This window comes from Neofelis nebulosa, chromosome 2 (assembly GCF_028018385.1).
Source record: "Neofelis nebulosa isolate mNeoNeb1 chromosome 2, mNeoNeb1.pri, whole genome shotgun sequence".
NCBI classification, from domain to species: Eukaryota; Metazoa; Chordata; class Mammalia; order Carnivora; family Felidae; genus Neofelis; species Neofelis nebulosa.
In genome coordinates this window covers 123,340,705-123,401,652 of record NC_080783.1, presented here as the reverse complement: position 1 = coordinate 123,401,652, position 60,948 = coordinate 123,340,705, and the positions used below count along the sequence as shown (strand labels likewise).

At 44.1% G+C, this 60,948-nt stretch overlaps 1 long non-coding RNA gene across 1 annotated transcript; it reads right to left on the bottom strand.

Annotated features, from left to right (window-relative positions):
• Positions 1-12,770: 12,770 nt before the first annotated feature.
• On the bottom strand, positions 12,771-32,517 carry LOC131493269 (uncharacterized). Its single transcript, XR_009252548.1, has 3 exons — positions 32,366-32,517; positions 13,560-13,689; positions 12,771-12,881 (listed from the first exon to the last, which is right to left on the bottom strand). It is a non-coding gene; the product is annotated as an uncharacterized LOC131493269 (long non-coding RNA).
• Between the last annotated feature and the right edge of the window lie 28,431 nt (positions 32,518-60,948).

Here is a 60,948-nt window from a genome sequence, read left to right as displayed (position 1 = left end):
GCCAAGGCATGAAAGAGTATTTGAGAACCTATGCATTATGGAAGCTAATGGTAATCTGGGGAAAGCAACATTTGAGAAAATCAGACACCTGCTCTTCAGGAACAAAACAGATAATAGACTTGGGTGCTAGGACAGGATTCAGGCCTGGATAGATAAGAGGAAGGTAGGAAGCCCAGTCCTGGTGGTAGGTTACCAGAACAGAGCAATGGCAGAAGTCCAGTTGTCTAAACTAGGATTTAGGGCAGGGGCAAACTAGCAGATGGCTGATGTGCACTGTGGAACAAGACCTGCCTTACTCCATGGTTCAATAAACATTTGCTGAATACCTGCTATGTGTCAGGCACTGGGTACGATGCTGGGAATACAAAAGAAGACACAGTCACTGCCTTCAGCTTGAACCCCTCTTGCTGTCTCCATAAGTCATAAAAGCAGATAGCAGGATGGTTCTTACTGTGGGCTTGGTGCCATTGCCTGCTTACATGTATTTAAGTAGTTTGGTATTAAGAACCTCTGCATATAGACCAAGTGGCTCAGCTTGGGAAAAGTCAGGGCTCAGACTGGAAGCCAAACCTGGTTGGGTCCGGCAGAAAGGGATGGAAATGTTGCCACCTGTTGAATCCCGGTCTTCCCAGGGACCTTTGTGTCCAACTTGTGACTGATACAAGTTGGCTGTGGCTCCTTTACTATTACCATGGACACAAGTAATCATGACAATCTGTAATCTCTGTGAGCCTGTCCCATAGATGGATGAATGGCCGCTGGATGAGGCACCCCCAGTGGCTTTGAGGTTGTGTTTAGAACAAGAAGCTTCCTTTCTACTTTGTATCTCCTACTTTCTCTTTTTGGGTTCTAGCCTGCCCACTGATGTTGATATAGGTTGGAGTTATGGCATTGCTTGGACCTCAGGACTGGCCAAGCGTATTCGAATGCTTTCCCTATCTTGGTGGCATCCCAATCCTGCTGATGTCCTGGGGATCTTTAGGAGAACTTTTTCTGATATTCCTTCCTCCTTTCTCCTCTGTATCGAGGGCCTACCCAGCCTTAAAAAATTATCTATTGCATGGAACTTTCCATAATAGCCATCTATTCATCATTTATCATCCATCCATCCATCCATTCATCATCCACTCATTCATTCAACAAATATTTATCAAGTCCCCACTATGTCATAGACCCTGGAGATATAACAATGAACAGCCAGCCACAGTCCCTGCCCTCATGGAGCTTAGCCACTCCAGCTATGGGGATCTTTCCTTTCCATGACCTGCTCAAGTTCTCTTTAAGGAGTTAGTCCCCCATCACCTCCTACTGTTACCCAAGCTTTCATGCATTTGGGACTTGTTTCTCTAATGCAAGTATAAGCAGAAAAAACAAGAGATGTGTCTGATACTGTTCTGATATCTGTCATAGAGCAGGCTCAGTGTGCTACACAGAGAGTGTTCAGTTCATACTTTTGAGTGAGTGTATGCAAATGTTCTGCCCAAGTAGGGATGGAAGGTTCCTTTAGTGACTGTAGTAGGGCTTTGAGACACTGACTCATCCCATCCCCAGCAGGTTTGCACTGGCCCATGGGGTGGGGACTGAGAAATGAGATGCTTTCCACAACAATCCGATCTAAGAACAAGGACTGTCACGTTACAATAAAACTGAAAAAAAGAAAACAGTGAAATATAACTCTGAATGTCCTTGTTGAGGAGCTGTGACTACAGCTGTTTTCTTAGAGTGCCATGAAGGCAGGTGACATCCTGTCATGTCACTGGGTACCTACTGCAGTCTGGTTCTGGACCAGAAACTCTCATGCAACTACAAGCTGAGGCAGGAGAATAAGGGTGAGGTGTCTTAGTCTTGATTATCAAAACCATCAAATTTCTCTGTCTTACAACTCTTCAGAATCTCAGATATTGGGCATCATTCTCATGTGTGAATTTTTTTTTTTTTTTTCTAAACTGTGACCAGGGCTGGCCTTTGGCGAATCGCAAGTTAGGAAACAAAACAGAGCAAAGCGAAAACAACACAAAGATAACTCGGGGTACCCCCAAGACTTTATCTTGTTCACTCTTCCTCCTCTCTTTCTGCCTTAGCAGAACTCTCTTTTCACCATGGTGCCACCAATCTCCAGAAAGAATCTGATAAATTTATTCACACCAAGGTGTAAAAGGCATCTATAGGGATAGAGATACTTTAAATAGGATCAAGAAATATGATAAAGATGATGTAAGAGGTATGAGAAACATTTGGGAAGGAACATAAAGTGCCTCTGAAATCACACTAATTTCAATGGCTCGATACCCCAGTTCTTGCTTTCCCTCCTTGCCTTTGTTTTCAGGCAGCTCATCTTAAGCTCAATTTTTTTTTTTTTTAAGTCAACTTTCTAGCTTTCGCTATTGTGGAGACATGAGCTATAAACAAAGGGCATGATTTCGGAGATTTCTTTTTCCCAAATGCCTCTGTGTATAGGGTTTGGTCACGTGGGTCTTTAATGGAATTGGCTAAAACTGTAGAGTTGTCAAATTTCAAAGCAGAGTTTCTTTCGCTGACCTAAAAGATGAACACATGTGATAAAGCCAGAGACTGTTCTATTATCTAGTGAATTTAGGGGTCACTAGCATGTGTGGGCAATTCAAGCCAGAAAAGTCATCACAGTGTGATAGATAACCACTGGCGGCTAGGATAATCCTGAGTTCATGAGGGGAGTGGTCAATTCTATGGGGATTGGAAATCGGGAAAGACTTCTTGATTTGAAGCCTTGATCCTGAACAAAGGTCATTTTTTCCATGAAGTCTTGCCTGATTTCCAATCCCGATGGAGTTGACCGCTCCCCTCATTTGGAACCTCTGCATGTCCTGAACACCGCCTCTTCTACGAGGCTGGGAGGCCTTCAGGCAGAGACTGGACCACTCACACTTGTATCCCCAGTGCTTATAAAGTGTCTGGTACAAAAGGATGCGATAAAGTATTTTTGAATGATTGAATAAATTCAGCCTTACTTCATTTGGGTGGATGAACACATTCTTTGTGGACTGAATATAAATCGCAGAAACTTTGGATAAGATGACTGTTAAATCTTCACTAGTCTCACCCACCTAAGGCACAGGATTACAGACATATGCAGAGGAAGGTTAAGGGTGGGGACAAGGATACTCTATCAATTTCAGCTTCCCAGATTATAGCTCAGATAAGCCATCAAGTGTGTTTTGACAGGCATGATTTGCCCAAGAGTTGGTCAGAGCTCCAGGAACCTGTGGGGAACACTCCAGATACGGTTATTTTAGTGACTATTTCCTAAGATAGATAATTCAAGTTTAAAGTTGAACCATTCCATGCAATGATTATACAGAAACCTGGGGCAATACTTTATCCTATTCAAAATAACTAAACTTGTCGGCATTGAGATAGTTCCAGTCAAGCAAGGATATTAAAACACCTCCTCCTGCCAAACACAACACGCAGCATGAACCCAGAGCCAATCTGCTAAGACACTGAAAACAAACAGAGGCGAGCAGACAAACAGCAATGTACGTTGTGTGTAGTATAGGTAGTTTTGGACAGCTTGAGCATTCTGCATCCCAGCCAAGTGGTAGAAAGTTACAGGATGTTTTTGCCTCTTGTTGAGAGAGGTGGGATTGCCTGTTCTCTCAGAGCATGGGACCTGGCCCTTCTTTACTGAGCTGAGCTCTTGTCCACTGAAAGCTATTCCTGCCCCACCGTGAGCCCTTTGGCCTCAGAATAGCCAGCTCCTTAGAGATACCTAAAAGTTGCTTCAGCCCCCATTCATGGGATATTCCTCTCCATCAACCTCACCCTCGCCCTCATTTCTAGGTGAACTGTCTGATGATTGCAAGCCACTCGGCTCTCCTTTTGGGTAGAGGGGAACACACTGTCAGCAGTGGAGAGAAAGAAATTCCCTTCCGGAGAGGATTTGAGTGTGTGATGAGAACCACCATTGACTGGGTTCCACCCCTGGGCCAGGCACTTTATACCCTCATTTCATTTAAGCATTCAAACAATATTGTATCATTAACTCCACTCTATAGATGAGGAAAGAGGTTCAGAAGGATTAAATAGGCCACCAACTCACACAGCTGGTATGAGGCTAACCTCTGATGATTCTGCTTATCCTGCTGAACGATATGGTCATCTCTCCATCGTGTTCCACAGGAAATCTCCCTTAAGGTTTGGTTCCATTTCCCCCCCCCCCCCCCGCCCCGGACAATTGAGGCAGGGAGAGATGCACCCTGGGCCACTCCTGGGATGAGAGGAGGCTCCACTCCAGAGCCCAGAGCTCTAGAGAGTGACTTCATTCCCCATCTTCATTCTCCTGTGTGCTGGGTCTTGGCAGGAAGTAATCAAAACAAGATGGATGGCAAGGGTGACCTTATAAAAAGCCCAGCCCTCAGAGCCTGTGGTCCTAGCACGGTGGCCTCCCTCTCATTCAGAAACTCCTTGGAATCGATTTTGTAGAATTGAAAAATTTATTTTCCTAATATAAATGGTTACATTTATTTTTCTTTACAACCACATATGCGTCACTGTACTAGGGAAGTGATGTCTCATAATGGCCATTCTTGGCTTTCAGGTCTTTTCTGAGCAACTACTTAGTTACTGAAGGGAAATCGCACTTAAAGGCTTGTCTTTTGACAGCGGCAGCAGGGTGATAGAAACCTTAATCTCATGTTCATCCTAGTACGACATTATTTAAGCAACATGGGAAGAAGCATGTTGGCCACTAGGATCAGGCAGCAAAATGATGCCTTAGGTAATAAACTACTTCTTAATTGTTATTTCTGCCTTTTATTAGAACTTTTCCGTCATAATCATCCATACTTTTAGCTGCTATTTCGTATCACTGGTGGGTTTTTATTTCAAAATTCTTTTTTTAATTCAAAATATTATTAACGTAGTGTTATGTGAGTTTCAGGTATACAATATAATGATTGAACAATTCTATGCATTACTCAATGCTTATCGTGATAAGTGTACTCTTTTATTTTTAAGTTTATTTTATTTATTTTGAGAGAGAGAGATTGTGTGTGCAAATACATGAGCATGGGAGGGGCAGAGAGAAAGGGAGAGAGAGAATCCCAAGCAGGCTCCACACTGTTCACACGCAGGGCTTGAACCCACAAACTGTGAGATCATGACCTGAGCCAAAACCAAGAGTCAGATGATTAATCAGCTGAGCCACCCAGGTGCCCCATGATGAGTGTCCTCTTAATCCCCTTTACCTATTTCACCCAACCCCGACCCCCTTCCTCTCTGGTAACCATCAGTTTATTCTCTATAGTTAAGAGTCTGTTTCTTGGTTTGTCTCTTTTTTTATTTGTTCACTTGTTTATTAAGTTCCACATACAGTATGAGTGAAATCATATGGTATTTGTCTGCCTGACTTATTCCACTTAGCAATAAACCCTTGAGATCTATCCATATTGTTGAAATGGCAAGATTTAATTCCTTTTATTTCCCTTTAATTCCTTTTATTTTATTCCAGTGTGTGTATGTGTATATATATCCATTCATCCATGGAAAGACACTTGGGTTGCTTCCATATTTTGACTATTGTAAATCATGATGCTATAAACGTAACGGTGCATATATCTTTTCGAATTAGTGTTTGCATTTTATTCAGGTAGATATCCAGTGGTGGCATTATTGGATCCTATGATAATTCCATCTTTAATTTTTTCTCTTTTTTTATTTTTAATTTTTTTTAAATTGTAATCATCTCCTTTCATTTCTTTTTTTTTTAATGTTTTTTATTTATTTTTGAGACAGAGAGAGACAGAGCATGAACGGGGGAGGGGCAGAGAGAGAGGGAGACACAGAATCCGAAGCAGGCTCCAGGCTCTGAGCCATCAGCCCAGAGCCCGACGCGGGGCTCGAACTCACAGACCGCGAGATCGTGACCTGAGCCGAAGTCGGACACTTAACCGACTGAGCCACCCAGGCGTCCCCCATCTTTAATTTTTAAGAAAACTCCATATAGGAAACATAGGCAGTAATTCCTTTGACAACAGCCATTTTTCTAGATTCGTCTCCTCTTTCAAGGGAAACAAAAGCAAAAGTAAACTATTGGAACTACACCAGAATAAAAAGGTTATGCACAGTGAAAGACACTATTAACAAAACGGAAAGGCAACCTACTGAATGGGAGAAGATATTGCAAATGACAGATCCAATAAGGGGTTAATATTCAAAATATGTAAAGAACTGATACAACTCAACACCAACCCCCCCAAAACACACAAAAAACCCCAAATAATCCAACTATTTCAATATTCTTAATGGGTTTTTATTTCAATATCCTTACATATTCCCACTAGGAAACTATTTTTACTATTCACTGTAATTGGATTGTTAAAGTTTCCTGTGCAAGAAAATTAGCATTTTTCCCATAGTTGGGGGGCGGGGGAGGGAAGGCAAACTCATTTAAATAAATAAAAAAAAAAGACCTTAAGAAACTCAATTGGTGCTCTTGAATTGTGATGACTTTTTCTGGTTCAGTCTTAAAATATTCATCACTCAAGGCCTCTAGAACGTGTTCATGTTACAAAATATAGTTAACTTAGTTATAGTTTATTTGGAGTATTTTTTTTATCTAGCTATATTAGAGTATATGTTTAGATATAGTTACATTATACAAACAATAGTTAAGTGAGTTACAGAAGCTAGAATATAAAATCCTCATGAAGGAGAAAGGACCCAGGGAACCCATGTCTGAGAATCCCTAAGCTCTGCAGCCTGCCCTGTAGGTCAAGAAGCAGGGGTGGAATGAGCTGATGAGAAGTCTCTAGAGACATCCTTTTCTTCTTGAAGAAGTCAGTGAGAGCAGGGGAGAGGAGGGCATTCCAAGTCTTGGGCTGCTGTGCCCCGACAGAGGACAGCCTGCTATCATGAGCCAAAATGCCACTCCATAAATGTTTGTTGATTTCCTTGAGAGAAATGAGACTTCCCAGCACCCAGCTTCGGAAATCCCAAACTCCATGCCTTGAGCAACACTTTGAATTGCGCTCAGATGCAGCAAAGGAAACGCAGCCTTTGGCGGGCAAGCTAATGTGATGGGGACAGTTGGTAATTAGACGATTCTGAAATAGTTCTCATTACACAGAGCTTGTATTTTGACGCAAACAATGCATCACTCTTCCCTTTAAACTCTGTCCACTTCCTCTGCAGACCAAATCACAGCATGACCTTTACAAGCCTCGCAGTCTGAAGTTCGCTTTTCCTTGGCTTGACTGTGCTCTGTTGTGGCCATTCTCTGTAATAATACAGTATTGATGTTGGCTCCTAGAATAATGGCTATTTCACTATGACACTGACTATGGTAACCAAAGAACCAAAGCATTATTTGAAACAACTGTTTTTCGAAAGGAGCCCAGTGGGAGAGGACCGTCTTCCCGGCTTAGAAGGCACAGTCTTGAGAGGAGACCATAGACGTTACATTTAATCCTGGAAATAAGGTAGATGATAAAAACTCATTGTTAGAGCCACACATGGCCTGTCTAAGGGAGCCTTGCCCCCAGTCCAGCCCTCCGTTCACTACACATGTCACCCACGCAAGTACGTACACACACTTACAAGGCAGCCACAGTTGTCCACCCTCTGCGAGGAGTCCTTGCCCCTTGCCTTCTTCCCCCATGTCTATATCTACTCAGAAAATACTTACTCATCTTTCTAGATTCAAGCTCAAGAATTGCTTGCTCCATAAACCTTCCCTGGCCTTCTCCAGCACCCCGTGCTGGACCAGACTCACACTGCTGGCGGAGTTGATGACGTTGAGTGTCTTCCCAAGTCCTTGTTCGGTGACTTCACATCAGTATCTTGAAATCAACCATGCTGGGAGCATTCATACCAAGGAAATCAGCACGTGCTCCAAATGAGTGCTTTTATTTCCCCCTGAAGAGCAAGCTTTTACACATTTACCAGCATGCCACTGAATATAACCCAGAAGGTTCCTTCACACAGAGAGAAAACACTCTATGGCAGTAGAACAAGGGCACACACACTCTTAGTTCTTTTCTGCTAATCCCAGTCTGCCGTGTCTATACTCACCCATGGCGTTTTTCAGTAAGAGGGCAGCTGTTTCTGTTCCAGCAACCCTGGGGGTAGCAAATCTTTTCCCTAGAAAAGATGCTCCGGGAACACAGTAAGACAAGCTGTCAGTGAAGAAGGCTAAAATGTTGGGCTGGGGGCAGTGGCCAGGAGGTAAGGGTGAGGCAGCTGGAAGCCCTGCCTCCCCGGACAGAAAGACTCCAAATCTGACCTCCTGACCTCACCGTGGCTAATAACCCTAAGCCACAAAGCTGAGGTGGCCTTTTATGATGGAGGGACTCCATCCAGTCTGTACTTTGTTATTGGCTTTGCTTTCTTAGCTAAAGGGAGGACTGGGGACCAGGGCTGAGTGTGTGCATTGGGGGGGGGGGGGGGGGGGAGGGGCAGGCAGCCGTCAAAGAGGTGCCAGCAAAGCTTTCTGGAAGGTAAGCCATAATTAAGTGATAGGACAAATGTCGAATTTCAACAAGTGAAGCTCAGGAGAATTATCTGGATATGTTTATATCCCACATGAAAACACAGGACTAATCCCCCAACAGAGAACTGATAACAGATACCAGGAACTTACCCTTTACCACTGAGACTCTCTCACTAAGGAGTTTAAAGCCAAGCTAATTCCACTTGAAAGGTGGTGAAAGTTAGGACTTTTTTTTTTTTTGAAATTTACTTGATTTCAGACATATAAAACACTGCCAAGTGAGCTCTGATGAGACTTCTCTGAAGCCTTCAGGTAAAACCAAACACAACACAACACAACAACAACCCAAAACCAAGTAAAATTTCCAATATAGTTGAGGATTATCATTAGAAATGATACATCCCTCCTGGACTCAGTGTTAGGGTGGGACAGTGATAGTCACTGAGGTTGGTATTTCTAATAAAAACGAAATTGTGTGAGCAATCCGTGGTCCTTAGTAGTATTTATTTTCAAAGCTCAAAGAGTTGTTTATGTATTTTTCTTTACTCCGTGTTCTTCAAGCCAATTAGTCATGAAGTGGTGTCTCCCCACTGTCTTGTTTTGTGGTATGTTTACCTTCAGTCTGATAGTCGAGCTCTGGCTCGAGGGAGGAGGTCAGGGGGCGATCTGCTTCCCAGAACTAAGCTTTAAAAATGCTTTTCTTTCCCCTTAGTTTGTGGCTATCGTCAGCAGGGCCACAGACAGGGCTATGTGTTCCAGAAATGGATTCTTTTCTACCCAAGCTGGTGCTACCTATGAACTCTCCCTCCCAGCCTTGAAGGAGAGGTCTAAGACGCTAAGTGTTCTTGAACTGGGCTCTCACGAGAGGGCGCGAGGCACAGTGGCAGTCCTTGAGAGAGTAGAAAAAGAGAATTTCAGTGGGCCCTTTGGGTGCCCCTGAGCCTCCCCTACTCGTCACCCCATGAGCAAGGCCCTCCAGAATCTGCTCACGAGGTTGACAACCAGCTCCCTCTGTTTGAAACCAGATGATTCCAGAAACACAGGCTCTCAATGTGTCTACGGCATTTGTGTCTATTAGCTTTAATACATTCTTCCTGCACTCAGCCTGCAGCCACAAAGGGATATTATTAAAAACACAAAAGAGAAGTAGATAAGAAACTTAATATGCCAATTAAAATACCAAGCAGAAACCATTCTCAGACCTAGAATTCCCTGGACACATGCAGCACCGAAGGAACTCCAGAAAGCACTACCCAGGCTACAAGGAACATCTTGTAGTGATCCCAGAGCATGGAACTCACTTAGAGCTGAGATACTTAGCTCGTGGCTTAACAGAGGCTTTACGCTGAGTTATTTGGCATTCCCAACTCTTATATATTGGTGGCCCTATAATTGCTTGTGAGTAGTCATAATAACTGTTACCATTTAGTAAGTCCTTATTTGGGCCACAAACCGTTAGGTACTTATATTTTATATTTTATTTTCACAAGAATTCTATAATACCGGCATTAATATTCCCGTTTTACCGATGAAGGAATTAAAGTTTTAAAAATTGAGAATGATTTATTAATTTCCTTACTTTATGCTGGGTACCATGCTAAGGGCTTTACACAAATAATATCATTTATCCTTCATTGATTCACCATGTACCATATGCCAAGTACTGTTCTCAGTGCTTTGCACCTATTAACTCACTTAATCCGACAGCCCTGTGAGGCAGCTGCCATCATTATGTCCATTTCTCAGATGGGGAAGCTGAAGCAGAGAAGTTAAGGGCCTTCTGGAGAAAGCGGAAAAGCCTGAAAATGAACCCAGGCAGTCCAACGTCGCAGTCCACGTGCTTTGGGTAACCACTTGGCTGTGCTGGCTTTTCTCACCATTACCCTCTCGGCCACCTGGTATTGTTATACTATTTTCATTTTATTTTTATTTTATTTTATTATTTTATTTTATTTGAGAGAGAGGGTGCAAGTGATCGAGGGGCAGAGAGAGAGAGAGAAACAGGGCTCACCTGACGTGGGGTTCATGTTTTCCCCAAAGTGGGGTTCAAGGTCGCCCAATGTGGGATTCGAACTCACGAGCCCTAACATCATAACCTGAGCTAACGCCATTTGCTTAACAACTGAGCTACCCAGGTTCCCTGTTATACCTATTTTTAGGTAAGAGCACTTGACCAAGTACCCACCAGGCAGAAGAACGGTCCTCTGAAGCTAGGTCTCTGGGATCCCAAGGCCTTGTTCAAGTACCATGCTCTCTATCTGTACTGCTTTTCCCCGTGAGGCCCTAGGAGGCTCAGCTACCTTAGCCTGGTCAATTGAATTCTAAAGCTTCGAAGGTATAAAAAGCTTTACTTACTATGTGTTCACCAGAATGAAGGGCTCGGTTCTTAGTATATAGTCAGTAAGTGTTCTTGGCTAATTCTGGACATTAATAATGTGTCACTTATGAGCGGATGGATGTTCACATTAGCATGGGTCAGGTGGCCACTAAGATGTCTCTTTGGGGTCCTATCCAAGCTTAACATGATAGAAATCTTTGCAAACAGGACTTGTATAAATGTGATGAACATTGTGCCAGATGCTGCTTATCTTTGTGATTTGGTTTTATTTTTTTAATATTTTATACACTGCAGCCAGTATGAAGAGAGCAGTTTCATATGGTTTTTGGAGTACCCATATACATTACGTATGAGATATATATATATATATATATATTCAGATATATATATATTTATATTCAGATATATATATATATTTATATTCAGATATATATATATATTTATATTCAGATATATATATATATATCTGAAACTTGTTCCTGAAAATTGACTGTGTAAAAAAGGGCATGAGAATGGGCGCCTGGGTGGCTCAGCTGGTTAAGGGTTTGACTCTTGATCTCAGCTCAGGTCATGATCTCACAGTTTGTGAGATCCAGCCCCTATCAGGCTCTGCACTGACCCAACGTGGAGCCTGCTTGGGATCCTCTGTCGCTGCCCCAGACCCTGCCCACGCTCACTCTCTCTCTCTCTCTCTCTCAAAATAAATAAATAAACATTAAAAATAATAATAATTAAAAAGTTCATGAGAGATGCTGAAAGCAGGTAGAATGCTAGTTTTACCTAAGGGACGGCTTAAATAGAACTGGTTTTTGTAGAGCGAAGAATATTTTAGGACATAAAAACGAGCTCAGGAAGATGATTTGCACGAGGCCCCCCACCCCCGGCGCCCACCTCCTGGTGTTCATGTCCTTGTGTAACCCCCTGCCCTTGAGTGGGTTGGACTTCCTGACCCACTGAATGCTGTTACAGGTGCTCGGCTATCACTTACAAGAGTAGTTTATGAAAAGACTGTGGCTCCCCACTTGAGTGTTCTCTTCCTCTAAATTACTCACCCAGGGAAGCTAGCTGCCATGTGGAGAGCTGCCCAGTGGAGGGGAATTGATCAATTTCTTGCCATGTTGCCTCTCCACAGCCAGGTGATTGACTGGAGGTGCTGACGGCCCCTGGCCGACGCCTTGATTATACCGAGAGACCCCGAGTAAGAAGCACCCAGCTAAGCCACACCCAGGTTCTTGACTCATACAACTTGTGAGAGGATCACTGTTGTTTTAAGCAACTGGAAATTAGTGGACCATGGATAATCAATAAAGTGGGGGGAAAAAAGGCACCGTCTTTGGAGTCAAGCAGAGCTTGACTACAGCTTAACTGGCCTAATGCAAAATGCAAGAAGAGACGGTGATGGGACAACTGGGCAATTTAACCGCCTTGAGCCTCCCTCTCCTCTGAAAGTGTAATAACAGCAATTACCCAGTGGGATTGTCATTATTAAATTACATAGCATATATTAAGCGATAAGAGAAAGACCTAAGGTATATCATGCGCTAATCTAATATCTCAGTTCTTTCTTCTCCCTCAGTCCTCCCTTTCATCCCTTTTACTCCCCCCCCCCTTTTTTTTTGGCTCTTTATTGGGAAAGGGGTATTTGAAATAATAGTGACCATGGCAATTTTTGAGACCAGTGGTGTTTGAGGAGACAGGACATAGCAGAATTTCAAATATAGAGGAACTATCACTTAATCTAGAGAGGGGGGAGAGAAAGGAAGAGAAGTCACCCTTAAAGATCCATTTCTTGCCCAGAGGTTTGTTTTTCTGATTCCATTACAGGGAATGGCTTTAAAGATTGTAGGTATTTAGTTACCTCTCCCCCACAAAAGTGGATATTCCCAGAATGATGAGCGAAGGATGGTCATAATTTGTTAAGATTTCTTGTGTAGTGTAACAGACACAGTGTCTTCTACCCAATTTTATTTTATTTTTTTCCCAGGGAAGAATAAAAACAAAGCAAAAAGCAAAAGGAAGTTCAGTGGACACCGTTGGATGGTGTGCAGAACCCCAGCGGAGAGCAGGATCTAATATCTGAAATGAAACAAAAACATTTATTAAGCCCGAGAATTGGGGGGATGGGGTGTTCAGTGCCTTGGCTTCACAGATAAGGAAGCTGAGACCAGTGAAGTTTCTCAAGGCTGAAAAGTAATTGCAGAATTAGGCAGGGGTTGGGGGGAAGGCCATGGCACTTGGATTCTTTTCTCCCCTTGGAGGTGAAGAGGGTTTGTCCAGTTCAGGAAGGACTTCTTGGAAGGGACTTGTTTTGGGCAACTGAGAGGCTAATGTGAAGAGGCAAGATGGGGAACTCTCTAGGGCAGTGGAACCCAAAGGGGACAATTCTGGGGCCATTTGTAACCAATTACAGATGGAAGGCAGGTAAGAAAAAAATGAAGAAAACAAGACGGGAGGACAAAAGTTTGAGCTACATGTGGACAGTAGCAAAAACGGAGACCTCAGGAAACTTTCGTGAGGAAAATCAGAGAAAAGTCCTTGTCAGGACCAAGAAAAAATGGGTAGTTTGTCAGCAAGGAGGAAGGTAAGGGAATTAGAGACAGAGAATGGAAAGGAAGAGGAGAGAGGAGCTGGGGGAGGAAGAAGGGGTTGGGGAGGAAGAGGAGAGGGGACAAGAGGAGAGGATGTGGCAGAGGAGGAAGATGAGGAGGAGGAGGAAAGGATCGCAATGGCAGCTAACATTTCTTAGGTGCTTACCACGTGGCAGACATTCTTCTAAGACACAGTGTTTGCGTCTTTATTTATTTATTTAATTCTAAGGACAGCCCTTTGAGGCTGACAGCAGGCTAGACAGTCTCAGGTTCCAAGAATCAGGAAGGATCATGGTCTGAGAAACACAGAAACAGCACGATGTTAGTTAAAGAAGGAAAGTGTTGAGCTCAGAAGCAGACAGAGAGCATTTGAGTCTCAGCTCTACTACTTTGGCCCAGATCTGCCCAGGAGGTACCTTTAAGCAAATAGCTGAACCTTCCTGACACACTCAGTGATCAGTCCTAAATTCATATTACCTGAAAGTTTGTTTACAGAGTGGCCCATGCTAAAAGAAAGAAATGGGGTGAGGAGAACCACCTGCCGGTCCTGTCTGTCACCCACTTGCCGCGTGACCTTCAACCTAGGCATCGATATCTGGGCAGTTAAAAGACAGGAAGAAGTTACCCCTAAGATTCCTTCTAATGAAAAAAATTAAACCAGTCAATGTCTCATGGCTTTCATCCCCTAGCACTGAGTCTTCTGTTCAGCTGTTTCTGAACCAGGAACAATAAATATAATTGTATATAATTGTATATAATTGTATAATTTGTAGCACATAAAGTCTGCTTTTGATTATAAAATCTGGATTTACAATGATAAGTCATGACCGTCGGTAGTGGTGGGAACAGAATGTGGTGATGTCGCGGGGTCAACAGAACTAAAGCCTCCTACTCCTCAGTGAGCCAACAGATAGTGCTTAAAGTGAAACACAGGAACGCGGCAACTCAAGAATGGGAGAGATAAGGAGGTAAATATCAGGAGAATCAACTGAAGATGGAGGAGAGTGAGTCTGAGTCTGGGAGAAAAAGGGCTATGGTTCTTTACAATAAGACTTTATTAGAAATACCAACTTTATGAACCATATGCCCTTAAAACTTTGATCAGACTAAATACTGAGATTAAATAAATATATCCTCTCAAAAACCCCAAAGGCATATGAACCTCATGCGGGAGAGAGCTGAAGCTTTGGTGGGTGTTGGAGCAGAAACTGGATGAGGCTAATGTTAGTGGATATGGGGCAAGACCACGTGACCATGGACGCCATGATAAGAGTTTGTGTTTATTCTGAAATCTGCAGAAAACCCCAGAAAGAAGACGTGACACGATCAAGATTTTCATTTTGAAAATGACAATCTGGCTCTCCCATAAGACTGGAGACGCCGTGAAAAAAGGAGCCAAGACAGTTACATCAGCTCTAGCATCTAAAGATAGGACCTAAAACAATATGGCCCTTGGTAGACAATTGGTGAATGAATAAACTGATGAATGCATGAAATCCTATTTCCTTCCCCATGTCTCAGTTTCCTCATCTGTGTAATGGGGAGAATAAACCCCCTTCATACCTTGTCTGTCCTCTTTTTTGTGTACTCCCAGGAATGCTGGGAAACAAATGATGTGATAAGGGTAAAATATCTTGAGCTTCCTATGAAGTACCACTCTTTAAAAGGGTGAGAGCAAAGTATTCTGGTGAAACAAGGAGGGGCACTCCTGTAAATTAAATTAAATTAAATTAAATTAAACACAAATGTCTGGGTTCTACTAGTTTTCAATAGCAGAGAGAATTATCCCGAATGAAATATGGAGGGACTGAGTCCACCTCAGAATGGGACTGAGTTTTTGAAAGTTTTTGAAAGTTTTTGAAAACTTGATATTTGAAATTGTTTTTCCGTTTGCATTGAAGATGTTTAAACTGAAGTGCACCTTTTCCTCTGGAAAGCCCACTCCAAATGCAGCCCGGTCCATACGTCAGAGTGTGTGTGTGTGTGTGTGTGTGTGTGTGTGTGTGTTGCATATTTATAATGTCAGTATAGTTTGCAGAAAAATTTATGGGAGCAGCAGGAGTTCATCATAAGCAATAAAATCTTTTATGTGGATTCTTTCCCATTCTTTCCAATGGGATTTCTCAGGATTTTTTTTTTTCCACAACTTAATTTCAGACTCAAGAGAATCCCTGCTGTTGTTTTTTTGTTTTTTTTTTCCCCCCCAGCTGCTCCCGTCTTCCTCCCCTCTGCCACAGGGTACTGGGAAGGAAAGGCGGGCCATTCCCGCAGTGCCATTGGCTGACTGAATGAGGACTTTGGGCATCCATGCGTGGTCTTTTGCTTGACAGGTCAGGAAGAACTGGGGGAAACATTCCCATCCCATATAATTCTGGACTCTGAGTTCAGGTGATTACAGAACGGAAAAGTGCATGGAGACACGACAGTGTCTCTGCAAGGTTACTACTGACAGGACCAGACTCATACTTGGAGGCTAGGGGACTACCATGGGGTATAATGGGAAGTGTGTCAAAGACCCCCCTGCCTCCTTCCATCTCTCCTTGCCAGAGCCGGATGCTTTTAGCCTAAAATTTGCACTCTGTTTTTGCGGTGCCCAAATATTCTCCCTTTGCTTTGCCATTGCCAGACATTCAAGAATTGAACAGTCGACTCACTGCAGAAGCTCGGCCTTTCCCTCAGTCTCCCTGCACAGCCGTCTTTTTCTCTAGCTTCCCTCATTCTGTCTTACGAAGATGAGAGAAAGTTCTCGCACATTAACTTCAAAACTAAATTCTACCAGTCTTTCCTCCAGTTTGTAGAGAAACACAAGAAGTAGAAGACTTGTACATTGGAAACTACAAAACATCATTGAAAGAAATTAAAAACCTAAATAAGTGGAAAGCAATCCCATCTTCGTGGGTCAGATGATTTAATATTGTTAAGACGGGAGTACTCCCTAGACTGATTTACAGATTCAGCACAATCCCCATTAAAATCCTAACTGCCTTTTGTAAAAGAAATTAACAAGCTGATCATTAAATTTATATGGAAATCAAGGGACCTAAAATAGCCAAAACAGTCTTTTAAAAAAAGAAGCGAAGTTGAACAACTCATGCTTCTTGATCTGAAAACTTGACAGTAATCAAGACTGTGAAAAGGGCATATGGATAGATACACTGATCAGTGAAACAGACATGGTGGTCCAGAAATAAAGTCTTTAAAAAAAATTTTTTTTAACGCTTATTCATTTTTGAGAGAGAGAGACAGAGAGAGAGACAGAGAGGGTGAGCGGGGGAGGGGGAGGGGAAGAATAAGAGGGAGACACAGGATCAGATTCAGGCTCCAGGCTCTTAGCTGTCAGCACAGAGCCCGTTGCTGGGTTCGAACCGTGATATCATGACCTGAGCCGAAGTCAGACGCTTAACTGACTGAGCCACCCAAGAGCCCCCAGAAATAAACTCTTACATGTATGGTCAATTGATTTGCAATAAGGATGCTAAAACAATTCAGTGTGGGCAGTATGGTCTGCAACAAATGGGGCTGCGGCAACCAGATTTTCACAGGCAGTGAAGGAAGTTGAAACCCTGCCTTAAACTATATACAAAAATTAACTCAGAATGGATCATAGACCCAAACATAAGGCTAAAACGATAAAAAAAAAAAAACATAAATGTAATTCTTTGTGACTTGAATTACACAACAGTTTCTTAGGATATCCAAAACACAACCACTATACACACACATACACACACACACACGTACGTATTGGATTTCATCAAAACTAAAACCTTCTGTGCTTCAAGGGACACCATCAAGAAAGTAAAAGACAACCCAGGTGGCTCAGTCAGTTAAGCATCTAACTTCAGTTCAGGTTATGATCTCATGGCTCGTGGGTTCAAGCTCCACATCGGGCTCTGTGCTGACAGCTCAGAGCCTGGAGCCTGCTTCAGATTCTGTGTCTCCCTCTCTCTCTGCCCCTCCCTCGCTTGTGCTCTCTCTCTCTCTCTCTCTCTCTCTCTCTCAAAAATAAATAAACATCTAAGAAAAAGACAATCCAGAGAATGGGAGGAAATATTTGCAAATCATATATCTGAGAAGGGATTTATATCCAGTATCTATAAATGACTCTTACCATGAAACAATGAAAGACAAATAGGCCAATTAAAAAATGAATTTGAGTAGAAATTTCTCCAAAAGAGATATACAAATGGCCAAGAAGCTCACGAAAAGATGCCCAACATCATGAGTCACTAGGGAAATGCATATCAAAGCCACATTAAGATACCACTTCATATCTACTATGATGGCAACGTTAAGAAAGACAATAAGAAGTATTGACTGGTTGCGGAGAAAGAACTCTTTTTGTTTATAATTTTTTTAAGTTTATTTACTTATTTTGAGAGAGACAGAGACAGCACAAGCCGGGGAGGGGCAGAGACAGAGGGAGAGAGAAACCCCAGCAGGCTTCGTGCTGTCAGCTTAGAGCCCGATGTGGGGCTCGAACTCACGAAACGTGAGATCATGACCTGAGCTGAAACTGAGAATCGGGTGCTCAACCAACTGAACCACCCAGACACCCCTGAAAGTAGAACTCTTATACAGGATAGTGGGAATCCATTCTGGCAATTCCAACTTCTGGGTAAATGGCCAGGGGAACTGAAAACATCAACACAAAAACTTGTACACAATGTTCAGAGCAGGGTCACTCCTCATAGCCAAAAAGTGGAAACAACGCAAAGGTCTATAAGTTGATGAATAGATGAATAAAATGGCATAGCCATACGATGACTATACAAGAGGGCATAGCCATTCGATGGCTTATTCATTCATAAAAAGGAATGTAGTATTAATACATGCTACAGTATGGATGGACCTGGAGGCCATTATACAAAGTGAAAAAAGCCAGATGTGAAAGCCCACATGTTGCATGATTTCGTTTATATGAAATGTCTGAAATAGGCAAATACATAGAGACAGAAAGTAGATTAGTGGTTGCCAGGGACTGGAGAGGGGGATATGGGGAGTGACTGTTAACAGGTACGGAGTTTCTTTTTGAGGTGATAAAATGTTCTGGGCTTAAATGGTGAGATGGCTGCAAAATGTTGCACATACTGAATTGTACACATTAAAATTTTATGGCATGTAATTATACCTCAAAACAAATTTGCAAAGAAATAACTGTTACAAAGAATGCATAATAACAGCTGATGTTTATTAAGCCTTTACTATGTCTGAGGCTAAAACTGACGTTAGCTAGAATTCTGTAGAGTAAAATTTGTTACCGGGGAAAACTAATGGAAAAATCAAATCTGTCAGAGAAAATTTACATCTGTAAATTTGACACAAGGAGGAAACCACTACAAACAAACAAACAAACAAACAAACAAAAAGGCAGAAGTTATATCACACACAAAAAATGATCGAATCAAATCTTTATGAAATATTTAAGTAGAAAATATTTAATTCTAATAAAAATGCTTTAAATAAAATAAAGAGGATGATGGCAAATTTTGGAATGGCTTAACAGTACTTACAGGGAATGGTCTTAATGGAGTTTACAATGGAAAATGCTTTCCTTATAAAAATTGGTTAGGGTCTCCATTTTTCTCAGCCTCACCTTTCAATTTGTTCTTGGGTGCTCTGTATGAATCAGCCAGGCAGCCAATCTTGGAAAAAACCTGTCACCTGTCACCTGCCACACAGACATTCATGGACTTGCCCATGCAACCAACACTTGCTGAGTACCTACTATGTCCCAGACATCATGTCAACAAACAAATGGCCACGTGCTAAAAATAAAATGATTGAGACAGGCATGTAAAGGGCTACTCAGAGAGCAAGGAGACCAGTGTGGTAATAGAGGTAAGCGCAGGGTAGCATGGGTATACCAAGAAGAGGCACTTGACATGGCCTGGTATGAAAAAAATCTAGTTAAGAAAACCACTGTTGTCCTTCAGGTACTTCTCAGAGCTGTTTAGTTCTGAGAAGTAAAAGCTACGTTTTTGTTTTTGGTTTTTTTTGTAAGTAAATTTTTATTTTGAGATAATTTTATTTTTTCGTTTATTTATTTATTTATTTATTTTTTGAGAGAGAGAGAGAGAGAGAGAGAGCAAGCAGAGGAGGGGCAGAGAGAGAAAGGGAGAGAGAATCCAAGCCGGCTCTGTGCTGTCACAGGGCTCGATCTCATGAACCATGAGATCATGACCTGAGCCGAAACCAAGAGCCAGACGCTTAACCGACCGAGTCGCCCAGGCACCCCTATTTTGAGATAATATTAGATTAATATGCAAATGTAAGAAATAATAGAGAGAGAGCCTGTATACCCTTTGCCCAGTGTCTCAGTCTGCGTGGGCTGCCACAACCAAGTTATGGGCAGCTTAAACAGTGGAAATTTATTTCTCGCGGTTCTGGAGGCTGGGAGTCTAAGAGATCAAGGCGTTGCCAGGTTTGGTTCCTCCTGAGGCTTCTCTGGTTGGCTTCTCTGGTTGGCTTCTCTGGTTGGCTTGCCAGAGGACTGCCTTCTGTGTCTTTATGTGGCCCTTCTTCTGTGCAGGCATATCACTGATGTCTCTTCCTCTTCTTATAAGGACACCACCAGGCTGATTGGATTAGGGCCCTACCCTTTTAAACCCATTTAACCTTAATTACTTTTTTCGAGGCCCTGTCTCCAAATGCAGTCCTATTGGAGATTCCCAATTCGTATGAATTCCAATTCATACGGGGGCTTCCCCATGAATTTTAGGGGATGCAACTCAGTCTATAACACTCAGTCTTCCCCAATAATAACATCTTGGAAAACTGCAGTATGACATCATAATCTGGATACCGACAGGGATACAGTCACGATACAAAACATTCTTCATCACGAGGGTCCTTCATGGTGCCTCACTGCTCTCCCGCCCCGACCCCCTCCTTCAGCCCCTGAAACCACGTAGACTCTAATTCTCTATTTCTGCGATTTTGACATCTCAAGAATGTCATACGAATGCAATCACATGATTCCATTCACAGCATAGTTCTCTGGAGATTCATCCAGGTTGTGGTGGATATCAGTCATTCATTCCGTTTTATTGCCTGGTAGTAGTCCATGAACAGATGTAGCACATTCTGTTTAACTATTCACCTGTTGAAAGATATCTGGCTTGTTTCCAGTGTGTGGCTTTTACAATCAAGTTTCTGTGACGATGTGTATACAGGTTTTGTGTGAAAATCAGCTTTGGTTTCTCTGGAGTAAATGCCCAGACTGCATTTGCTGGGTGGCGTGACGGCAGCCCCGTGCTTAATGTTTTTTTTTTAAAAGCTGCCAAACTGTCTTCCAGAGTGACTGTGCCATCTCACCTATTAGCCAGGATTGTGTAAGTGATCCTGTCTGTTCGCATCCTGGGCATCATCTGTTTTATATTAGTCATTCCGATAGGTGTATCTTTAGTGGTTGTAAGTTGCATTTCCCTAATGACCAATAATGTTGGACAGCTTCCCTTGTGCCTATTTGCTCTCTGGACGCCTTCTTCAGTGAAATGTCTGTATATGTCTTTTATCCATTTTCTAAGTGGGTTGCCTGTTTTTTGTTTTGTTTTGTTTTACTGTTGAGTTTTCAGAGTTTTTAATATATTCTAGATCCTAGTCTCTTGTTAGATACGTGGTTTGCCAATATTTCCTCCCAGTCTGTAGCTTGTCTCTTTTTTCTCTTATTGAGGTATTTCGAGGCACGAGTGTTTTTAATTTCGATGAAATCCATCTTATCCATTTTTCCTTTAATGCATCGTGTTTTGGGTATCAAGCCTAGGAACTTGGCTTAACCCCAGATCCCAAAGGTTTTTCTCTTTTTTTCCCTAAAAAGTTCACAGATTTGTATTTTACATTTAAGCCCATGATCCAATTTTGAGTTTATTTTTGTGGAGATCAGGGATCATTATTTTGCCCTTGGATGACCAGTACTCCAACATTGTTTGCAACCTTCTCAAAAGTAAGTTTGGCATATTTGTGTGGGGCTACTTCAGGATTCTCTGTTCTCTTCCATTGACCTATGTGCCCCCCCCCCCGCCAACACCACACAATTTTCACTACACTAGCTGCATTTTCAGTCGTGATAGTGGGTAGATCCCACACGTTTTACTCTTTTCAAAAATTGTTTTAGGGGTGCCTGGGTGGCTCAGTCGGTTAAGCGTCTGGATTTCGGCTCAGGTCATGATCTCACAGTTCGTGGGTTTGAGACCCGCGTTCAGCTCTGTGCTGACAGCTCAGAGCCTGGAGCCTGATTCAGATTCTATGTCTCTGTCTCTCTTTGCCCCTCTCCTGCTCACACTCTGTCTCCCTCTCTCTCTCAAAAATAAACATTAAAAATTTTTTTTGAAATTGTTTTAGCTATCTCAGTTCCTTTGCATTTGCATGTGAATTTTACTTTTTTATGTTATGTTACGTTACGTTATATCATGTTACGTTATTTTGAGAGAAAGAGTGAGCCCATGTGAGCAGGGGAGGGGCAGAGGGAGAGAGAATCTTAAGCAGGCTCTGTGCCACGTGAGGCTCGATTCCATGACCCTGAGATCATGACCTGAGCCAAAACCAAGAGTCAGACGCTTAACCAACTGAGCCACCCAGATGCCTCTTGCATATGAATTTTAAAGTAATCTTGTGTATATCTATGAAAAGTCTGGCAGCGTATTTAATATGAATTACATTAAATCTGTATGCCAGTTTGGGGAGAATGAACTGCTTTATGAAGCTGAGTCTTCCAATTTATGAACAGGGAATGTGTCTCCATTTATTTTGGTCTTTGATTTCTTTCATCAGAGTTTTGTAGTTTTCAGCATACAAGTCCCATATATGTGTTGTTAGATTTACACCTGAATATTTCTTTTTGTTGAGTAGTCATCAATGGAATGGTGTTTTAAATTTCAGTATCCACGTTCATTGTTAGTATATAGAAGTCCTGTTAGTTTGTACACATTTGTCTTGCAGCCTGTGACCTTGTTGAACATGTATTGGTTGTAGGAGATTTCTTTTGTTGATTCCTTAGGATTTTCCACATAGACAACCATGTCTTCTGCAAAGAGACAGTTGCTTCCTTCCTTCCTTTCCTTCCTTTCCTCCCTTCCTTCCTTCCTTCCTTTCCTTCCTTTCTTCCCTTCCTCCTTTCCTTCCTTCCTTTCCTTCCTTCCTCCCTTCCTTCCTTCCTTCTTTCCTTCCTTCCTTCCTTCCTTCCTTCCTTCCTTCCTTCCTTCCTTTCCTTCCATCTTTCCTTCCTTTCCTTCCTCCCTTCCTTCCTTCCTCCCTCCCTTCCATCTTCCCTTTCTTCCTTCCTTTCTTCCTTCCTTCTTCCCTCCCTCCCTTCCTTTCCTTCTTCCTTCCTTCCTTCCTTCCTTCCTTCCTTCCTTCCTTCCTTCCTTCTTTCCTGATTTGCTTGCCCTTTATTTCTTTTTCTTGTTCATTGTACTAGCTAGAACTTCTAACAATATATTGTACAAAAGTGGTCAGAGAAGATAACCTTGCCTTGTTCCTGATCTTAGAGGGAAAGAGTTCCCTCTTTCGCCATTAAGAATAATGTTAATTATAAATATTTTGTAGATGCTCATTTTCAAGGTGAGGAAGTTCCCTTCTATTCCTAGTTTTCTCAGCATTTTTATCATGAACAGATAATTGAATATTGTCAAATATGTTCTTTAGTGATTAAAATGATCGTGCGATTTTTCCTTTAGCTATTAATAAGGTGGATTATGTTGGTTGACTTTTAAATAATGAACCAGCCTTCCATTTGTGGAACAAACCCCACTCTATTTGGTCACGGAGTATAATTTTTTTCTATATATTGCTGGATTCTCTTTACTAATATTTTGCCTCTAAATTTATAAGGTATATTGGTCTGCTGTTTTCTTTTTTTTTGTACTGTCAATGTTTGGTTTTAGTATTATGATACTACTAACTTTATGAAACAAATTGGGAAGTATTCCCTCCTCTTCTATTTTTCTATAAGATATTTTGCTGAGTTGGTGTTAATTCTCTTTTAAATATTTGATAGAATTCTCCATTGAAAACACCTAGGTCTGGATATTTGGGACTTGGCAAGAAGTCCCTTGCCAAGTCCCTTGGCAAGAAGAATAGAGAAAGATATGTCTACTCAATCTTCCTAGAAGTGAAAGCCTGACTCCAAAATGTTAATGTGACCAGTTTACTGAAGAGCTTGGATCCCAAAGCTCCATTTTTGCCTCATCTCTACCCTTCAAATCCAATCTTCCCATCTCCCTACCCTGGATGGTAGCGTGAGTGGGTCCTCAGACTTTCCAGGTCCAAGTGTGAATGGTCTTTATTTTCAGGGGTCAAAAAGGCAATCCAAACCAAGCCAAAATTCAATTTTTCATCCACCTCAGAGGATTCTTTTTCTTTCTACCCACCGGACTTGGCCCCAGCTTTGTAACCTGCATAGGGCAGAACTTGGCTTTCTCCTCTGCTTTGTTCTTCCTCTCCCTGGCTTCTTTTCCATCCACGGTTGGGGTCAGGGGAGGGGAAATTAAAGGACAGGGCAAAGTGTTACGTTATGGCTGGGGCTGCTTCAGTCAGACAGGAGTGCCCCCTGCCAGTCAGAGGCCCAAATGTGGCTTCTCCCTCTGTTGTGGGTTCTCCTGAGCCCCTGATCTAGGGGGACCACAGGCGCAGCACCGTTCTGTCAGCCTCTACAGACCCAGGGTGACAGACATTGTCTCCTGGCAACTACTGCCCAGAGTCGTCCGTGTAGGGCACGGTTCTGTCATGACGGTTCAAGCCCAGCTGACTCCCACAGCATCTGCTAAAAGTGTCGCCAGTCTGCGATGTCTTCTTTTGACTTGCATAAACAGCTCTGGTCGACCTTTCTCCTCTAGAGTTCTCCCAAGGAGACTCAGGCAGATTCCAAGGGACGCTGTCATGTCCTCCCAGGAGCTCATCTGCTCCTCCCCGTTGCGTTGTCCCAGCAGCACTGGGCAGCAGGCTCTCCACACCGGCTTGAAAAGGGGATGAGAAAAAGCTTTCCTCTGACTCTCACAAGGAGAGTGGAGGTACACACAGGACACTCAGATAAGCTGCTTTGAAGAAATCTTTACTCCCCAGCATCCTTGGTCAACCTCTAGCTTTCTCTTATATATATAGGTTAGAGAGGGGCGATGGGCCACCCCTTAGCAAATCCCACCTGGACGGTCTAGCAACTTCTTTAGAAAGCGGAGTCATTTGTCAACTTGGGGTCCTCAGGAGAAACGCTGAGAAAATAGGGAAAGTCTCACTGAACATTCCGTCAGGAAGAACGAACGAAACACCATAGTCTAAACCATGCCCTAGGCCTGTAGAACAGTGGTTCTGAGACACAAGCTTATCCCTCAAATCACCTTCGTCCTCATGTACGCGTTGAGCTTTAAGCTGATCGCAGCCCGCTCAGTGGCTAAGACGTGGTCTCCTTGTAACACAGCCACCTGTGCCATGGACTGGAGCACATTCAGCACAGACTGAATGCAATTAGAGCACGTCACACCTCAAAGGGCACAGCCTGCCACGGGACAGCTGGGAAGTGGCAGCAGCAGAGAGAGAAACTGGCTACAGCAATCTGAAGCTGAAGAAGCCCTTTTGAACAACAGACATTCTATGTGGAAAGTCTGTGGAACAAGCAAATGGGACTTCCTAGAGTAGTGGCCTTTGCGGCCTAAAGCTATTGTGTCCTATGCCTGTGGTAAGTCTTCCTGGGGTGCCCACGACAGCCCCTTGGTCCTCTGTGTGTCGCTTCAGCCCAGCTGGTGTCTTATAACGCATTCCATGACATCACCCCCAAAATAAAGGAGGAAGGGTTTGGGCAACACCCCATGTCTCATTCTGACAGTCCATTGTTCTGGTTACTAGAGTCTTCAAAATTGAGGCACACAAGTTGCCAATCTTCAAGGAATTTGAGTAAATAAAATACGTGGAGCCCTGAGAAGAGAGGGAGCTCAGAAGTTGACTTAGGATCTTACAGGACCCAAGGGTCATTAGCGTGTCACATGCTCTTGGACGGACAGCTGCAAGGAGTGTCAGTTAATTAGCTGTCCACTTAAGGGAATACACTTTCAAGGAATCTCAGGACCTCCAGAGGTAAGCTAGTTTGTCTAATTTCAAATTTTTTTTTTAATGTTTATTTATTTTTGGGACAGAGAGAGACAGAGCATGAACGGGGGAGGGGCAGAGAGAGAGGGAGACCCAGAATCGGAAACAGGCTCCAGGCTCTGAGCGGTCAGCACAGAGCCCGACGCGGGGCTCGAACCCACGGACCGCGAGATCATGACCTGAGCCGAAGTCGGATGCTTAACCGACTGAGCCACCCAGGCGTCCCTAATTTCAGGCTGTGGGTGTTGCAAGCCTGGAGCATGGGGTTCTGGACTCCTATTCCTTGGTTCTTCCCTCTAGCTGAGCGAATGCTGCGAGAGGGGCCTCCGAGGGTGAGCTTATCACTGACGTGGAGCTGAAGTGAGGACTGAGGACCAGACGTCAACAGGAGAGCATGGCATTGCCATCCAAAGTAGCAAATTCCATCCAGACAACAGATGAATGCAGTGGCTTTCCCTTTCTCTCAGTGGCCACCAAAAAGTGTCAGGCCAAAGCAAGACTATGCCCAAGCCTTCAGAGTATTATTTTGTTCAGCTGAACGATAAATTTCCCCTGGTCAATCATTGTGCGGTCTACGACATCTGAAAGGAGGTATCTCACGCTGCCTGCCCAGAGGGCAATCCATTTGGAAGTCTCTGGGGGGAGAGCAGAGCAGGGCTGATTTATGGCACCACCACAGGCATTACCGCAAGTATTGGGACCAAATGGAGGAAACGCCACAGAGCGGCCCTGAGGCCGGGCTTCCAGCCTGTGAACAAATCCTGCGGGTTGGGAATGCTGTTTTGAACCCAGCATGCACGAACCGCCTGCCCATACAGAAACCTCTGACAACACTTTCCTGTGAGAGACCTGGGCTCTAGGGAGGCCGGCTTCCTTCTGCGTCACCGTGATGTGACCACGAGGGTGGGAACCGGTCCCAGGAAAACTTCCTCCTGGACTGGGGCGACCCTTGTGCAGAATACTGGCTCGGAGCAGAGTGCTTTTCCCTGAGATAACAGGGCCTCTGTCACCCTGTCCAGAGGGGCCCCTCTGGCCACTGCCCTGCCAGGATCTGCCTTACTGCACCCTTGAGACTCTAGGGCTAAGAGCCGACTAATAGCAGGGCCTCTCTGTGTCCCAAGCCAAAGGGACCAGATTTAGAAAGTTTGATGACTCGGGTACCTGGGAATTCAAGGGCCTCTCATGCTATCAACAAAGCAAGCAAATTCTAAAAAATGAATACAATGTCAATTAGAACACAAAAATGCCAATGGAACTGTCTTGGAGCAGTAGAATTATGCTGATTTTTCCTCCTCGGACTTCATTGGATTTTCCAAGTTTTATATGCCTTTTGTATTGGAAACATAAGCTTTATGAAGTAAAAATGATCAGAATAACCACTAATTGATTCAATTTAATATTGCTCTTCAAGAGACTCGTAAATACTGCTAGTAAGTAAAATCTTATAACTTAAAGTGCCAGAAGGTTGACTTGACTCCTGGGACCTTTTATTTCTCTGAGCCAGCTCCCCCAGATGTTGGCTGTCACCAAGACCTTGGTTGTTACCATGTCACAAAACTCCTGCATTTTCTAACAAAGGAATCATCTTTGTATAGCTTCCTCATGGTCATATAAGAAACAAGACAGCTCAGTAAGCCTGCTATGCAACTTGTAAGAGAGCAACACAATGTCCAGTATTAAGAAGGAATGATGACATAAAGATAATGGCCAATTATTGAGCATATAAGGTGCTTTGCCTTCATCTTTAATCCTTACAACAAGAAATAATGGGGGTGGCGGGGGGGGCGGCTAGGATAGGAGCAATTCAGACTGCTGGGCTTGGATCCCGGTTCAACCATTTGTGAACTCTGTTACTTGCATTGTTACTTAACCTCTTTTATCCTCAGCTGTAAAATACTATCTACCTGATCCAGTTGTTCTGAGGATTAAATGAGATTCCTCTGGTGAAATACGTAGCATGATGACTGGCATAAAACAAGAAGGCCCCGTACACCAGTTGTTATTATATTTGTTTTACAGAGTATGGCTGGGATGGGGGGGGGGGGTGATGAAATGCATACCATATGGCTCCTGCCTCAGTGGAATTTATTTGAATGATACATAGATAGGTCTCCAGCTGATTAGTGCCTATATCCTCAAGTTTTAGGAGCAAACGACAATTGAATGTTCTCTTTTTGCCTCGCGATTGTGATTGGGAGTTTGAGGCCCAGTGTTGGAGGATGCCGTTAGCTAGTTAGACGGCGGACGTCTGACAGGCTACCCATGACTATATACACCACACATCCGTGAGAGCCACAGTCTGTGCCAACTCGGGTTTCCAAGGGTCATTAGTACATATTCCATAGAGTGATTACAGTTATCAGGAAAGACTACTGCCTAATGGGGACACCCTTCCAAGAAAATTCAAATGGCAATGTAGCTTCCTGGTGGAGGAAAGTTCCAGAGCCCGCATCTATTGCTTTTAGTGTGGCCTTGTACAGTTAAAACCAGAAAAGTCAGTCTCCCAACCTGAAGCCTCAGGAGTGAGGATAAGGAAGAGGGGAAGGAACAGAACTGCATTTGGAGCATTTCCCACATTAAGTTATTTCAGGATCTGTGTTGCTAGGTGTCCACATAAAATATATTCACCAGAGAAGCAGGAAGTTGAACACATTCTGCTCAAGACTTTTTTCAGCTGTGTGTCCACATTAGTGCCTTCTAGAAAGAAAACAGAGGCAAAGACGGTCCTGCTTGGATTTTATATCCAGAAGCCCCCAAAACAAAAATACTTGGGCAACTTTGATCTATAGACTTGTTCTTTCATCTGAGCCATGAGACTATTGGATGAGGCAAGTCCTCTAGGCCACTAACATGTTTGAGTTATTCTTTCACAGACAGTGGGGAGAATTCTGGATTGGATGGGTCCCATAAACAATGTAAAGGGCTCTCTCTGTGTGTCTCCTCTCACTTTCTGCCTCCTTCCTAGGTGATGTAATCACTCCACTGTTTTTTAGTGATCACATGTGATAATGTGTTGAAAAATGCAGATGTTATAGTCAAGGAAAAACTGCATGACCCATTTCAAGGTCTCCTCTATGCTCCAGACCCATTGGATCAGTTAAGAATCCTTTTAGCTGCAAGTAACAACAATAAAAAATTCAACTTACAGTGGTGTGGCAGAGTCCATTAGCTATCCACAAAATCCATCCTTCCATAGAGGCTGGCATATGGTCTCCTGGTTACTTTGTATTTCTCAGTTCCCCTTGCAGCTAGATGTGGCCACATGACTCAGTTGTCTCCCATGCAAAGGGAGTGGAAGTGAAATATGCCATTCAGGGGCCTGGCCTATAAAATCTCCCCCCCCCCCCCCCCCCCCCGCTGGCCAACTGATTCTATGCTCAGAACAAAGTCAGAAGCCACAGGTTGAAAACAATAGATCCACTATCACCTTGTGTCCCTGGGCTTTCCACCATCAACAGCCCGCAACATCCATCCTTGACCGACCAAAACTAAGAAATACATGTTTATCATGTCTGAGCCATTACTTTTGGAATCTACTCATTACCTTACTGTATCCTACCCTAAATAAAACAAATGCCTTGAACTAACAGAACATTTTTATCTTACTTAACAAGAAATTCAGAGAGAGTAGCTGCTGGCATTTATTCAGATGCTCAAGGGTGCCATCAGAGACCAAGTGTCACCTTCTGCTTACCATCCTTAAGGTATTGTCTTTGTGCTCAAACTCTTGTCTCATAGCCACAAGATTGCATCTGCAAAGGGATATGTGGGCTATGGGGGTTATGCTCACCTCCGGACAGGGAGAAGGGAAAATCAGCAAAGTGTTAGTTCCCCAGTTGTGTGTCTTTTTATGCCTCAAGGGAAGCCCCTCGATATATTTTAGCCAGAATGAATGAGTCACTTGCCCACAGTTTGACTAAGCGGCCAAGGGGGAAGAGATTAGCACAACTGGTTCAGACCAACCTCACTTCATCCGTAGGGGTTGGGCCTAAACCCTTCCAATCTCAAAGGATTTCTGCCTACAAGTCAATAAATTGGGGCTCTAGCAACAAGAAGGTGGGACACAGGGGATGGTTGTTATGTAAGCAAAGATCAGTGTCTGCCATATTTGTGTATCGAACCATTTGCTGAACATTTCCACCTACTTGGCATTTTTAACACCTTTCTTCCTCTCACTTCTAGATCCAATTTTATCTTCTAAACGTCCCCTCACTCCTGCCCTTTTTCTCTGTTCCCACTCCCTATTGTCTGCTCCAGCTGTCTCTAGCCTGCCCTTCTATTCCGTTTCCTGCACAGTCACGGCAGGGATCTTACAGAAACTCAAACCTGACCTCAACACTCCACTCTGTAAATTCTCCAACAGCCCTCGCTATGGAATCAACTCTTATGTGTGAAATCTAAATACCACATATTGTAAGTCATGCACACACACACACACACACACACACCCTTTACACCTCTATTCTCTCTGCCCAGAATACTTTCCCTACCTTTTCATCTGTCCAACCTTAAAACTTAATTCAGTCTTAAAAATGACTCTTTCCCCAACTTCAGCTCAGGTCACGATCTCACGGTCCGTGAGTTCGAGCCCCGCGTCGGGCTCTGGGCTGATGGCTCAGAGCCTGGAGCTTGCTTCCGATTCTGTGTCTCCCTCTCTCTCTGCCCCTCCCCCATTCATGCTCTGTCTCTCTCTGTCTCAAAAATAAATAAACGTAAAAAAAAAAAAAAATTTAAAATGACTCTTTCCCTGCCTCCTCCCCAGTACTGACTTAGGCCCTCTCCTTGATGCTATGACTGTGCCCTGAAAGTATGCTATGTTCCACTAGTGTGTCTGTTCTAAGTTCTTCTAATGCCTTGTCTACGTGTCTGTCTCCACAACCACTCTGTGACCTGCCAGAGGACAAGGGCCGCATCTTATTCATGCATCACCTCACCCAGTAATTGGCCCAAAGAAAACACTTCTGCAGGGGCGCCTGGGTGGTTCAGTCCGGTGAGCGTCCGACTTCGGTGCAGGTCATGATCTCACGGTTGGTGAGTTTGAGCCCCGTGTCGGGCTCTGTGTGCATTCTCTCTGTCCTTCCCCCACTCGTACTGTCGTCTCTCTGTCTCTCAAAAAATGAATAAACGTTAAAATAAATTTCAAAAAAAAAAAAAAAGGAAACACTTTTGCAAATAGATGGAATAAAATCCGATTTTCATTGGCACAATACCAGTGGTTTAAAATGACTTTTTTGTGCGTGCGGGGGGGTGGGTGGGATCCCTGGGTGGCTCAGTCGGTTGAGCATCCGACTTCAGCTCAGACCATGATCTTGCTGTTTACGGGTTTGAGCCCTGTTTCGGGCTCTGTGCTGATAGCTCGGAGCCTAGAGCCTGCTTCAGATTCTGTGTCTTCCCTGCTTGTGTTCTCTCTCTCTCTCAAAAATCAATGAACATTAAAAATTTTTTAGATGACTTTTTAAGTCTTTTTTACACATAGAGCAGCCATACAATTTCATTGGTATTTTTCTGCAGGATTGGCAAATGAATGTCTGTCTTCATAGTGCACACCCTTAGAAGATTAATTCTTTGTTAAGTAGGATCTCCAGATAACCACAGTGAGTTACCAACAGAATACTAACGTGAAAATGCGTTCCTGGGATGAATGAGGACCACGGCAGTATCTGGGAATAATTATTCTACAATATTATTGCTTAATAAGGGCGGTAACTGCAGCCAATTTTTGGGCACTTGAATTGGGACAGTACTTTGCAGCTGTTTTTAAATTTAATCCTATCACCTCATGAATGAGGTGCTCTTACTAGCTTCATTCCATGGAGAAGAAAACCGAGGCCTGAGGGTATAAGAGATGGCTTAGATTCACACAGTCAGGAAAAACCAGAACCAAGATGGAAACCCACTTTTTCTGACCCCAAATCACATGCCTTTAACTAATCTACTGCCCTCCCTTTAACTTCATCAACCAGGAAATCTTGAGAGCTTCTTTACTATGTGAAAAAAGAGGGCTAGAGAGAGGTTTTTTTTTTGGTTTTACGTTTATGTTTTTATTTTGAGAGAGAGGGAGAGAAGAGCAAGCAGGGGAGGGGCAGAGAGATTAAGGGAGAGAGAATCCCAAGCAGGCTCCACACCGCCAGCATAGAGCCCAATGAGGGGCTCGAACTCACGAACCGCGAGATCGTGACCTGACCCTAAATCAAGAGTCAGACACTCAACCGACTGAGCCACCCAGGTGCCCTGAGAAGTTTGTTTGTTTGTTTGTTTGTTTGTTTTTCCAGAAAGACTGAAGTTAAGCCTGAGATTAGATTTATTCCCCATAATGAGAGACCCCAGCTTGATTGAATGGCGGTTGGCAAACACACAGTTCACCCTGTGGTTCGGCTGTTGCCATTGGAGAATTTCCCTTCCTGTGATCGCAGGGACTCCTTGAGAGAAGTGGGAAGGTTTGGGTGGGGTTTTTTTTGCCTGTTTCTTTTGTTTTTAGCTCAGCGCTTCTGAAACTGGAAGGTGCGTGCCCATGACCTGAGGTGGGATCTTCCTGAAACGCAGACCGAGGACCCCTGCGCCGGATCCGCATCAGGCGTGGTCACAGTGAGACAGTGTCGCTCGCTCCCGCACAGCCTCACCTCACGGGGGCACCAGGCCCAGAGCCCAGCCCCGCCGTGCGGAGAGGGCGATCCTCACCCTCCAACCACAGGCCCAGGGGGAAGCCAAGCAGTTCCCACCATCCTCTGCGTGAGGAAGAAGGGATGGCCTCACGGGTGAGGCTTGGTTTTCTCCCTCCCTGGAGGAGACAAAAATCAACTTAAAAATAAGTTCAATATCCATTTCGGTATGTGCCCCAGCCATTCTGTGAAATCCTCAGAATTTGATCAGCCCATCAACCTCTCACTTAATTACCTTTTCACCTCACACTTGCCTGACCCAAGAAAGCCTCCTGCCATAGAGGGCTGCGAGGTGTTTTCAGAAGCTGGGAAGCAGCTGAGCACAGTGTCGGATCCTCGCCCCCGCCCCGCTTGGGCCTCGGGTCAGGCCTCGCCTGGCAGGTGCAATCGTGGCTGCTCTGAAGTGACCGTCCGCTCCCAGGAGGCCTGTAGCTTCCAAGGGCGGTTGGCCAGCTACGGGGACTCACCCCGCAGCGCGTCCGGCTCCAAACGGAGCAGAGGAAACACCATGTCCTCAATGACTTATCCTTGACTGACACCATTTTTTTCCCCCCTCAGCGGGGCTCTTCTTGTTATGTGGTTCCTGCAATATCCTCTCCTCCCACACAGTTTTCCCCCTGTCAAAAAAGTTTCTATTTTCTTCCTTGAAATCTTTTTCCTGGTCTTTTTTTTTTTTTTTTTTTTTATCTCACTTTCCAGCCTTCCTTTAATGAGGTCAAAGACTACAGACAGACCTATAGATTTTGGCTTCATCTGAGGACATGGAATTCAAACATCCAGGGTTTTTTTTTTGTTTTGTTTTTTTTTTTTTTTTGGTGGGGGGTGGTAAATGTTGAATAAGCTGCAGCACAGGAATGGAGGAGAGAAAGCGCTATCTCTCGAGGGTTGACCATGCACCAGTGATCGTGCTAGCTGCTTTTACAGACCTACCGCATGGGCTCCTCACGGCATCTCTGCAGAGCAGATGGGTCCAGACTGTTACACCTTTTCACAGGTGGAGAAACCGAGGCTTAAAGAGATCAAGAGGCCGCCCACACTTACACAGCTGCTAAGGGACAAGGTCAGAATTCAAACCCAGTTACTCCCAAAGCCAGCGCCCGGGGTCCTGTCTACTGTACCGTGCTGCATTCTAGACCCTGACACTTCTTGGTTAGAAAGCTTCGACTTTCCCTCCTTAACTGAGAAGGAAGCGGAGGCCCCAGGGCCTTGGGGACTTGCCGTGGTGGGTCCGACTGGCTTCATCCTTTCCTTCACCAACAGGAACTTCGTGTTCTTCCTGTCACGGGTATTGACATGTCCCTGAGGGTTTCTCAGCCTCCTGATGACCCCGGCGTGGCATACCCGAAGCCTCAGTTTCCTCCTCTGCAAAATGGAGGCAATAATGGTATCTACCTCATAGGAATCGATGAGAAACATTTGGCCCAGCATATGACTCACAATAAACATTTAATTATTATTTCCTGTGAGTATTGTGGCTGCTGCTGCATTATCATCATTCTGATTGGTGCTCAAGATGAAAGTCAATAACAGTATGCCCCATTCGTGTATTTAACAAATAGCCCCTGAGTGCCTAACTGTGCCAAACACTCTTCTGTGAGCCAGGGACACGGTAGTGAGATCTCGATCATCCTGGAGCTTCCATCCCGGTCATGGGGGAGAACCAACACATAAAACACAGGGCAATTTCTGGCAGTGAAAAGCACTGAAAGAACCAAAACAAGAAATGAGACTTAGTAACGGGGGCTTGAGGTGGGGAGGGCTGCTTTGACATGGGAGTCAGGAAGAACACTTCAAGAAGTACGTCGGAGCCAAGCCCTGAATTATGAGAAGGGGCCAGTCAAGCAAAGACAAAGGTAAGGAAGGCATTCCAGGCAGAGGGAAGAGTCACTGCAAGGTCCAGAAATGGGAATGAGCTCAGCACGTCAACCATGCTTGTCTGTTTCCAGAAACGTTCCTACACGGGGTAAGAAGAAGTGGTATTTATAGCAGTTACAAGTACAGACAGATGCTGGAGCCCATGCTGCCTGGTTTTATATCCAGACTGTGACCTTGGGAAAGTCACCCAACCTTGCTACATCCCAATTTCCCGGTTTTCAAATTGGGGAAAACAATAGCGAATATGAAATTAGTTCGACGTGAAGACACTTTTCACAGTTCTTGTCACATAATAAGCAGTCAATGAGGGAAGCTTCTTGACATGATGATTATGAATCCTTCATTAAAATATACACTGCCCTCAAACAGTTCTTGGAAATAGTAAGCCAACAGGTGTTAGCTGTTGGTGGTGGTGCCCGGCACCTGCTGGGGTTTCACTGTGTATCCAGAATGAGTAGGTCACTCTGGTACCCTTCTACCTAGATCAAGTATAGAAGAAACACTTGGCATATCATTTTACCATTTCATTTTAAAATGCACCAATATAATCTCCATGGTCAGGTTGACTTCTGTTTTATCGACATGTGTTGATCAACATACCCATTCCATACTGAATGGAAACTATGCTTTAAAAAAAAATAGAAGAAAGGAAAAACAGAATCACAAAAATCAGGGCGTTTATTGGAAACCAATCACTTATTTGCCAAGTGATTTAACTACTGTTTCCTCAGCAGTGACTTACACAGTGTAGTACAAAATTCCTCTATTTTCTTCATCATTTCCTGAGGACATTCATTCCCCTCAGGAGGTGAGGTGCTGTGAAAGGGTGAGTTCAGATTCGGCCTCCATGGAACTTGGGTTGATTTCAATGGTTTCCCATCAATGTTTTTCTGGCTTCAATGTTATTACCTATGGGTTCTTGGCCCTGGCGACACCATAATTCATGGCTGACATGGTTTTGTTCCCATGCCATCAGAAAGTGCAAATTCTCCCCCTTCAACCATCAACAACTGGGTTTTATGAGCCCAACCCAAGAGAATTCCATGGGGCCCACCATGGTACAGGTCTGTTGTAGCAGGAGACCCTGGTGGTGTTTCTCTTCGTGGGGGAACTTCCCCAGGGGTGGAGCCACCAGGCCTGGGCATCAGCGCTTCTTGGACAGCCCCCCATTCCAACCGTGTGGCCCTTCAGAGAGAAACTGATTTTACAGATTCTCTATTTAGGACATCAAGATAGGTTGCCATGGAAAAATGACATCTTCCAATTAAAAACACAGAGAGGTCACAAGTTTCCCAGAACAACTAGGGCACAGATCCTAAAAGGAAAGAAATGAAACATTTAAAAAAAAAAAAAAAAAGTCAAACAACCCTCCAGAGCTGCGTCAGCCTGTAACTTTCCAAACCTGAATGAAATGCCTTGTGTGGACACAGCATGCCGAGTGGACAGTGTAAATTCACCCCAGTAGATGTCGATTTGGGCTGGCAAGGGCTCAGCAGGCAGAAGTTCAGGGATGCTCGGGGAATATCGACCTAGGACAATTATCCATGTAGATGAGCCTTCTCAGGACTGGGGCGGTGGGTGGTACATGGAAGGGAATGGCGAGCAATCAGGAAGCTGTTAGTTGCAGAACGGTCTTAACACTCTCTGCCAATTTCCCTTATTTGTGTACTCTGTGCATGTATTGTGAACACCCACAACATGAGTTGTACTTATTTCTGTCTCCCCACACTGGACTAGGGGTTGCTCTGGGACAGGCTCGGTGTTGTGTTTATTACCTCCATATTGCTAGTGCCTAACACGTTGTTCGGCACATAGAATGTGCACAGTACATCCTGGTTGAGTGAATGACGACGATGATGCTGATAGTGTTATGCCCAGAATTCGTGATCCCCAAAGACCACCAGGGAGCCAAGTCCGATGCAAAAGCAAAAAAGCCTTTATTCGAGCTAGCTCGAGCTCAATCCCCTACCTGCACCGACGTAGCGGTGAGATACCAGGGAGAGAGAGCAAGTTTCAAAAGCACAAAGGTTTTATTGGGGTCTAGGGGCAGTTGGTGAGGTAATGGCTGTGGCCTCAGCCGATTGGCTGGGGCAGGGTCGTGGCCTCGGCTGACTGGCTGGTGAAGGGTCGGAGTCCTGTTATGCGGGTCGCTGGTGTGTTTTGATCTCGAAGTTTGAACTGGTGAGTGAGAGGTTACTCAAGGGGAGGAGGCGTGGTCAAGGTGAAGGACACAGAACAAGATGGAGTTGGCCGGCGTAGTCCCGCCCTTTCAATAGCTGCAGTCCACCGAGTGCCCTGGGCATTGGGACGTTATTAATCTTCCTTTACAGTAAAGAAACTGCATCTCAAGGAGGTACAGTAACCCACTTAAATTCACACTGCTAATAAGTGACAGTGATGGTGACATGACACTTTCTGACTCCAAAGCTGAGGAGTAAGCGAATCCTCATGGGGCTGATTTTCTCTCAGAGGTTGCTGAACTCACATGTGGTTTGAGGGGCCCTTTGCCCTGGCTCCTCTCCCCCTTCGCTGACCGCTTGTTGGCACTTTCAAGTCCCCAGTAATTCCTGAACTAGACTAAGCAAGAAAAGGAAAAACTCTGCACTTCAGTCTGGCTGCTTGACCAAGGCTCGTGCGGAAAAAGAGAAGCCCACGTGGTAGGGGGTGAGGATGTGGGAATCCTGGTTCTTCTCCCTCCCCTCTTCTGCCCGTGCTTGGTCAGTGTTCCCCAAGTGGGGAGTGTAATCACACTCCCGGGATGCCAGCTGCCACAGAGCGGAAATCAGCTGTGCTCTACGCTCCTTATCACTGGGGAGGTAGGCGTCCTGAGTGTGGACTGGGTTTAGAATGGAATGCCATCTAAAAGTTCTTAACGATGAGCTAAATGGAGTGGGTTCTCATTTACCCAATACCTCCCTGTCACACAAACCCATGGGCACCGTGTGCATAGAGCATTATGTGGATAGCACCCCTGAGGTCTGTGTAAGAATGTTTTTGATGTTATCTTTCAACTTTCAAGTATATTTCGCATAATACATTATCAGCAGGTGTAAAAGGGCTTTTACCCACATAATTTCATTGCACCCTGTGAGGTAGGTACTACTGTTACCCTCCTGTAGAGATAATAGGACTAAGTTTTGAGGGATGAGTCACTTTTGCTCTATCAGCCCTATCCGAAGTATTGTCCACAGACGGCAAGTAGCGATATGAGCTAGAAGCTTGTTGGAAATGCAGATGTTAGGGTCCTAAATCCCCGACCTCCTGGATCAGGGTGGTTGGGCCCAGGAATCTGAGTTTCAACAGCTCTCCAGGTGGTTGTTGTACATGATGGAGTTTCAGCAGCACTGCCCCGGGACACAGAATAAATGATATTCTCTCCTACCCTGAGTCAGGCCATGCTGGAGGTACCAGGAAAGGTAGAGAACAAGCCAAAACCTTTGGTACAAATCACAGGGCAACTTCTATCTGTTGAGAGAATGTGAACTAGCCATTTCGCTTCTGTGAAGTTCAGTTGTTCCATAAAACAGGCATACTGTTTACTGGGAAGGGGTGAAGATCAAATGCAATATTGTGTATGAAAGTTCCTTGCAAGTTGTTAAATACTAAACACTATAAATTTTGTTCTTTACTATTGGTTTGTAACCATAGTAATTTTATTATTAGTATTGTTGTTGTTGTTGTTGTTGTTGTTATATTTTACGCATAGAAAACCCAGGCACTAGTGGGTAAACTGAGATTTAAAATTTGTACTAATTCCCAGTAGGTTTCCGTTACGTAATCCTATTCTGTAAATATAAAATTATTTTCACAGAAAACAAAACAAAGGCACATTGAGGGAACCCAAGCTGATAAACAATGACAACAACCATCGCGATAATTACTTGCGTAAGGAGAGGTGCCATTCTGTCTACCCGCAGGGATAAACTTGACAGTGGAAAGACGATGGGAGTCAACTCAGTACCTGCATCAGCATCCGGGCTTCCCACTTGCGGGTTATTTGATCTCAGACAAGTCTCTTCACCTCGAAGAGCCTTGTTCTTTCCATGCAAACTTGAAATTATAATAATAACTACATGAGAATAAGACTGATCTGTTGAATGTGAGGCTGAGATAAGAGGAGGTCTGTGAAAATGCTCGGCAAGCTGCAGCTTACCGCTCAAGTGTTAATTGCGCTGGTCGCTATTGTTGTTTACCCCAAGAGAGACTAAATGGCGCTGAAGAGAGAAAACAATGTCTCCTAGAGGAATCTTGGAGGCCTGGTAGGAGGAAGGCTGGGAAAGGAGAAAAACAAGAAAAAAAGGAGGGGGGAGAAAAAGGTATTTTTTTTTTTTAAACTCTCTCGACCCTGGGCAGCAAAGAAAGAGAGCTCTTTTGGTTGGGAGGAGGATGAAAAAGCCCCCAGCGCCCGAGGGGACCACGCAGTCACCCAGGAGCTGATGGTCCTGGTGGCTCAGACCATCAGAAATGGGCCTGCCAGAGACCAAGGGTGTCCAGCTCGGGGCTTGTCACATGCCTGGCTCAACTGTTCAGGACTCACATTCACAATGGCCTCAGATGTAGACTTTGGACGCCACTTCCAAATGAGTTTGCATAGGCACAGAGATACTGACGGAATGAGAGATGTTGGTCATGCAGCCTCACGCGGGTGTCTCATCACCAGGCTGGGCCTCTCTGTGGTGCACTAAGAATTCATTGTTTTATAAATCCTTTGATCACATTTTGGATATCCCATTATATTTTTTTTATAAAAATGTTGATTTGTTAATTATAAAATGTTTACGGTATTCCGGAATCTTTATGAATGTTCAGGCCTGCTTTCACTTTTCACTCTATCAGGAGCCCCTAAGAGATGCCAGTCAAGATCGGCAAATCTAGAAATCCGGCTCCTCTGTGGGACGTAGCTGGAAACTCTGGCATGTGGACATAGATGTATTTGTGTGTTACCTGCATTGTCCTGTGATAACTGTGTTTGTGCAATACTTTAAAATGTACATAAACAGGGGCGCCTGGGTGGCTCAGTCGGTTAAGCGTCCGACTTCAGCTCAGGTCACCATCTCACGGTCCGTGAGTTCGAGCCCCGCGTCGGGCCCTGGGCTGATGGCTCAGAGCCTGGAGCCTGCTTCCGATTCTGTGTCTCCCTCTCTCTCTGCCCCTCCCCCGTTCATGCTCTGTCTCTCTCTGTCCCAAAAATAAATAAAGGTTAAAAAAAAAAATTAAAATGTACATAAACAAAAATAAATAAATAAATAAATAAAATAAATAAATAATAAAATGTACATGAACTTCGTGTACATTCTTACTGCTTCACAACCACCTTGTAAGTAAAGCAGTTTTATCCTCATCACTCGTATTCTCCATCGCAATGTCACACACTACCCCTAATCGAATGGGATAAAACAACAACCAAATGTACTTCGTTCACGAACCTTCCACCTGCCCTGGGGAGGGACAGCTCAGCTCTGCTCCACTCAGCATGGGCTGTTGTGGCTCCAAGTTTGGGAACTAGAATCACCTGGAGGCTTGCTCACTGGTCCGTATGTCTGGGGCTCTGGCCAAGGATATCCAAACCGAGAGCTGGGGCAAAAGGAGCTCCTCCATTTCTCTATCTCATGTGGTCAGCTACTGATTGTAGTAGAAGATACGGAACTTCTAAGATAGCTAAGATAGGCCGCTTACGCAAGAGGTGCTCAGCAAATGACAGCTACTTGTTTTTGAATGCACCTCCCCGGAGAAAAAAACTCTGTAAAGCTATTGTTACACTTGGCGGAAAGTCAAAGAGAAGACTTTCAGTATGGTCAGATATCTGAGGATCTGAGTGGTATTTGCTTGTAGGGGATGTCACCAAAATAGCTCCCTCATTTTCTGCTTTTGAGTAGGGGCACTTCTCGGGGTTTGATTGCAGAAAATGGAAATAGACATGGACACTGAGCTGGTCACCTCAAATGCCCTATCAAGAACTTCTAACTCCCAAAACACATCTTTGGAGAAACAGGCCCTACGTATACTCACATGCCTGTGCCTGTGTGATTTTTGTTTCTTAATGAGCTTGCTTTTCAACTCTTGCTGGGGTTTTTAACCTCATGGTAGGTCACGCAGCCATGTGACCCAAGATCTAACTGCCCGGAATGAGGTGGCAAAAAGTCAAGTGGCTTGGTAAAGAGCATAAAATGAGAAAGCTGCTCTCAGAGGCCTTATCTCCCCTCTGCTTTCAAAGCCGGACACACTTTAATTGGGTTTATGTATCTCAAAGTGCACACAGTTGTGGCAAAGTCTAACAGACAGGGCTATAACGTACAAGTCCACAAAGGATGCTTGTCTCTCTCAGATTTTTAAGCGCCGTGACTAATCAGGAGGAGGGCTGGATGCGTGCAAGTTCTTTTAGGATGCTGACCTATCCTTTTGCGAATGCAGAAAATGCCATTCATTTTCACATAATGAGAAGGGATCCTCTTTGAAGTCTAAACCCTCAACCTTCTGACCATAGTCTCTCTGTTGATCTTCAACTGTGCACCAGTGCTGAATTCCTTGTGGATCTGCTGGTAAAAGTGGCTCCAGTATGTTTTCTCTGAGAAAGAAACATTCAAAGGCTTATTTAGGCTGCCTTTCTCCTTCCGAGTTTCCTTTCAAAAACAGGGAGTTTAGGCTCTTGGCTGTTCGACTGACCCCGGAGGCATGGTGACGACGATGGTGACGGTGGTGATGGATAGTTAGCACTTACACAGCACTTACTAGGTGCCAGACACAGTTTTGTACATATTCCCTCGGTTCATCTTCGGGATAATACTACGATGTCGGTACTATTTTCCCGGTTTTGCAGGTGAGAAACTTGGAGCCCAGAGTAATTTGCCCAAGGGGGACACAGCTAACAAGCGGGTGGGGTTAAAATTCAAGGCAAAGCAGTTTGGCTACAGAATCCACACTCACCAAGGACCGAAGCATGGCCAACTGTTGCATTTAGGGTGTGGAAGCAAAAAAAAAAAAAAGTGTTTGCAGAGCTCCCATGGGGCGGTGAGTCATGGGGCACTACCTTCTCTGTGGATGTGTGGGTGCACACGTGACCCAATTGGCCAATCAGAGTGGCTTCACTCACTGATCCAGGGTGGGCTATGTGATCAAGCCGGACCAATCAGAATTCCTAAAAATGCGTGGCTTCTGGGAGGAAAGGTCTCCCTACTGAGATCAAGAGTGCTAGGAGAGGGGCAGCCGGGTGGCTCAGTCAGTGAAGTGGGTTAAGTGTCCGACTTTTGATTTCCGCTCAGGTCATGATCTCATGGTTCATGAGTTAGAGCCCCTGCGTTGGGCTCCAGTGCAGAGGCTGCTTGGAATGCTCTCTCTCCTTCTCTCTCTGCACCTCCCCTGCTCATGCACTCTCTCTCTCAAAATAAATAAATAAATAACTTAAAAAAAAAAAAAGAATTCTAGGAGGAAACCTATAAAGTCTTGAGCTGCCAAAGACTGTCTTATGAGGGACAATCATTCCTGAGACTAAAGTCACCACGGTGAATACCTGAACTGGGGGTTGGGTGGAGAGAGGTGGAACTCGTAACATTACTTGATTCAGGTGGGTGGGAATGCCAGCCCCCTCTCCCTTCTACCTCTGCTCCCCCACCTTCCAGTCAGTCACCTGGGCCAATACATATCCACTTTTGCGAAAGCAGGTTTGAACAGGGTGTCTGTCACTTTGCAATAAAGGACCACCAGGATCTTCACCAAAAACATTTAAGGGAGCATAGTGAACACGGCAGGGCTAGGATGACCAGGCATAACTTAAATGGAAACAGATTTGTGTCAGTCTGTATTCAGTGACTACAATGTCATAGTGTTTAAAAACAAACAAACCCCAAAGTTGCGGAAGAAAAAGTTGAAAACCGTTTCTAGGTCTGATCAGACTACAGGTCACTGACCTATTACATCCACCAACATGGATTGGTTTCTGGAGTTCCCCAGGATTATTTCCAAGTGACTTTCCTGGCAGCAAACAGTGCCATTCTGGCCCTGGCTGCTACTCTGCTGGGTATCCCGTCTAAAGCAAGGAAGTCCTCAAGACCAACCTCAAGGTCAGAGATAGGAGAAGACTGGCATCTTCTTCTCCCTTCCGGATGGCGGTCCAGGGCCTATGATGCTCCTTCCCAAAGTCCACAGAGTTTTAAGTTCGACTGCTTGTTCAGTTTCTACTTGCAGCTCCTCTGCCCTTTCTAGAATTCAGAATCTTATGGAGAGTGGACTGGGAGATGAATATGAGTGACAGATATTGAATTATTCTCTCAAATGGCCTCCAATACCAAGATCAATTTTTTTTTTTTTTTGCTAGGTAGTGTTCATTATGCCTCTTTCCTTCTGCCCTTGATTTGGATTGTCCCAAGGGACTTCTAGAACCCCCCCCCCCACACACACACACACAAATGGACTTCTTATGGTCAGCTTTATGGTCACTGAACATGCCCAGCCAGACTTGCCTGATCTCATGTGTATTGCACATTTAGTTAGGTACAATAAGGTTGAGAGACAGAGATGTAGCATAGAGTGTCTGGAAGATGAAGGTAGAGAGGCCCCTAGAGGGCCCAACAGGGACCGGAAGTGACTTTCCTTACCAAGAGAAGGGGAGATGGAGAATAGAGAGGATAAAAAACAAAATAAGACTCTTCTCCTCCAACAGAAGAGTTCAGTTCTTCCCTGTCCCCCTACTTCTGGCAGCATCAGAACAGATGTCTACTGCCCTCTTGTAACTTTCATAGTGGGTTTGACAGGCAGCAGTTACTGCCTGTTAAAGGATATGTATTTTTTGAAGCTAAAAAGAAAAATTCTCATATAAATATAAAGTAGACACATGTCAATGACTTTTTAACTCATTAAAAACTAATAAGATTCAGGGCACCTGGGTGGCTCAGTCGGTTGGGCGTCCGACTTCGGCTCAGGTCGTGATCTCACGGTTCGTGGGTTCAAGCCCCGTGTCAGGCTCTGTGCTGACAGCTTGGAGCCTGGAGTTGGCTTTGCATTCTGTGTCTCCCTCTCTCTGCCCCTTCCCCGCTCCTGCTCTGTCTCTCTCTGTCTCTCAAAGATGAATAAACGTTAAACAAAAAATTAAAAACTAATAAGATGTAACAGGAGAATTAATGGAACATTCAAAAAGTGCACACGTATATTGACCATGAAGACTATGAAATGAATTTACAAATAAATTCAGAATTGGTCCATATCTACAGGGCAACCATCAAGTGCATCTCCAGGAGACATAATTTGGGATTCTCTACACAACAATTATTTGCATTACTATCAGTATTCTACAATTTACAGAGCTTTCAAAGAAACTCAAAGACAATGAAAGGTGGAGATAACCTGGAAGAGTGCCCTGACAGGACAAGCTGTCATCATTTTTGCCCATTTCCAATCTTTCACAATTCTTCCTGCCATGCCCAGTTGGTTGGGGGGCCCTAGGAGTCAAGAAGCAAGGAAATCATGATTAAGAGCCGGTTCTGGGGAAGAAGAGCCACTGTGCAAGTCTGACCAAGTGGGAGTTGGAAAGGAATCTCTATGCTTCCCAGAGGATAAATGGCTGTCCCAGTGGATAAATGCTGGGAGATCTTCATGGAAGCCAATTTATAAAGGAATTAAGTTTCAGTAGCTATAAGTAAGGTGAATGCATTTTGTAACAGTGAATCACCCAGTAGTTTTTTAAGATGGTAGAAAGGATCAGTTAGATCTGAGGTTTCCACACTGTTTGACAGAGCCTTAGATCTCCATGTAGGGGCCCTGAGGTCATGATTGGGACAAGGAGATGGCCAAAGAAAGATCAGGACCCCTCATTCCTTCTACTAATGCAGCCCACCTTCATCTATTTTATATATTTGAACGATGCATAAGACTTCATTTGAATAAAGGATTTAAAAAATAAGTTGAGAAGGGGCTCTCAGTCAGCTGAGCATCCGACTTCCACTCGGGTCATGATCTCACGGTTCGTGGATTCGAACCCCGCGTCGGGCTCTGTGCTGACAGCTCAGAGACTGGAGTCTGCTTTGGATTCTGTGTCTCCCTCTCTCTCTGCCCCTCCCCTGCTTACATTCTGTCTGTCTCTCTCTCTCAAAACTAAATAAAGATTAAAAAAAAATTTGAAAAAAATAAGAAACAGTGAAATTTATGTGAAAATAACTAAAGAGTTGGGCAACGGGTTGATACTTTATAAAATACGGGTTTTGTTTTATTTCAGGAGATTGTATGTTACATTATAATATTTTGTGTTTATATTGAATAATATGAAACAAACAAGAACTGGTTGCTGGATCGTCCCTGTCTGCTGGGATGCCTAGGCTCAGGGCTAGGACCTTGTTTGTCATACTTACAATGAAGCTTCTCTAACTCTCCTTACACTCACACTGTTATAAACCAACAAAAAGCAGTTTTTTAATAAGGCTAACACCCAAAGTAAATAACCATCCTCTCCCTCTCTTACAAATTCATGGGGCGCCTGGGTGGCGCAGTCGGTTAAGCGTCCGACTTCAGCCAGGTCACGATCTCGCGGTCCGTGAGTTCGAGCCCCGCGTCAGGCTCTGGGCTGATGGCTCGGAGCCTGGAGCCTGTTTCCGATTCTGTGTCTCCCTCTCTCTCTGCCCCTCCCCTGCTTACATTCTGTCTGTCTCTCTCTCTCAAAACTAAATAAAGATTAAAAAAAAATTTGAAAAAAATAAGAAACAGTGAAATTTATGTGAAAATAACTAAAGAGTTGGGCAACGGGTTGATACTTTATAAAATACGGGTTTTGTTTTATTTCAGGAGATTGTATGTTACATTATAATATTTTGTGTTTATATTGAATAATATGAAACAAACAAGAACTGGTTGCTGGATCGTCCCTGTCTGCTGGGATGCCTAGGCTCAGGGCTAGGACCTTGTTTGTCATACTTACAATGAAGCTTCTCTAACTCTCCTTACACTCACACTGTTATAAACCAACAAAAAGCAGTTTTTTAATAAGGCTAACACCCAAAGTAAATAACCATCCTCTCCCTCTCTTACAAATTCATGGGGCGCCTGGGTGGCGCAGTCGGTTAAGCGTCCGACTTCAGCCAGGTCACGATCTCGCGGTCCGTGAGTTCGAGCCCCGCGTCAGGCTCTGGGCTGATGGCTCGGAGCCTGGAGCCTGTTTCCGATTCTGTGTCTCCCTCTCTCTCTGCCCCTCCTCTGCTTGCTCTCAAAAATAAGTAAACATTAAAAAAATTTTTTTAAAAAACAAAGTTACAATCAACCACCTTTCCTACTGGCCCTTGTTCATCTTCACCACACCCTACCTGGAAAATTAGGTCCTTGGCATTAATCTCTAAACTTTCACCAGAATAAGTTCTAATCTCAGAGATAATGGAATCCTATTTGCTTTTCTCATGATTTCCCACGTCCCACGCCTCAGTGGGGAAGCCTATTTATAGATAGACAAATTTATAAATCCCACACTAAAGACAAAAACAAAAAACAAGCTTTGCACATCAACAACTTCTTCATCCTGTATCCTTTTTTTTAAGTTGATTTATTTATTTTTGAAAGGGAGAGAGAGAAAGAGCATGTATGTGAGCAGGGGAGGGGCAGAAAGAAAGGGAGAGTGAATCCCAAGCCGGCTCTGCACTGTCAGCTCAGAGCCCCATGCGGGGCTCTATCTCACGAACCGTAAGATCATGACCCGAGCTGAAATCAAGAGACGCTTAACCGACTAAGCCACCCAGGTGCTCCTTGACCATAAATATTTTTAAGTTTATTTATTTTGAGAGAGAGAGAGGGGGGAGTGAGTGAGCAGGGGCTGACACACAGAGAGAGAGAGAGAGAGGGAGGGAGAGAGAATCCCAAGAAAGCTTCCCATCGGCAGCTCAAAGCCCAACTCAGGGCCTGAACTCCCAAACCGCAAGATCATGACTTGAGCCAAAATCAAGACTCTGACACTCAACTGACTAAGCCACTCAGGCATCCCTCTTCATTCTGTATCTCGAACCCAGAAATTTACTGTGTCCTCCCCCAAACATCTGGGCCTTTTGGTCCTTATATGTCATACTCCCTCCCACCAGGTGGCCTTGACAGCCTACTCCATCCAGAAAGGGTGGTCTTACAACACCCTTTGTTGAATTAATGCCTATTCATCCTTTAGACCTCAGCTGAACAGTCTTCCCTGACTTTGATTGGGTCAAAACCCCCCTATTATATTCTGTCGTAAAACCAAGTACTTCAACTTAACACATATGACAGTCATAATTTTACTCTTATTTTGAAAACTGTTTGATAATTCTTCCCCTTCCCTGAAATGTAAGTTTGATGAAGGCAGAGAACATATAATTTTACCCACATTTCTATCCCCAGCACTCAACATAGCAGGGGCTCAATACATACTTGCTGAATGAATCCATCAATATGACCATGTTTTCAAAATAAGAATTAGACCTTGCATGGTCTGGTGAGTCCCTTACGTCCTCCAGACCTTCACTCAAAGCAAGTCCTTAGTGAGGTCTTCTCCAGTCATCTGAACTGAAGTTTGCATCCTCGCCAGCCCTTAACCCCTGCCGCCCTACTCCACGCATGCAGGCACGCGTGCACACACGAACACACACACGCACACACACACACACTCACACACTTCCTAACCTCTTGGTTTAATTTCCTCCTTCGAAATTTATCCATATCTAACAGAGCATAGGATCTATTTATTTATTTCGTTTGTCTCCCCCCAGCCACCAAGATGAGAACTCCACGAAAGCAAAGATATCTATTTTTACATGCGTGTCTGGTACGTGGTAGGTGCCCAATAAAGATTGGCTGAACAAATGAATAACTTCTTTTTTTTTAATGCTTATTCTTTTATTTTGGGAGACAGTGATAGCACGAGCAGGGGAGAGGCAGAGAGAGAGGGAGAAAGAGAATCCCAGGCAGGCTCCACGCTGTCAGGGCAGAGCCTGATGTGGAGCTCGAACTCACAAACCGTGAGATCATGACCTGAGCCGAAATCAAGAGTCAGATGCTTAACCAACTGAGCCACCCAGGCACCCTACAAATGAATAACTCTTTAAAGTGCTAAGAGGACAGAATATTTAAAATCTGAATTGCGCTGGTAAATCTAGTTGAGGCCACCACAGTGATGCCCCAGGTCTCCCTAATGCCACCTTTGCCCCCCTTCACACTTTTCACGACACAGTAACTGCAGAAATCTTATTTCAAAGTAAGTAGGATGATTACTCTGCTGCTCAAAACTCTCCAGAGACTGTTTATCACACTTGCAACAAAATCCACAGTGCTTACTTACAAGGCCAGTGGGACTGGCCCCTGGCTCCCTCTTTGACCCCATTTTCAACCCCTCTCCCCCATCCCTGCTCTGCCCACCCCACCAACCTCCTAGCTGCCCCTTTAGTACCCCACAGTTTTTCCAACCTCACACACACACACACACACAAACACACACACACAATCTCTCCTAGAGATCTGCATCTCTTTGTCTCTGTGTGTCTCATCACTTCCTCTGGAAGCTTTCTTAACACTGTCTAAAATAGGGGTGCCTGGGTGGCTCAGTCAGTCGGGCATCGGGCTCTTGATTTAGGCTCAGGTTGTCATCTCGTGGTTCGTGACATTGAGCCCCGCATCAGGCTCTGCTCTGACATCACAAAGCCTGCTTGGGATTCTTGCTCTCCCTGTCTCTCTGCCCCTCCCTCCCTGTCTCTCAAAAATAAATAAATAAACTCAAAAACCCACTGTCTAAAATAGCCACACCCTCCCCCATCATCTGCTGTGATATATTTTCTACAATTGTTAATTATCTGTCCTTCACCACTAGAATGCAAGTTCCATGAGGAAAGGATTTTTTTCTTTATTTATCCAATCCCTAGTACCTAGAGTAATGCCTAGGCACTCAGTAAATCTGTGTTAGTTGAATAAATGGTTGTCTACCCTGTATAGTCTCCATATCCATCAAACTAAACAGTAGAGGGAGCAGGAAAATTCAGATTCAGTCTGTTGTATCAGATACATTAGTGAGCCACGCTCTCGACACCGATGTAGCTCCCCACAATTATGGCATGAGTTTGCATGCAGGGAAGCCAGGAGGACTTGGATGGGGAGGCTTTGTGATGCATTCACAGAACATAATGTGGACAGACAGGGCAAAGGAGAGGATGAACAGTGCAGGTAGGAATGAAGGGATGGTCTCCTCGAAGGACTCTAACCTACAGCAAAAGCAGAGCCACTAAGGGTTCTGGTGGCAGAGCAGCAGAGGTATAAATTCTTCTTATGTCTGCAAAGAATAGAGCACAGCTTCAGCGCCCTGAGGACAGAGAGAAAGGAGCCATCAGGTGGCCGGGGGAGCAGTGTGGAGGCAGTCCAGGGCTGCGATGGGGCATTCTCATAGAAAACACTTCCCCCCAGTGGTAATGATGAGGCGTCTCCCAAGGGGCTTCTGGGCAGTGGACACACGCAACGTGGCTAGAGAGAAAAAAATCCTTGCCCCTCAAAAGACACTTGGTGACCCCTGCAACCCCCAAATAACTGCAGAGTATGCTAGACGGCTTTGATAGAAGCTGAGATAACTGAGGCTTTGATAGAACTGAGTAATATGAAAATGGAGGAAACAAGTCAGCAAATTAGGATATAAGTGGATAAAAAGAACCCATTTATACCCATGTGGCTCCTGAGGTGTAGGGGACATTTTTACAGCTGTACCCCAGGGAATTGCACTGTCCCATATTATAGCATATGCTCTGAATTATGAAAATTGACGAGCAGATTGAACCTCTTGTCCATAACCAAGGCTCAGAATTTGTTGTCAATTCACTTACTATGGTGTTAAGGCATTGTTCATTTGGAATTACGTATCAAGATCTTTAAAATGTTTTGTGCTCTTTGACCCAGAAATTCCACTATGGGTCTCTACCCTGAGGACATCATCTGAAATACAGGGAGAAAGAAAAGCTGGGTGCACGGAGATGTTTATAAACATTATTTATGATAGGGAAAGTTTTCCGGGTTCATAAGGAAGTAGTCACATTCTTTATTACGTAAAAATAGTGGAGACATGATGCATGAATTCCTACAACCTGAGAATGAGGAAAACCTTTGTAGTTATGGCTTAAATCCGGAATCAACAAAAAGAAATACCGATAAATTCGGGAAGACCCAAAGGAAAAACCGTTGTTTTGCATGGCGAAACAGCACTATATAGTATTGGAAGAGGGAAGGCACTGAGTTCAACAGAGAATTAGGCCAAAGACATGGACAAACCAAACTCATAGAAGGAAATAAAAAATGGCCTTTAAAATACTAAAGTTGCTCAAGCACATTCATAATTACAGCAATGCGAAATAATAGCACACCAAGATACCATTTCTCCCCTATCAGATTGGCAAAAATCTACAAGTTTGATAACACATTCTGATGACGAGCCTATGGGGAACTAATTTTCCCCTCATTGCCTTTAGGAATGCAATGGCATTGCCCCTCTGGAGGGGGGTTGGCAACATCAAGCTAAATGGCAGATGCACTGACCCTTGGACTTGGCGGTCCTAGTTCTCGGAATCTGTCTCAAAGATTCAGTGACATGAAAACAGATGCAAAATAGCATACCCACAAAGTCATTACTGGTGGCCTTATTTGAAATTAAAGGATTGAAATCAACCTGAATCTCCATCACCCAGGGATTGATTAAATAAAGTATGGTAGGGGCACCTGGGTGGCTCAGTTGGTTAAGTGGCCGACTTGGACTCAGGTCATGATCTCACAGTTGGTGAGTTCGAGCCCGGCGTGGGGCTCTGTGCTGACAGCTCAGAGCCTGGAGCCTGCTTCAGATTTGGTTTCCCTCTCTCTCTGCCCCTCCCCCACTCACGCTCTGTCTCTCTTTCTCTCCCCCTCTCAAAAATAAATAAACATTAAAAAAAATTTTTTTAAATAAAAAAAACTATGGTAAGCCCACCCAGTGGAGTGCATGCAGCTGTGAAAATGATGGGGAAAAGTTCTAGCAGTTTCGCGGAGGGATCTTCAGGATATTCTGTTAAGTGAAAACAGGGAGAGGCAGAAAATACAAATGATGTGCTATTGTTGGGGTAAAGAGAAGTGAGGGTATAAATACAAATGTGTTTTTATATATACATTTTTTTTTGTATTTGTAAAAAAGAAACACTGGAAGCGTAAATCGAAATCTTACAAAAATATTTACTATAGGATGAGAAGGAACATGGTGAAGAGGCAGGAAGGAAGCAGGATTCATCTGCATAAACTTTGGACATTCATTGACTCTCTGTACATTTGCTATACAAGCGTGGTGTGATTTCGTCAAGGACAAAATTTTAAAATAAATAAGCATAACAACAACAAAAAACTTTCCGAGGAATCTAAATCTACTTTAATTACACGCTATTGTTAGAAGTGATATTAGCGTTGTCATTTTGAAGCTACCTTTTGTTTTCTAAGATAGTTTTATAATGTAAGATTTATACTGCAAGATAGCATAAAAGACATAAAAGTGCAAAATCAAAGATATTAGGTAAAAATCCTATATAGTTAAATTTGAATTACACATATTAGTGTAAACTTAGACATTCAGGGGCTCCTGGGTGGCTCAGTCGCGTAACAGTCTGACTTTGACTCAGGTCACGATCTCACGGTTAGTGGGTTGGAGCCACGCGTTGGGCTCTGTGTTGACAACTCAGAGCCTGGAGCCTGCTTTGGATTCTGTGTGTGTGTCTCTCTCTGTCCCTCTCTGCTCGTGCTTGCTCTCTCTCAAAATAAATAAATAAACAGTAAAAAAAAAAAAAAAACAAAAACAAAAACAAAAAAAAACTTTAGACATTTAATGATGTATATGTCCATGCCACACTCTTTTGTTTTTTAAGAATTTAAAGCTCTATCTTTGCTCTGTCCACTGGGAAGCCCTGGGCTCAACACCAGCCCCTGTAGTAATGAACATCTTCAGTGCCCAGATTTGGTTTCTAAATATCATTCTCCACTGAAGGGAATTGGAGGGGTGCCTGGGCAGCTCAGGCAGTTGAGCATCTAACTCTTGATTTCTGCTTCAGGTCATGATCTCAGGGTCATGGGATCAAGCAGTGAAGCTCTCAAAGGTTGTGGTGTATTATCTAGGGGACACAGAAGCCAGTTTGAAGAGGCTCTCATAAGCCAAAGTCCAATCTGTGCGCCACACAAAAAAAAATAGATTGAAACACACTATTAAAACAAAATAAAACGAAACAAAACTGAAAAATCAGTGTATTAATAATGCTATTGAAAATGAGAAAGCCTCACACTCAGTTCTCAGAAAAACATCTAAATTTGTCACCATTCAAAATACCCATTATACTGGCCTCTTACTCTAAATACTGATAATTAAATGGGTAGAGTTAAACATTTATTTTCTTTTCCTGTAGGAACTATATTTTAGGTTGTACTGGACTGTATTTTCCAGAGGTGGCCACAGGGTTTCCCATCCCACAAGCTCTTCTGCAACGTGACTATTGCACTTTCCCATCACAAGGTGGATCTGGGGGCGCCTGGGTGGCTCAGTCAGTCAAGCGTCCGACGCTTGGTTTGGGCTCAGGCCATGATCTCAGTTCATAAGATTAAGCCTTGCATTGAGCTCTGCGCTGACAGTGTGGAGCCTGTTTGGGATTCTCTTGCTCCCTCTCTCTCTCTCTGTCTCTCTCTGTCTCTCTCTCTCTCTCTCAAAAAAAAAAAAAAAAAAGTGTCTGCTTCCCCTCCCCTTGAACCTGGGCAGGTTTGGGTGTCCAAAGGTGATGCGTTGCAGTCTAAGGATAAGTCACAAAAGGCAGCTGGGCTTCTGCCATGTCTGCTGGAACATTAATTCGGAAGTCCTGACCATCTCAATAAAACAGTTCAGATTCCCTGAGGCCACCATGCTGTGAGGAAGCCCAAGCCACAGAGACGGTCCAGATCTACAAACTCTGGTTAACAGTCCCAGCTGAGCTCAGCGTTCAAGTCATTCTGGGCCCCAAGAAACTTGGGAGGGAAGGAGTTCCTGAATCAATCATGCATCCAATAGCTGAGTAATCCACACCTTCCCGTCTCCTCACTTGAGGCCCAGACATCACAGAAAAGAGACATGCCACCCCACTGTGCCCTGTCTGAATTCCTTTGCCCACAGAATCCACAAACATAATAAAATTCTTGTTTTACGCCACTGTCTGGGGTGGTTTGCTACATACCCATATTAACCGGAATGCAGGCTCACTAAATAGCTCTAGCTAATAAGGGGAAGCTCTACTTTACAGAAGAATTCCCATTAATAAATTAGAAATAAATAGAATCTCAATAGAATTCCAGTGAATAAATTAGAGGAATTACTAGAACAAGAAATTGGCATTTTGTAACTCCCAATGAGATATTTGATTTAGGGGCTGTTCAGCCGTAGAGGCTAAAATCATTACAGTAAAGATTGAGGGAGAACTGGATATTTGTAGGATGCTAGAACATCTCCCCTTTGATTACTTGTTGGTCTAAAGGAGGGGGCGGGAAATGTACAATTCTAAAAGGGACAGATCAAGCTGTTGCTACTTAAGCTCACTGATCAGTTAAATTTATCTTTAATTTTTTTTAGATTAAAGATCAAAAGATCTTTAATTAGATTAAAGATCTTTAGATTAAAGATCGACACTTTTGGTGGAACAATTTTCTATTATGTACCTGCTGATACAATATGAAACATGGTCCTCTACGAAGTATTTTTACCAAAGAATATGATTAAGACCCAACTTTTCATTTAAATGCAAGGATAAGGAGAAAATGTTTAGTGACATTTCCAGAAAGCAATCCAGAAGGTAGAAAAGTCTAATGGAAAACTGACCCAATTTCCCCATCAAGTCAATGGAATAGAAAAATATTGGGACCAGACAGGGGATTCTAGGTTAAAAGGGACTACTCAAAAGCCATAACCACAAAATGCAATGCGTGGGTGGACCTTGTTTGGATTTAGGTTTGAGCAAACAGTAAAAAGACATTGTGGGGCTATTGGGAACTTTAATATTGACCAGGTATTAGAAGATATTAAGGAATAAATGTTCATTTTGTTAGCAATGATTTTGATTTTGACATCCTTTAAAAAAATTTTTTTTTAATGTTTATTTATTTTTGAGACAGAGAGAGACAGATCATGAACAGGGGAGGGTCAGGGAGAGAGGGAGACACAGAATCCAAAGCAGTCTCCAGGCTCTGAGCTGACAGCACAGAGCCCGACGCAGGGCTCAAACTCACAGACCATGAGATCATGACCTGAGCCAGTCTGATGCTCAACCCACTGAGCCACCCAGGCGCCCCTGGTTCTAACATTCTTAAAAGTCCTTATTGTTTACAGATGCAAATTGAAGTATTTAGCAATGAAATGTCATTTTGTTTACATTTTTTTAGAAACCTGATAATTATTTTTAAAAATGTAAGCAGCCTAGGGGCGCCTGGGTGGCTCAGTTGGTTAAGTGACCAGCTTTAGCTCAGGTCATGATCTCACAGTTTGTGAGTTTGAGCCCCGCGTCGGGGTCTGTGCTGACGGCTCAGAGCCTGGAACCTACTTCAGATTCTATGTCTCCCCCTCCCCTGCTCACGCTCTGTGTCTCTCTATCTCTCAATAATAAATAAACATTTAAAAAAAATTTTTTTAAACACAAGCGGCCTAGGGGCACTGGGTGGCTCAGTCAGTTAAGTGTCCGACTTCAGCTCAGGTCACGATCTCATGGTTCATGGGTTCAAGCCCCTCATCGGGCTCAGTGCTGACAGCTTAGAGCCTGGAGCCTGTTTCGGATTCTGTGTCTCCCTCTCTCTCTGCCCCTTCCCTGCTCTCTCTCTCTCTCTCTCTCAAAAATAAATAAACATTAAAAAAATTCTTTTTAATGTAAGCAGCCTAAGTGTTCAATTATCAGGAAATGTATAGCTCAATTATGGTTCATTTTCTGGATAGAATAGGTAGTTATTTACAATCAGCATTATTGAGAATATAAAAATGAAAAGAGTTTGTGATTTATATTAAGTATGAAGATACAAAATTATGGTTTCATAGTGACTTCAATCATACCGGTGTATGTCTGTCTGTCTGAGTGGATAGCGACATCTTATAAACTGAATCAGTTCCACATCATTGCACGTTTTCTTATTGATTAGCCTCAGGAATGGAGACCAATGCCACCATGCACTGTACCAGATACTCTGACGGGACAAAGATCATCTCAAGTATGGCATTCAGCATCACCTTGAAGGATCTTCTGATCATTAATGGGAACCCCAGATCATCTCTTACCCACCTTATGATGTGAAAAGACAGTATTCTTGTGGGCTATCCATTTAAAAAGTTTTCAAAACCAAGGAGAGAAACTGCCAAGGTTGAGAAGAGGGCCATGTTGAGATTCTAAGTCCCATGAAAGGTAGCGGTGTCTGGCTTTTGCTTTCTTGCCCTGAAGACCTTAATAATGACAGTGCCGGGCACAGGCTCAGATCCTGGAAGAATGAAAGAAACACAATCAGGTGAACTCACTCTTCCCCTATCCTCTGGCTCTGGGTTGGTGAGCGTTGCTCCCCTCCTCCCCACGACCCTTCTCATTTCTGCATCTTTCCCCGGAGCGTGCAGGTAAAGCCTGAAATCAAAGAGTTGTTATTCTGGCCAGGAAGCTTCTAGGGGGCCAGTAAGGTAGGCATTTACTTTTTTTTTTTTTTTTTTTAACGTTTATTTATTTTTGAGACAGAGAGAGACAGAGCATGAATGGGGGAGGGTCAGAGAGAGAGGGAGGCACAGAATCTGAAACAGGCTCCAGGCTCTGAGCAGTCAGCACAGAACCCGACGCGGGGCTCGAACTCACATACCGCGAGATCGTGACCTGAGCCGAAGTCGGACGCTTAACCGACTGAGCCACCCAGGCGCCCCGGCATTTACTTTTAATACATGTTTTCTCAGAGCTCCTGAATTCACACTGCATTGGCTGTCGCCTTCTCTTCTTCCAGGTAAGGTGCTTATCCTGGCTGAAAGAAATACTAAAAAATTAAGAAGAGACACTTTTAGGAAATTATTGAGGGTGTTGATAAAATGGGCCCACAAGGGTAAGAAGGCATTTACCTAGAGCTGAGGTGTTCCTTCAGCAGACAGCAGCTTTTACTGAGTGCCTATCCCATGCCAAGTGCCGTGCCAGGCCCTGGAGACTGCATTCTCTGCCACTGAGGAGAAATATGTCAACAGATGACTTACCATACAACAAGGTAAATAATAGAGATCGGTACACCGTGTCATGGGAACACAAAGCAAAAAGCAACTAGTTCCGCCTGGGTATGTCTGGAAAAGCTTCACGCAGAAAATGACATTTGCCTTGGATGACTAGGGACAGCTCATTTAACTTCCCTGCGCCTTGACTCCTCATCTTTAAAACGGAAATGATAAGACTACTCTTGCGGCATAGTTGTATTCATAGGTCTGTATTTATAGGTCTGACTCTGCTTTTCGTTCATTTATTCATTAGGTTCCACTTATGAGTGGAATCATATGGTATTTACCTTTCTCAGTCTGACTCCTTTCGCTTAGCATAATTCGCTCTAGGTCCAACCACGTTGTCTCAAATGGCATGATCTCTCTTTTTGTGGCCATATAATATTCCATTGTTTATGTACACCACATTTTCCTTAATCATTCATCTATTGACGGACACTTAGGCTGCTTCCAGACTTTGGGCTTGGTAAATAATGCCACAGTAAACCTAGGGGTGCATATATCTTTTCGAAGTAGTGTTTTCCTTTTTTTGGGGGAAGCACCCGGTAGTGGAATTATGGGATCATATGGTATTTCTATTTGTAATATTCTGAGGACCCTCCGTACCGTTTTCCATGGTGGCTGGACCAATTGACACCCTCACCAACAGCGCATGAGGGTTTCTTTTTCTTCACATCCTCGCCAACACTAGTTGTTTCTTGTCCTTTTGATTTTAGCCATTAAGGAATGTAACTCTGGAGTGGTGGAGAGAAGGCATTAGAATTAGGTGGGTGCTGGCCTGGGGAAGAAATAGGTGGCTTCAATCATTTGTGCATGGGTTTGGTCTCCCCTATTATACTCTGAGCTACTGAAGGACAAGGATTTTTTTTTTTTTTTAACTGTCAGCACCTATATCGTTACCTGCCACAGAGTAGGTGCTCAGTAATTGCATATTGAATAAATTAATAATAAAGGGAATGAAATGAGAGGCTGAAACCCGGAACTGAGGCAGTGGTGGTGCAGAGGGAGCGAAGAGGCCAGATGTGGAAGATAACCCCGCAGCCGAAGCAACAGGACTTGGTGGCCAATGTAGGAGTGGGAAATGAGGGTAATACAGCAGCATTAACGTCACTAGGTCTCTAAGGTAGGCACAGAGTGATTGGCGGGTAGAAGGATTCAGAGATTGCCCATGAGGAGACAGACGGGTTTGAAGGTCAGATATAAATTCTTTATAAAGATATAAAACTGGACTGTGAACTGAAAGGCGGCAGGAAAACCACCCACGGAAGAGATTGCAAGCTGTCACCCAATATCTGTCCTTCGTGTCCTCTGTGGTCACAGACTGTTGCATGGACCCACGGTTACCCAACTGAAGACTCCATTTCCCAAACTGTCTTGCGGCTAGGTATGGCTCTGTGACAAGGTTCCAGAACATGAAAAGAGGCCACTCACACAACTCCCAAGTGGGGTCGCTATAAAGCCTGGGCCAGCCCCCACCTGCCTCCCCTTCCCAGGCCTGCTGGCTGTAGTAGCCCAGATCTGACAGTTGGAGCTGTGACATGTTGCCCAGAACGCAAGGTGGAGGCACATCCTGAGGGTGGCAGGGCAATAACACAGAAAGATCTTCAGCATCTGAAAGATCTTCAGATGCTGTGGGCCATCACGATAACCCTCGCTAAGAGAGGAAGATAAATCTCTGCCTTGACTAAGTCACTGCCATCTCAGCCTTCGTTACAGTAACCAAACCAATGTTCTAATATCCCTCCCCAGCCCAAAGAATCTTCCACACCAGTGCTACTGCCTGAAACCCCACAACTAAAGATGTATTCCTTTGGATTAAGCGCTGCTCTCCTTTTTCATTCTGAGGAAGAGAAACCTATCCCTTCTGAATTCACATTCGAAGATTTGACCAAAACTTACTTTCTTCAGTGAAATGGGATCCAGAGAGGGAAACTAATGACATCTAATAAGGGATCCACTCTTTCTTTGGACGATGAAAGTTGGGGAGGGGGCGAGTAAATATCTCTGGAAATAGTAACCTACAATTTCTGAAATTTGATAGGTCATAAAGAGAGGGGCTGGGAGTGCCCAAAGACATCCTTCTCCTGTGATCTAATCCTGTCCAGGGTGTCTCCTGGTAGGGACTGAAGGTACAACGGTACATCTGGACACAAGAGCTCATTGTCAGATCAGTGTGGGAAGACCTCCACAATGGAGGGGTGAGGTGGCTGCAAAAAGGGAGGAGAACCTACTCCGAGTGGACATTTTTAGATAATGGGAGCAATAAATGTCACGGTATAATTTTTAAACTGGTGAGGAAGCCAAAAATTCTCTCCTTTTCTTTTCTTTTTTTTTTTTTTTTCCGCTTTGCTTTAGCTATATTTGGGTGCCAATTATACACAGAAAAGCCAAGCTCGGTTTTGTAATGTCAGGCTATAGATACATGTGATCTGGCAAAGGGCAATCCCTTTGCAGTTTTGGAACTTGTCATCAGGATTAATGGACCCAGAGCAAAATGTCTAGAGCGATGTTTGGTCCTTCAAAGACCCTGAAACTCACATCCAGCAGGGCTGGGCAACCTCCCAGAGCTGGTCAGGCACATTCCCATGATTCCATATCTCTTGGCAGACTTCCAGGTCTGCTGCTCCCACTTCCCTCCCCAATGCTTCAGAAAAGTTCAGAAAGTGCAGGTTACTCCCACGGGTCACCTGGCAGATGCCCAATCCCTCTGCAGAAGAGGCTGGTTCTGAAATCAGGGAGTGGAATATTCCCTGGAATGATGTATAGGTCTTCTCTTTGCAGTCAGAGGTGGGGATAACCCCCAATGCAGAGATGGCCACCTCTCCTGGGTCAGTGGTAGTGCACTTTCTTCTCGGACCACTCACTTGCTGGGGGCCTTGGACTGACCTTGGTGTGCCTGGGATCATGAAGACTGAAATAGTCATCTGGAAGAAAGGTCAAGGCTCTCTCAAAGCCTTGCACATATCCTTGGAGCTATGTGAATGGTGTTTATCTCCTCCACTAGGAGGCAAGAGGGCTGAGTCACATCTAATATCTTCCTGCCATACCAATTATCACAAAGGACTTCAAGTTCTGAAGAGATATGTGTTATTCAGCTTTGTACCTACCTTCCCTCCCTGCCTTAAGAACTAATGATACTCTTTCCTTTTTTAATACCTTAATTTCTGAATTATTGGTGGGGTTTTTTTAGAAGTGGACTTGCCCACACTCCATCCATTCATGCCTACTATGTAGATATAGAGTGGGTGCTGTGCTGTGAACACCTGTTATTTCCAAGCCCAACACTCGTGATCGGTTTGGGAGAAAATACCTCATGTGTCCTGGGAAACAATACCCATCCACACCCACTGGTTGGAGGAGATATTAGCCCCCCACTCCCTTAACTGAGGCATGGGCACGGGACCAAGCAAGGCCATCCAGACTATCCCAGGGTCCCAATCCTGGGCTGAAAAAAAAGAGGAATGAAAATTCATTGGAACTAATTCCTCCAGCATAAGTCCCTTGAAATTAATGCCCACACAGAGCATTGATGCCCACACAGAGACCTCCAGAACCACCTGGTCTTATCCTTTGCAAGGCCTGGCTCTTCTCTTTTCCTTCAATTCTAAGAGTTCTCTACGTATTCCCAATAAATTTTTGCTTGTGTAATGTTAGCAAAAATACATTTCATGTTTATAACCCAGTGACCCTGACCAAAACACAGGGACATCTGTGATCTTTAAAGCTCCATTGGCCTGCAGAGTGAGCTCAGACACCCTGGCCATCCACGTGTCAAGATCTATGATGAGGTTCTACACACATTTTCTCGTTTAACCTCATAAAAAATCCAACAAGTAAAGAAAATGAGGCCTGCAGAGGTTTAGTGCCGTACCACGGGTCATATAGGTAATGAATGGCAATTCTGGGATTTGAACCCATTTACTTCTGAGGCCTCTCAATCTCGTTGCCAATGACAATGCTATTCCACTCTCTTGGTCTCCCATGGCCCTCTGACTCTTTTTAATGTTTCATTGTCTACCTTTCGTTCAATCTGTTATGTGTGTGCCTACTAATCTGTATTATTAAACCATGAGTTCCTTGAGGGCAGGTTTATATTACGATACACTTTTATGTGTCCTAATATGGTATTTTTCGTACTTCTACGCTACATACAGAAATTCCCCTACATTGTTGAATGAGTGAATGAACGAATGAATAATGACTATTGGTTACCACACAGGGTGAATCAGTGTGTGACTGGCCACTGCCAAGTTCATAGTGAAGTGAGGAAGCAGGAAATGTTGACATGGATTGACATCAACATGTGACCACGAAGGCATTTCTTCTTCCTCAGACTCATCAATTAGTGACTTTCCTGGACCCTAGAAGTTTTTCTTCCTTCAACTCCCTAGACAACTCCTTTGACACCCGACCTCAGCTACCTTTTCTAGACATCCTTCTCTCTCCCTGCTTCAGGTCTAATAGCTGAGGAGAGGCAGATAGGATGAATCAATCCCCACCAGCTTAGAGAATATCATAATTTCTCTTGATCACCCCAAAACAGAATCTAGATAAGCCAGGACAATAGTCTGGATAGGATGAAGCTCACATTCAACATGAAAATTCCCTGGGTTTCCCAAGCAGGCTGTAGGCTCGGAGCTGTCAGCACAGAGCCTGACGCGGGGCTCAAACTCACAAACCGCGAGATCGTGACCTGAGCCGAAGCCGGTCGCTCAACCAACTGAGCCACCCAGGTGCCCCAGTAAGAAGAAGTCTTAAAGGAACCCATGGTCAACTAGGGGACACCAACCTGTAAACAGGCTATTTCAACATGGGTGACAAGAGCCAAGGTGAGATGAGTTAGAGGCTACTGGGGAATGGAGGGGAAGGTCATGAACCTGACCCCCTTATCTTCTGCTGGGGCTGCCTAGAGAAGGTGTTTTTGACAAGATAGAACTTTCTTCACATAAAGTAGCTCCCTCCAGACTTCTACTTAACTCCATGAAAAGCCTTTTGCCCCCTGCTATCCCTTACCCAAAGGACTTTACTTCGCCATTGTTGGTACTGAATTGTAAGTGACCACAGCACACAGCACAGGCCAGTTAAGATGGGACAAGGGGTCAACTGTATTTCGCCACCGATAGTCAAACACTCACTACATGCCTGATAGCACACTGAGAAATTCACCAAAGTATCTTACTAAATTCTAACCACAGACAGATTTCATAGGATAGGCATTTTGACTACCATTTTCTAGGTGAGTCCACTGAGGCTCAGGGAGGTTCAGGAACTTGCCCAAGATTTCAATAGAGTGGAGCCAGGATTCAAGCCCAGGTCTCTCTGACTCGACTGCATGTGAAATCACTAACACACCTGCTTCCCAAGCTCAGGCGCATGGCATATACTTTAACAAGGAAGATTTCATTCCAAGAAAGACTTCGCAAATCCACTATAGAAACAAATGAAATTTTAGGGTTTACTGTAAATCTCCATCTACCCCAACTTCATTCTTAAAGTTGCAAAAAAAATATGAAGTTCAATTTAAAATTTTTTAAACATTTTTATTTATTTTCGAGAGACAGAGAGCGAGCAGAGGAGGGGCAGAGAGAGAGGGAGACACAGAATCCGAAGCAGTCTCCAGGCTCTGAGCTGTCAGCACAGAGCCTGATGCAGGGCTTGAACCCATCAACTGTAAGATCATGACCTGAGCTGAAGTCGGGTTACTTAACCGACTGAGCCACCCAGGCACCCCAATATGAAGTTTA